Raw genomic sequence first — 66,655 nt, forward strand, 5'->3', positions numbered from 1 at the left:
CTGCCCTTGTATCTGAGTGTCGCTCGCAAACATAGGGAACTTAGAGTGGTTTTAGCTTTCACCAGGCACACTACACTTGTGGTCAGGTAACACCCTGCTGCTCTTTTCAAGGGGCAATTTAGAAAGTCTTTTCTTTTTTTGTTCGTTCATTTGTTTTATTTTGAGATAGAGTCTCACTCTGTCACCCAGGCTGGAGTGCAGTGGCGCGATCTCGGCTCACTGCAACCTCCGCCTCCTGGGTTCACGCCATTCTCCTGCCTCAGCCTCCCATGTAGCTGGGACTACAGGTGCCTGCCACCACACCCAGCTAATTTTTTGTATTTTTAGTAGAGATGGGGTTTCACCTTGTTAGCCAGAATGGTCTCGATCTCCTGACCTCGTGATCCACCTGCCTTGGCCTCTCAAAGTGCTGGGATTACAGGCATGAGCCACCGTGCCTGGCCAATATAAAGTCAGTTTTGAATGGACTTGTCAAAACAGATAATTTTTTAAGGCTTTTTGGATTACATTATAAACAGAAAGGCACACAAATCGTAACTAAACAGTTAATGATTATCCCTAAATCAACACATTCATGAACCTCAATTCAGTTCCTTGCAATTTTTACCTAACAAGGTATCTGATGTGATAGCCATCCTTAAAATCTTTTCTTCTGAATATACTCTTATTGATTTGAGTTTATAATTATATCCATCATGTTGGGGGGAAAAAAAGGATCTGCAGTAGATCAGAAAACAATTGTTCTTTTTCTGTCCCCACTGAGCTTTCAAACCCACTCTGTGGGACAAGTTTTTCTCCTATGTGTGAATGAAGTAGAACACAGATGCAATACATTTTCAGTTCCCTCTTCAGTGATAGACAGTTTTCCAATCATTTTTATCCATCCACAAATAGCCTCAGTTCCATCATTAAAATGTTTAATTCAAGTGAAAAAAGAAAACTTCCAAAATTCATTGGCGATGAACTCCATTGGTTGAAGCTTGCTAGAAGACAGGGATCCTGTTGTTAGGGAAGGGATTTTGTGCTCTTATTTTCCCCACCCCATCTAAGAACTTTGTTTTCTGATTCCTGTAGAGTTATGAGTGTAGGAGAGAAAGAAGTAGAGAATGGGCAGGAAACTGATCCTCTCCTAAAAACTCCCTGGACGTGGTTATCCCCCAAAGGTGCCTCTGTCTAGGTCTGACACGTAATCTGCAGACTCATCCTCTTTGCTCATTTGTGAGTCTTGCAGGGACCCTGCTGCCCACAGCTGAGGAGCTTTTGTCTTCAGCGTTCTTGACCCCACCCATTTGTGCCTTAGCCTTTTGTGGTCCATGCATCAGTTGAGGTCATCTTTCCATTCCAAATATTTTACCCGGAGAAGATCTAGGGGAAATCCAAGTTCTCTCTCACATCCACTACCTAATGACACTGTCAGATAGGTAAGATTCCAGGGGATGCATATTGATCGCTGCAAAGGGGTCCTGGCAACCTCTGTTCATAAATGTTTACAGGAAGCACTCATTGCTGAGGGGCACTGCAGAGGAAACAGAGGGGATGTTTTTCTTAAATAAATCATCCTTCTAATTGCTTATTCCTACCCTCGTGTATCCTTAATGTAGTGAGGGCTAAGAATGTACAAAACGGGTTTCCGGGACCCCTTTGGAAGTTTTACTTGGTGAATATCATACCTAATTTTGGAATACGGACACAGTAGGTGCCTATTAAGATGCAGTTTTGCTGGAGGTGAGTCAGAGAAGCATCCTATTGTTGTTTTGTGATACAGTCTATGAAAATCTTTTGGAAATCTTGCTGTCCATATAAATGTGTTGTCCTCTTCAGCTTGTTTTTGATGCAGGAGAGGTCCTGCTCCTTGTGAAGTGGGGCTACCACATAGGTAGTGTGCCCAGAGCACCAGCTTAAAGGCAGTTCTGCAGTCATATTTACATCCACTTTTAATCACATGCAATTTAATCTGCCCTTTTATGGGCAGATTATGCAGAAATCTATAGAAAACGGTGGCAACTTCTGGTCATCAAGTCATTGCCATGAAAAGAGGTGGTAAAATTTGGATGTCACCACGGCAGTGGTAAACTGACATGGCACACGGATGGGAGTGTCTTGTGGAAAGCCGCTTTTTCTGTGTCCCTGTTTTAGCTAGTCCTCAATTTGGTTTGATATCTGAGCTCCACCTCTGGAGTCAAGACCTACATCCTGTGCCAAGTCCTGCCTTCTACCTCAGTTTCGCCCATAGATTTGTGTGCATGTCTCTGATGTCATTAACACTTTAATTAGCAGTTGGAAGAAACTGGCATGATCAGGGGTAAATTGCACATAGTAGGTAAAGATGACTGCTTCTGCGTTGGCAGAATGTGATCTATCAACACTGCTCATGTATGAGCAAAACTGCAGTGCTACCTAACCTCACTATTCCATTGACATCTATGTTATGTTCAAAATTATGTATTATGATTTTTTCCAAATATTTTGTATAAATCCACAGAAATTAATTGTATTTTTAAAAGAAGTTAATTCAAAAGAACATACAAGAAACCCAACAAAAAATTGGCAGTAAAAGGAAGACTATTTTAAACTTGAGATTTCTTGGCATGAGCTTCTGAGATGCTAGAAATTGATAAACTAAGTTTGAAGATCATTAGAAAATTATCAGTGTGAGTAAAAGGCAAATTAAAAACTGGGGAGAATATTTATGACATGAGAGGAAAATGATTAATGCTTTTATGATTTCAATATCTTCATGAAATCAGTGAGCAAAAGACAATGACTCCATTAAAACTGAACAAATATATAAAGAGCAATTCATAAATTACCACGATAAAGTCCAAAATTGTCAATAACCTAAGCAAGGCAAATATAAAAAATTAGAAGCCATTTTTCATCTTTCAAACTGGCAATGGCAAATGGTAATACACAGAGTTGGCAAAGATTCAAGATATTCTCATGTAAAGCTGATAGAAGAGAAAAAAGAGATCTCAATATGGAAAATAAATAAAATACTTAAAATATGCATGTGCTTTGACCCATTAATCTCATACATAGAAATTTAAATCAAGGGAATATTAAGGGATGGGTGCCAAGATTAGCTACAAGAAAGTAGAGCATTGTGTCAATAGTGAAAACTTTGAAAACAAAATCAAACATAAAACACTAGGTCAGTGGCTGAATAAATTTGTATTTCTTTATAGTGGTATACCTTCTAACCACTAAGTTAAATAGAGCAAATTAAATGAAAAATAAGTATTCTTTCAGAATTTGTATTTACTGAACCTCTGCTTTGTGTGTGGGACTCTTCTAGCTACTGAGGATAAAGTAGTGAGCAAGACAGTTAAAATCCCTATTCTCACAGAGCTTACCGACTAGTGAATGCAAGATAATTTCCAATAAGTGCTTTGATAAAAATAATGCAGATTAATGTGATAGAATAAACCAGAGTATGAAATAGTATATATAGCATGAACTCACTTCTTATTTTTAATTTCTGTGGGTACCTAGTAGGCATTTGTATATATGGGGTACAGGAGAAGTTTTGATATAGGCATGCAATATATAACCATCACATCATGGAAGATGGGGTATCCATCCCTTCAAGCATTTATCGTTTGCGTTACAAACATCCAATTACACTCTTTTAGTTATTTTAAAATATGCAATTAAATCATTATTAACTCTAGTCACCCTTTGTGCTATCAAACACTAGGCCTTATTCACTCATTCATTCTTTTTTTTTCTTTTTTTTTTTAAGATGGAGTCTCACTCTGTCATTCAGGCTGGAGAGCGGTGGCGCAATTTCAGCTCACTGAAACCTCTACCTACCGGGTTCAAGTGATTCTCTCACCTCAGCTTCCCAAGTAGCTGGGATTGCAGGCATTTGTCACTATGCCCAGCTAATTTTTGTATTTTTAGTAGAGACAGGGTTTCACTACGTTGGCCAGGCTGGTCTCAAACTCCTGACCTCAGGTGATCCACCTGCCTTGGCCTCCCAAAGTGCTGGGACTACAGGCATGAACCACCACTCCCAGCTTATTCATTCTATTTTTTCAAACACTTTAAATAGCCTCACCTCCCTCTCACCACCGACTACTACTCTTCCCAGCCTCTCGTAACCATCCTTCTACTCTCTATCTCCATGGGTTTGTTTTAATACTTAGATCCCACAAATAAATGTGAACAATCAATGTTTGTTTTTCTGTGCCTGGCTTATTTCACTTAACATAAAGAGCACAAGTCCTCCAGTTCCACCCATGTTGTTGCAAATGACTGAATCTTGTTTTTTTTTTGGCTGAATAGTACTATATTGTGTATACAGACCACCTTTTCTTTATCCATTCGACTGTTGTTGGACACTTAGATTGGTTTCAAATCTTGACTATTGTGAACAGAGCTGTAACAAACATAGGAGTGGCAGTTATCTCTTCAATATATTGATTTCCTTTCTTTTGGGTATATACCCAGCAGTGGGATTGTTAGATCATATGGTACATCTCTTTTTAGTTTTTTGAGGAATCTCCAAACTATTTTCCGTAGTTGTTTTACTAATTTACATTCCCACCAACAGTGTATGAGGATTCCTTTCTCTTCCTAGCCTCATCAGCGTTTGTTATTGCCTGTCTTTTGGATACAAGCCATTTTAACTGCGGTGAGATGATATTTCACCGTAGTTTTGATTTGCATTTGTGTGATGATCAACGATATGTGCACATTTTCATATGCCTACTAGCCTCACAGAATGCGTTTGAAGTATTCTTTCCTCCTCCATTTTTTGAAACAGTTTGAGTAGTATTGATATTATTTCTTTAACTGTTTAGTAGAATTTAGCAGTGAAGCCATTAGGTCCCAGGCTTTTCTTTACTGGGAAAATTTTTATCTCAGCTTCAATTTCTTTACTTGTTATTGGTCTGTTCAGGTTTTGGATTTCTTCCTGGTTCAATCTTGGCAGGTTGTAAGTGTCTAGGAATTTATCCATTTCTTCCAGATTTTCCAATGTATTACTATAGAGTTGCTCAGAGTAGCTGCTATCTTTTGAATATCTGCAGTATCAGTTGTAATGTCTTCTTTTTCATCTCTGATTTTGTGCATTTGAATCCTCTCTCTTTTTCTCTTAGTCTAGCTAAAGGCTTGTCAATTTTGTTTAACTTTCCAAAAAAAAAAAAAGCAACTTTTGTTTCGCTGATCTTTTGCATTATTTTCTTTATTTCAATTTCATTTATTTCTGCTTTGTTCTTTATTATTTCTTTTTCTACCAATTTTGGGTTTGGTTTGCTTTTGCTTTTCCAGTTCTTGAAGATGCATTGTGAGGCTGTTTGTTTAAAGTTTTTCTTCATTTTTGATGTAGGCACTTACAGCTTTAAACTTGCCCCTTATATTGTTTGTGTTGTATCCCATAGGTTTTGGTCTATGTTTCCATTATTATTTGTTTCAACAACCTTTTCAATGTCTTTCTTAATTTATTCATTGATCCAATGGTCATTCAGGGAACCTATTATTTAATTTCCATGTGTTTGTGTAGTTTTCAAAATTCCTCCTGTTATTAATTTCAAGTTTTGTTCCATTGTCATCAGAGAAGATGCTTGATATCATTTCAATTTTTAAAAATATTTTAAGATTTGTTTTGTGACCTAATATATGATCTATTCTTGAGAGTGAACCATGTGCTGAGAAAAAGAACATGTATTCTGCAGCCATTGAGTGAAATATTCTGTAAATATTTATTAGACTCATGTGGTTTATAGTACAGATTAAGTCTGATGTTTCCTTGTTGATTTTCTGTTTGGAAGATTGGTGCAGTGCTAAAAACAGGGAGTTGAAATGTACACCTATTATTGTATTGGGATCTATCTCTTTAGCTCTGATAATATTTGCTTTATATATCTGGGTGCTCCAGTGTTGGATGCAAATGTTTAAAATTATTGTATTCTCCTGCTGAATTGATCCCTTTATCATTATATAATACCTTCTTTGTCTCGTCTTATATTAATAATTTTTTTCTTGAAAGCTACTTTGTCTGATGTTAGTAAAACTCCTGGTCTTTTTGGGTTTCCATTGGCATGGAATATCTTTTTCCATCCCTTTATTTTCAGTCTATGTGTGTCTTTGTAGGTGGAGTGTGTTTCTTATAGGCAACAGATCAATGGGTCTCTTTCTTTTTTTTTTTTTTTAATTCATTCAGCCACTCTATGTCTTTTAATTGGAGACGTTAGTCTATTTACATTCAGTGTTATTATTGATAAGTAAGGACATGCTCCTTCCATTTTGTTGGTTTTGGTTGTTTTGTGGTCTTCATTTCCTTTCCTTTCCTTCCTCTCCTCCATTAGTGAAGGTGATTTTTCTCTGGTGATAAGATTTAATTTCTTGCTTTTTATTTTTTGTGTATCCATTATATGTTTTTTGTTTTGAGGTTACCCATGAGGCTTGCAAATACTATCTTATAACCCATTATTTCCATTATTTTAAGCTGATAACAACTTAATACTGTTTGCCTAAACACACAAGCAAAAAGAAAACTAGTAAAGACACATCACCATAACTTCATTTCCCTTCTTTTTTAACATTTTTGTCACTATTTATATCTTATTGTATGTTTATATCTTGAAAAGTGTTGTAGTTATTATTTTTGTTTGGTTCATGGTTTAGTCTTTCTACTTAGGATAAGAGTAGTTTACACACTACAGTTACAGTGTTAAAATGTTCTGTGCTTTTCTGTTTACTATTAGCAGTGAGTTTTATACCTTCAGGTGATTACTTATTGATCATTAACATGCTTTTCTTTCTGATTGAAGTACTCCTTTTAGCATTTCTTGAGGTAAGAGAACCCTCAGCTTTTCTTTATCTGGGAAAGTGTTTATTTCTCTTTCATGTTAAAGAATAATTTAACCAGATATACTATCCTAGAGTAAAAGTGTGTGTGGTTTTTTCCTTCAACACTTTAATTATGTCATGCCACTCTCTCCTGGCCTGTAAAGGTTCCACTGAAAATTCTGCTGCTGCCAGATGTATTGCAGCTCCACTGTATTTTATTTGTTTCTTTTCTTTCGCTGCATTTAGGATCCTTTCTTTCTCCTTGATCTGTGGGAGTTTGATTATTAAATACCTTGAGGTAATCTTCTCTGGGTTAAATCTGCTTGGTGTTCTATAACCTTCTTGTACTTGGATATTAATATTATTCTCTAGGTTGGGGAAGTTCTCTGTTATTACCCCTTTGAATAAACTTTCTACCGTCATCTCTTTAGCTCTTCTTTAGGGTCAATATCTCTTAGATTTGCCCTTTTAAGGCTACTCTCTATATCTTGTAGGTATGCTTTTTTTTTTTATTCTTTTTTCTTTTGTGTCCTCTGACTGTATATTTTCAAATAGCCTGTCTTCAAGTTTACTAATTCTTTCTTCTGCTTGATTAATTCTGCGATTAAAAGACTCTGATGCATTCTTCAGTATGCCAGTTGCAATTTTCAACTCCATAATTTCTCCTGTATTTTAAATTGTTTCAATCTCTTTGTTAAATGTATCTGATAGAATTCTGAATTCCTTCTCTATGTTATCTTGAACTTCATTGGGTTGCCTCAACACAGCTGTTTTGAATTATCTGTCTGAAAGGTACCATATCTCTGTTTCCCCAGGATTGGTACCTGGGGAAAATTATTTAGTTCATTTGGTGTGGTTATGTTTCCCTGGATGGTGTTGATGCTAGTAGATATTCTTCAGCGTCTGGGCATTGAAGAATTAGGGATTTCTTTTGGTCTTTGCAGTCTGGGCTTACTTCTCCTTCTTGGGAAAACTTTCCAGAAATTCTAAGGGACTTGACTGTTGTGATCTAAGCTGTATCTGCTTTAGGGGGAAACCCAAATCCAGAAGTGCTGTGGTTCCAGCAGACTTGTAGAGGTACTTCTTTGATGGTCTTGGACAAGATCCAAAATAATTTTCTGGATTACCAGACAGAAACTTTTGTTCTCTTCCTTTACTTTCTCCCAAACAAGCAGAATCTCTCTCTTTACTCTGAACCACCTCTACCTAAGGGTAGAGTGACATAAGCACCAGTGTGGCCATCACCTCTCGGACTGAGTTGAGTCAGACCTGAAACCAGCACAGCACTGGGTGTTGCCCAAAGCCTGCTCTAATGACTCCCTAACTACTGCCTATGGTTGCTGAAAACCCTGGTGCTCTAAAATCAGCAGATGACAAATCTAATCAGGCCTATGTCCTTCCCTTCGGTACAGCAAGTTATCCCAGGCCCTAGGGGCATACAGAGGTGCCAACCGGGAGCCAGGAGCTAGAGTCAAATACCTTTGAAGTCTACCTCGTGTTCTATTGTACTGCAGCTGAGCTGGAAGTCAAACCACAAGGCACAATCCTTCCCACTCGTTCCTCCCCTTGTCAAAGGCAGAAGAGCCTCACCCCATGGCCACCAGCACCTCAGGCCCATTAGAAGTACAGCCAATCAGGTGGGTGTGGTGGCTCAACCTGTAATCCCAGCACTTTGGGAGGCCAAGGTGGGCAGATCACGAGGTCAGGAGATTGAGACCATCCTGGCTAACACGGTGAAAACCCATCTCTGCTAAAAATACAAAAAAAATAGCTGGGCGTGGTGGCGGGTGCCTGTAGTCCCAGCTACTCAGGAGGCTGAGGCAGGAGAATTGCTTGAACCTGGGAGGCGGAGGTTACAGTGAGCCGAGATCATACTACTGCACTCCAGCCTGGAGACAGAGCGAGACTCCATCTTAAAAAAAAAGTACAGCCAAACCACTGTCGATGTTCCCTTTAGGCCCATGGGTTCTTCAGTTAGCTTGTATTGAATGCTGCTTGGCCTGGGGCTCCCCCTGGCTCTTCTCTAGGCCAGAGTGGGTCCAGAAATGCCTTCCAAGAGCCAAGTTCTGGAACTGGGGACCTTAAAAGCCTGCTTGCTGCCCTACCCCTCTGTGGTCAAGATGGTACTTAAGGTACAAGATAAAGTCCCCTTTACTTTTTCCTCTGCTTTTCTTAAGTAGAAGGAGTCTCGCTCTGTAGCCACCACAGTTGTGAATGTCCTCAGTTTCACCTGAGGTCAGCGAGTTTCAGCATCTCACCTAAGGCCCTCAACATAATACTTGGGTGTCACTGCTGGTTATTCATGGCCCAAGGGCTCCTCAGTTAGCAGGTGATGGATCCTTCCTGAGCTGAGTTCTTTCCTTCAAGACAGTGAGTTCCTTCCTTTGGTTCTCTTCTGGCCCAGGGTATGTCTACAAATGTTCGAGAGCTAGGGCCTGGAACAGGGGCCTCACAACTCTGACTTGTACTTTATCATGCTGTGGCTCAGCTGGTACCCGCGATGCAAGACAAACTCGCACCCACTCTTTGATATCCTCTCCTCAAGAAGGAAAGAAGGGTCTGTTTTGGAGCTGTGAATTGTGTGGCCTGGGGTTAGGGGAGGGGTGATGCCAGCACTCCCTTAGCCACCCCAGTTGGTATCTCAGTAGGTCGTGCACTCTCCCAGTCTATTGTCTCAGCCCAGTTCAGCCTTAGGACTTGCTTGGGTGTTGCAGTCCTTGTGGTCTACATTGTCTTTCAAGTTTATTTAAGGCCCCATTGCATCTTAGCCCGTGGTGGTGAGGCTTATAGATTTTTGCATCATCATTCTCTCATTAATTAATTTTTATGGAAATCCCTCCTGGCGTGCTATTCCCAATGAATTAGTCTCTCTCTCTCTCTTCATTTTTGTACTATATATATAGTACTTCATATATATATATATAAATAGATTATATTTGTATACATATTCATTTTGTTTATTCTGTTTCTAATTCAAATAATTTTGCGAGAAACCTCTTTGTGTTCTAGTACTTTAATTTCTATGGGCTAAATTGAAGAGTGAGGTTTTATTGTTAGAATATATGTATGTATATTATTCTTTATAATTTGATAGATGTGGTCAGATTATTTTCTAAACAAAAGTAGTTTCATTTCTCACTTTCATCAGAAATGTTTGAAAGTATGCTTTACCGCACACACCCTATTGAAAATAGTTTTATGGCTTATATATTTTCAGCCTGACTGATATTAAGTTATATATTACTGTATATTTATTCACATTTGTCTGAATACTAGTGAATTTGATCTTTTCATACGTTTCATGGCCTTTCAATTTGCACTTCTATTGATCATTATGTTCCAGTTGCTCTTGTATTATTTGTTTCCTTCTTGCAAATCTGTAGTTGTCATTTTATATTATAGCTAATAACACATTATCATCTTTATAATAAAATTTTCCAGCTCACATGTTTTCCACTGGCATTTTCACAGTAACTTTTGCTATATAAAAGTTTAAATTTTCTGTAATTCAATATGCCAATTTTCTTTTAAAATGCCTGGGCTTCAAGCCTTGGTTAAAAGAGAATCTCTCCGACCCTTATTTTTAGTCCCCTAGGTTTTCTGTAAGCATTAACTTTTCTATAGGCATTTACTTTTTTAACATCCAGCACCTTTAATTTATATAAAATGTGTTTTAGAATATGGTTTAAGATACATGTGAGTGAATGTAGAGTCCCTATATTTGTCTTCTGGATAGACAGTCAACTATGGCAATACCATTTATTAAACAATCTATTGATTTTTGATTGAATTATGCTAATGCCTGTGTCTACATACTGACATCCACATGTGTTTCACTGATTGATTTCTCTCATTTCATGTTTCAGTAGCAGTCAACTAGCTTATTGTGTTCTACAAACACCCCAAAATGTCCTTGTTTTAAACCAACAAATGTTGATTTGCTGCTCATTCTGCACGTGTGATGCACCTATTTTGAGATCCATGGTGAAGCAGTCTGTATTTACATGCATCCACTATCACACAGTAAAGAGAAGGGACACATGGTGAAGCACTCACTTGTGTTTCTGCCTAGTGACACACTCAGTATTTACGTTCACATTTCATTGACTAAAGCAAGTCACATGGTCATATTACTTTAAGAAGAATGGGAAAATACCAGAAGAAGTAGAATAATTATTAACAACCATAACGTTTACTCTTCCATACAAATACCATACTGATTTGATTAGTATTTTAATAATGTGAATCGGTCTGTTTTATCAGTTTGAAAATTCCTTTGACTTTTTCTCTTTAAATATTGCATCCACCACCTTTTCTATCTTTAGTCTTTTACTGGGGGAATAGACTATGTCTGACTTTCTAATTTTTTCTCCATTTTAAAAATTTTCCATTTCAGCCTCTTTGCCCTCTATACTACCAAAGAGGACAAAATAAGTTATTTTGATGTATTTTTCTATCCAATAATTTCTTTTCCTGTTATGTCTGTTTTAATATATATATATATATATATATATATGTTTTACTTCATTTGTAGCATTTTCATTTGCAGAAGTTCTGGTTAGTGTTTTGCAGGATTGCTAAGACATTTTTAATAGGTCCCTATTTTCTGAAGTTCTTTCATTTACATTTATTCAATCAGAGTAAGATAATTGCTGGTATGATTTGGCTCTGTGTCCCCACCCAAATCTCATCTCAAATTGTAATCATCGTGTGTCAAGGTGGGAGGTGATTAGGTATGGGAGTGGACTTGTCCATATTGCTGTCATAATAGTGAGTGAATTCTCATGAGATCTGATGATTTTAAAAATGTTTGGCAGTCCCCACATTGCCTGTTTTTTCTCCCACCACTAGGTAGGACTTGCCTTGCTTCCCCTTTGCCTTCCACCATTATTGTAAGTTTCCTGAGGCCTCTCCAACCATACAGAACTGTGAGTCAATTAAGGGAAGCAGACCATAAAGGTTTGAAAAAATTTGCAGCCTAACCATATGAGAGGGGAAAAAAAAGACATTTTCTGGGGGAGGAATTCAAGCCCAAAGAACTTTGCATAAATAACAAGGAGTCAAATGTTAACAGTTAAGACAATGGGTCGAATGTCTCCCTAAGCCCATACTCTAACTGAACTGGAGAACCACAGGTGAGAGAAGTCAACTTCTTGAGTTTTCTGGCTTTCAATTATCTCCTGTGCTGGATACTTCCTGCCTCGAACATCAGACTCCAAGTTTTCAGCTTTTGGACTCTTGGACTTACACCAATGGTTTGCCAGGGGTCCTTAGGCCTTTGACCACAGACTGAAGGCTGCACTGTCAGTTTCCCTACTTTTGAGGTTTTGAGACTTGGACTGGCTTCCTTGCTCCTCAGCTTGCAGACAGCCTATTGTGGGGCTTCACCTTGTGATTCTGTGAGTCAATTCTCTTTAATAAACTCCCTTTCATATATATATCTATCCTACTAGTGGTGGAAACATACCCTCCCCACCCATGCTGCCATCAGCCTTTTCACCTTAGTCTAATAAGATAAACCATGCACTGCCTGAGGCAACAGTGATGGCCTCTTCTGAGGCAGTTGCTAGGTGATTCCCCTCAGGACTCACCCTCAACACATCTATTTGCTTATAGACTAGACTCGAATCTCCGCAGGTTCCTAGAGGTGAGGTTCAGAGTGTGACTCATGAGGAGGTGTGCTACACTCCAAAAGAACTTCTTGAGTTTTCTAATTTATATAAGCAGAAATCTCGAGAACAGGCTTAGGAATGCATATTAAGGGTGTGGGATAATGATGGAAGGAACATAAAGTTGGATCAGACTGGAGAACAGGCATAGGAATGGATATTAAGGGTATGGGATAATGATGGAAAGAACATAAAGTTAGATCAAACTGAATTTATTGATATAGGCCCACTTAGCAGGGACTCTACATTTAATGTTGCAGCTTGGGGAGTTAAAAAAAAAGTTCTCGTAGTTTATTAGCTTGATTAGCTGAAATATGAATTAAAAAATGGCCCACTGTGAGTGAGCTAGGAATGTCTAATCTCCCTTGGTTTAATGTAGAGGAAAGGATCCAAAGGTTAGGGAGACTGGGATGGTGATGTGAATTAGTCACTTTAGACCTACTCATCCCAACTGGGAGGTTCCAGAAGACATACCCATTATCATACCCTTGTGAAATTGATTTGTGATGGGAGCGCTTGAGTTTTTGAAGAGCTCTGTGATTATTTTTCTCTGTATGGCAGATCTTACAGTGGGAACCACAGTTACTCAATTAGAAAATTTAAATGCAATGGGAATAATTGGATCCCAAGCTGGCAGGGGCCAACTGGTGGCACTCAATCATCAAAGGCAATGTGGGCGTAGTTACTGTAATGAACAGCAGAAATAAAGCAGCAATCAGAATAGTCTGACTCATGCAGAGCTCTGGCATTGGTTAATTAATAATGGTGTACCTAGAAGTGAAATAGATAGGAAGCCTAATGCATTCTTACTTAATTTGTATAAGCAGAAAACTTCCAGGTTGAGTGACAAAAGACTAATTTAAATTATGAAAATAGAGAATCATGACCCTTCAATCAATTTCCAGACTTGAACCAGTTTACAGACCCAGAACTACTTGAATAAAGGGGAAGCTGGGTCTCCTTGACGAAGGACCCCACTACACATACCGACAATTTATACTGTTTGTCTTTCTCCCATCCTTCCCCAAGCAGACCTCTGGCCTTTTACTAGGGTGACTGTGCACTGTGGAAAGGGGTATGAAGAAAACTTTCAGGGACTACTGGACACTGGCTCTGAGCTGATGTTGATTCCAGGGGAACCAAAACATCACTGTGGTTCTCCAGTTCAGTTAGAGTATGGGCTTAGGGAGTAAGTTAATCAATGGAGTTTTAGCACAGGTTCAACTTTCACTGGGTCCAGTGGGTCCCCAGTTTCATCCTGTGGTCATTTCCCCAGGGCCAGAACGCATAATTGGCGTAAACATACTTAGCAACTGGCAGAATCCCCACATTGACTCCCTTACTGGTAGGACAAGGTCTACTATGGCAGGCAAGGCCAAATAGAAGCCATTAGAGCTGCCTCTACCTAGAAAAATAGTAAATCAAATGAAATCACATCTCTGAAGGCGTTGCAAAGATTAGTACCACCACCAAGGACTTGACAGACACAGAAGTGGTGATTCCTACCATATCCCCATTCAATTCTCCTGTTTTGCCTGTGAAGAGGACAGATGGATCTTGGGAAATGACAGTGGATTATCATAAGTTTAACTAAATGGTGACTCCAATTGCAGCTACTGTATCGGATGTAGTTTTATTGCTTGAACAAATTTACATATCTCCTGGTACCTAGTATGCAGTCATTAATTTGGCAAATGTCTTTTTCTCCATTCCTGTCTATAATGCCCACCAGAGGCAAGGCCACAATATACCTTTACTGTCCTATCTCAGGGGTATACCAACTCTCTGGCTCTGTGTTATAATCTTGTTTGCAGGGATCTTGATCACTTTTCACTTCCAAAATGTATCACATTGGTCCATTACAATGATGACATTATGCCAATTTGACCCAGTGAGCTAGATGTAGCAAATGTACTGGACTCACTGGTGAGACATTTGCATGCCAAGGAATGGGAAATAAATCCAACTAAACTTCAGAGACATTCTACCTCAGTGAAATTTCTAAGGGTCCAGTGGTGTGGGGCCTGTTGAGAAAATTTGTGGAAGAGGTAGGTGGATGGACCTTTCTGAGTGGTTAAAAAACTGAAGATATTTGTATCCATCTGAATACTCATCCATGGGTGACCTCAGCAGAGGAGGATCAAGTGGTGACTCACTCTGTGGACACCACTCAGCTTCTTTCCCCAGCCATTCCTGTCATCGCCCGATGGGCCCATGAACAAAATGGTCATGGTGGCAGGGATAGAGGAGTTTATGGAGAACATGGAGTTTCACTTACCAAGGCAGACCTGGCTATGACCTCTGCTGAGTGCTTCATTTGCCAGCAGCAGAGACCAACAGTGAGCCCTTGATATGGTACCATTTCTTGGGGTGATCACTCAGCTACTTGGTGGTAGGTTGATTATTTGACCTCCTCCATCATGGAAAGGGCAGCAGTTTGTCTTCACTGAAATAGACATTTACTCTGGATATGGGTTTCCTTATCCTGCATGCAATGCTTCTGTCAAGACTAGACTCACAGAATGCCTTATCTATCATCATGGTATTCCACACAGCATTGCCTCTGACCAAGACACTCACTTCATGCCTAAGGAAGTGCAGCAGTGGGCTCATGCTCATGGAATTCAATGGTCTTATTCCCCATCTTCCTGAAGCAGCTAGATTGATAGATTGGTGAAATAGTCTTTAAAGTCACAATTACAATGCCAACTAGGTAACAATACTTTGCATGACTGAGGCAAAGGTTTCCAGGAGGTTATGTATGCTCTGAATCAGCATCCAATGTATGGTGCTCTTTCTCCCATAGCCAGGATTCACGGGTCCAGGAATCAAGGAGTGGAAGTGGAAGTGCCACCACTTACCATAACCCCTAGTGACCCACTAGCAAAATTTTTGCTTCCTGTTTCCACGACTTTATGTTCTGTTTGCCTACAGGTTTTAGTTCCAGAGAGAGGAATGCTGCCACCAGGAGATACAACAATGATTCCATTGAACCAAAATTTACAATTGCCACCTGGCCACTTTGGGCTCCTCCTACCCCCAAGGGTAGGAGGAATAACTAATAACTGACCACGTGACCAGTTGCAGAAATTAAGACTGTAATTGTCATGAATATAATTCTTCTTTTGTTAGAAATAGGTTTGTGCATATATACACTTGTACTAAGAAAACATCTTACAGTGTTGGTTGGGGTGATTGACCCAGACTATCAAGATGAAATCAATCTACTATTACACAATGGAGTAACGAAGAGTATGTATAAAATACAGGAGATTCCACAGGGCATCTCTTAGTATTACCATGCCCTGTGATTAAGATCAATGGGAAACTACAATGGTCCAACTCAGGCAGGACTACAAATGGCCCAGACTCTTTAGGCATGAAAGTTTGGGTCACTCCACCAGGAGAAACAAAGCATGACTCCCTGAGGTACTTGCAGAAGGCAAAGGGAATACAGAATGGGTAGCAGAAGAAGGTAGTCATCAAAACCAGACATAACAATGTGACCAGTTGCAGAAACGAGAACTGTAATTGTCATGAATATATTTTTTATTTTGTTAAGAATAGGTTTATGCATGTATACACTTGTATTTTAAAAAATCTTAATTTTATTTCCTTTCTTTTTCCTTTTCATGTGACATAAGATTTGCTGACTTCATATTAGCATTTAAGTGTTGTTAACTTTATCTAATAGCATTTAGGTTAAGGATTAATGTGCTTCCAGTTGTACAAGGGATAGCTATATTTTCTTAGCCATAATTATGACTTCATTATAGTCTTTATTTGGAGATTATGTATAATTCCAGGAGATGTGTATGGGTTCAAGTTGACAAGGGGTGAACCTTTGATGGTTAATATTAAGTGTCAGTTTGACTAAAGGATGCAAAGTAGTGTTCCTGTGTGTATCTGTGAGGGTGTTGTCAAAGAAGATTAACATTTGAGTCAGTGGACTGGGAGAGGCACAGCCATCCTCAATGTGGGTGGGCACCATCAACTGCCAGTGCAGCTAGAATAAAGCAGGCAGAATAAGGTGGGAGAAGTCAACTTGCTAAGTATTCTGGCTTTCATCTTTCTCACATTTTGGATGGTTCCTGCCCTTGAACATCAGACTCCAAGATCTTCAGCTTTTGGACTCTTTGACTTATGCCAGTGGTTTGCTAAGGGCTCTCAGGCCTTTAGCCACAGACTGAAGGCTGCACTGTTGTCTTCCTTACTTTTGAGGTTTTGGGACTCAGACTGGCTTCATTGCTCCTCAGCTTGCAGAGGCCTATTTTGGGCCTTCACCTTGTAATCATGTGAGTCAATATTCCTTAATAAATTCCCCATCATATATACATCTATCCTATTAGTTCTGCCCCTCTAGAGAACTCTAATAAAGGAGCCAAGGTATAACTCAAGTCATGGCTTCAGAGGCTGCAAGCCCCAAGTTTTGGTGGCTTCCAGGTATTGTTAGAGTTGCAGGCAGGCAGAAGAAAAGAGTTGAAGTTTGGGAGCCTCCACCTAGATTTCAGAGGTTATGTGGAAATGTCTGGATGTCCAGGCAGAAGTTTGCTGCAGGAGTGGAGCCCTCATGGAGAACCCCTGCTAGGGTATTGCAGAAGATAAATATGGGGTTGGAACCGCTGTACAGGTTTCCCATTGGGGCACTGCCTAGTGGAGCTGTGAGAAGAGGGTCACCATCTTCCATACCCCAAAAATGTAGATACATTGACAGCTTGCCTCTGGAAATGCTGCAGGCACTAAACACCATCCCACAAATGTAGCCACATGGGCTGTATGCTGCAGAGCCACAGGGGCAGAGCTGCTCAAGGCTCTGGGAGCCCACCCTTTGCATCAGCATGCCCTGGGTGTGAAGCACAGAGTCAAAAGAGATTTAGGAGCTTTAAGGTTTAACAACTTCCCATCTGGGTTTAGGACTTGTGTGGGGACTTTAACCACTTTGTTTTGGCCAATTTTTCTCAGTTGAAATGGAAACATTTACCCAGTGCCTGTACCTTCGTCATTTTTTTAAAGTAACTAATTTGCTTTTGATTTTACAGGCTCATAGGCAGAAGGGACTTGCCTTGTCTCCACTGAGACTTTGGACTTGGATTTTGGCTTAATGCTGGAATAAGTTAAGGCTTTCGGGGACTGTTGGGAAGGCATAATTGATTTTGCAATTTGAGAAGGACATGAGATTTTGGAGGGACCAGTGGCAGAATAATGCAGTTTGGCTTTATGTCCTCATTCAAATTTTATCTCCAATTGTAATTGTCATGCATTAAGGGAGGGAGCTTGTGCAACATGACTGGATCATGGGGGCAGTATCCCCCATGCTGTTCTTGTGACAGGAAGTTCTCACAAGATCTGATGGTTTTAAAAGTGTTTGGCAGTTCACCCCTCCCCCACTCTGTTCCCTGCTGCCATATAAGATGTGCCTTGCTTCCCCTTCACCTTCCACCATGATTGTAAGTTTCCTGAGACCTCTCCAGCCATGTGGAACTGTGAGTCAATTAAACCTCTTTTGTTTATAAATTGCCCAGTGTAAGGTAGTATCTTTATAGCAGTGTAAGAACAGACTAATACACTTGCTTTATCATATATGTCTGATAAATATCATATCAAAAGAGTTTTACATCTGTTTTTTAAACTGTTGTCCTCTGATTACTATCAGTCATGGTGTCTTGATTCCTTGACATCTAATTACTTAGCTGCTAATTTTATTTGTGTGGATTGTTTAAGGCACAGGACAAAGTGTCATCAGTTGGAAAACATTTGAATTTGTCTCTGCCTGGTGCCTATTGACATCTTAAAATTGGAACCATTTTAAATTCAATGTATGGCCACAGATGTTTTGAGCCACTTATATTAAATAAATAAGTGTTCACAATTCACAAACATAGTCTTGTGGTTGTAAATCTATCCATATATACATACACACACACACTCACACAAACACATATATATATATATATATATTTGCATTTGTATGAATGTAGAACAAACATACATACTTGTATTTGCTCTCCTTTTGTTTGCTCTGAATAAGGCAACTTCCTTTGTAGTCACCTGGGAAAGGGACTAATGGGAAGAAGTTGTATTAAAGTGGGATTATCCATTATCAGGGGAACCCAGGTCCATAGGGTCCCACCTTTATTTAGATATCTCCTGTTGGAATTCCCATTTTGATGGGCTTTTTTTTTTCTTCTCTCCCTGGTACCTTGCAAGGTCAGTCAAAACTGAAGATCAACTTTTGATTGGTAAGTGGAGTGGTTGGGCAAATGATCCCACAGGTAACAATTAGAAATGTGTTGATCTAGAAATGTGTTCTCTCTCTCTCTCTGTCTCTCGCGCGCACACACACACACTCATACACACACACACACATGCATGCACACACACACACCTCACCGAGGGTTAATTACAAAGGAAGGCTTCAATTGACCTGACTTTTTTGTTGAAATAAGTGTTGTCCCTGCACAGTACTGGTGCCTAGCGAAGACACTAAATGTTCTGACTAATAGTGTGCTTCATCATCATGGGGACATGGCGGGGTTGGAGGTAGTTTGTGTAATGGGATCAAGGATTTGCACTGATCCAGGTAAGGTCTCCAGAGGGCTCTGCCTGTGAGGCAGGTTGGATAGCAAGACTATGCCCATGTGATGAGCAGGGTGTTCTGGACTGAACTGTGTTTTCCTCACATTCATTTGTTGAAGTTCTATTTCCTAGTACCTCAGAATGTGACTGTATTTGGAGATAGGGCCTTTAAGAGTTAGATAAGTTAAAATGAGGTTAGTAGGATAGTGTCCAACTCAATATGACCTGCATTCTTATAAGAATCTCTTCTTACAAGAAGAGGAGATTAGGACACAGATGTTCAATAAGGAAACACCGTGAAGACACAAGAAGATAGTCATCTGCAAGTCAAGAGAAATGTCTCAAAAAGAACTGGCCCTGCTGAAATCTCGATCTTGAATTTCCAGCCTCAAGTACTGTGGGAAGATGAATTTCTGTTATTTAAGCTACTCAATCTTTGGTATTTTTTTTTACTGAAGCCTTAGAAACTAATAATATGTAGGTTTAAAATGCCCTAGCTGAGATTTGGAGGTATCCAGGTGCAGGTCAGTGATTCTGGATTTGAATAAGGGAGTGCATCCATCTACAAGGTCTTTCAGGGGAGGACTCTTGGGGCCCACTCTGAGTGCTATGGGTCTTGCTTTGTGGGGCAGCCTCTGGCTGCTGTGCATGTCCTTGCTTTAGTGCAATTGCTATGTTCTATCCTTTTCCTAAAGTAAGCTTGTTTCATAGGCATTGTCCTACGGGGTCCTATAAGTCTACTTTAGTAATCCAAACCCTGTCTGACTGAAGTCATTAGTGCCCTATCTATCATCTATCTATCTACATCATCTATGAATCATCTGTCTATGTATGCCATCTATCTATCTGTTATCTGTCAATCACCTATCATCTCATCTATACATCTCACTTAAAAATATATGATTTTTTAAAGCACAAAGTGTTTTTGTTTAATTTAGTTTAGTTCATAATGTATGTAGACATAATATACATGACAATAAGCACTAAGGATGAGAATGTTAAATAAAAATACATTTCTTTGAAATTTCCTATATTTTACCTGAAGTAATTAAATAATACCTCCAAGATGATTCTAAGTTAAAATGCATATTGTAATAATTAGAGAAACTGCTGAAATGATTTTAAAAATAGCTGAAAATTCAATACACTAAATAAAATGGAATCATCAAAAAAATGTTTAAAAGAATGACTAAAGGAGAAACAAAAAATAAAATGGAAAGGAAACATGGCAAAATAATACACCTAAAAAATCATATTAATAATGATGTTATATGTAATAAACTGAATAATCCAATCATATGATGGAAATTATCAGGATAGATCTGGAAAAAGTCATTTGTATTCTGCCCACAAGAGGAGGGTTTACAACACACAAACATACGAGGGGTGAAAATATAATATTAGAAATAATATTTCCTTAAAACAATAAACATCAGAAAGAGAAATAAGATTCAAACTAGACTTCAAGGCAAAGAATTTTACTAGAGTAAAAGAGAGAGAGAGGTCTTATAATGATAAACCTGCCAAAACATAAAGAAGTTATAAATACTGTATTTTGTGCCTAATGAGAGAACTTTAAAACAGGAAGCCAAAACTGTCAAGATTTAAGGGAGAAACAGACAAATCTGCAGCACATTTTGGAGGTATTAATAGATATGGTTGGTGATATTCGTGCATGTTTCTTTGTAACTAATTGGACAATTTGAGAAAAAAAAAATCATGATATAGTAGATCCTAAGGACATTATTGGCCACCTTAACCTAACTGACATTTCTAGAACTGCTCATCCAACAATTGCAGAATACATTATTTTCAAGTGTCATATTAACCATCATATTCCTCCAATATTTCCTCTTCTTTGACGTTCACAAATCTTTATCTCTTCAGTTTTGTATTTTCGTTTCTTCATTTGGCTAGAGCTTTCTCTCAGTGTTCTATGAGGAATATCTTTACTGAATTTTTACATACTCTAAGGTTAGACTTTTTTCTTTCTCATGATGATAGTTGTATTGTGTTCCTACACTCTGAAGCTCCTATTATAAACATTTTGTTTTCCTGGCACTACCCTATACTATCTTCCAGGTTCCTTTTGTGTGCTTCAGATGTCCCTTTTTTATGCTGTACGCCTCTAAATAGTTTCTTAACTTGAGTTTGCAGACCTCAGTTTCAACGGTGACCAAACCATTCCCCGGTGCATTTACTGAATTACATAGTATGAAAATCTTATTTTTTGTTTTTCTAAATCCCTAGAAAGATGTGTGTGTGTGTGTGTTACACTCAAACTCCTTCAGTTTGTGCATGTTCTCTTTCTTTCCTGCCTCTCCCTCTCTGTCTCTTAGATTTGTGGCCCTTCCCTGTGTCTTCTCAGGGGTCAGTGTCCCATTTTTTTCTCCCTGGCTTCCCTTTCTCTAGCTGTTTGGCTACCCAACCCAACCTAGATGGTAGGTTGGTTGTGTTGTATGTTTGTTTTTTGACTCCATTCCGTGCTCCTTCCCCCAAAACAACTGCATAGAAGCTGAGAAAATGCCCCCCATTTCCTGCTGAGCATTGGGAGAAGCTTTAGCTCTCTGGCTAAAATTTCTGGCACATGGAAGACTCAGCTCCTCTCATCAGCTGATGAGGCTCTTGACTTTTAATATAACAGAATAGAATAGAATAGAATATTAAATTTCTGTTCTATTTTAATAGAATAGTTTCATAGCAACTGCACTAAAACAATAGAGCTGACAGAATCTGTCATAATCATAGAGAAAGTGACTTAAAGCCACATCTTTAGGTTCCTTTCGAGTCTTTTCTCTGGCTATAATATTGTTTTCCAGTGTTTCTCTAGGGTGATGAATGACCGTAACACATATCTCGTACTCTCTGCTAGGACCTCCAGGGACCCCAGCCATCATGGTCCTAGCGGAGCTTTTTTTCTACCCGACATGCTCCAGTGTCACGTGACTCTTACATGCCCAGCCCCTTTGGACACAATGGCATCTTGAAACTGAAGTTAAAATAGATTTGTGAAAAATTTGACACAATGAGGGGTGACCATCAGCACATACATTACACGAAATTCTTTAGAATCTTGTGACGCTTCAAAGTCTACATGTAAAAGGTAAACTTTTTGTATTATCTTGACCAGAAGTTGGAAGATAAGAATGAAAGAACAATGAAAGTGTTTTAGAAGTCAGCAAAGTCTCATTTCAAATGATGGTGGAGCTGTGAGACATGGGGAATTGCAGGAGTGACCACAAGAGATGAGGCAGGGCATTGCATCCCGAAATACAGTGGCAGTTTGCTCAAGAAAAAATTCCAGCACAACTTTGATAAGGTGTCAGGAATAGAGCCAGGACCATTAAATCCTGAGCTTAATAAGAGTCATTAGTAACAAAGATATGGAAAGGAAATCAACTATATATTTTGGTTTAGGATTGAGGAAATAGATTTAAATACTACATAAAAATCATCTAGCATTTAGTATAAATAACTCTAAATGATTGGCAGTTAATCATACTATTCACATAAAATAGAAATAAATACGTACATATATTCCACGTAAGGTGTTGAAATGATCTGAAACAATTTACCTCTCTTAATAAATATTCCAATTAAACTTCTCATCTCAAATATAATAAAAGGTAATCTATTAACAAGAAATTACTTTCTCTTTTATTCAAATTTTAGTTTGTATCGCTGGCTGTTAAAACCTTCTATAGAAAGGTTCTTCTATAGAACCCTTCTACAGAAATAGCATGCATATAGACTCAGGACAGAAGGAATAAAAGGATACAATATTGCTTTTCTTGTAAGAAAACTTTCTAGGGAAATGCCAAGTTGACATCAATGTAGAAAGAATATAGCAGGTGTAATGCATGTCCATTTAAATAAAAGGTATTGATCTCTACTTATCGTCAACTGAAAAGCCCAAGGATTGTTGACATTCTCTCTATTGGCTTTTTTTTTTTTCAAAATCTGTTCTAGAAGATAGCAATTTGTTATGACAACCTATTCTATTCATCATGACTAGAAAGGATCAGGCATTTGTCAATACACATTCTGAGCAGTGTACTCTTTGTGCAAGGGACCTACTGTGGATGAAAATTAGTCTGCAAAATCAGCTACTTGATACAGTAAGTATAATAACACATTTAGACCTCTTTTATTGGAATCACAAAATGCAAGAAGAAATTTTGCCATTCACTGTATGCATGTTTATCCAATTCCTTCATCACATTGTATGCTGGGTTGTACTTTGGGAAGTATGAAATGTAAATGGCAATAAAATGCATGCACATAAATTCAGACAACCTTACTTTAATTATAGAAAGTTGCTGAATTTTCTCTAGATACAAGTTGCATGAGTCAAAATAGTCTACATTATTCTGTAATGATAAACACTCTCAGTGAAGTAGTCTCAGAAATAGTGAGTTCACACACAAAGATAGTCCATTTTGTAGCTTGTGAATTCTCAGGACAGCTGTCTCCATGTGTTAGCTGGATATTCTAGGCCGCTTCCATTGAGTGCTACTGATAGGCACCTCCATATCAGTAAGTGCTTCCATGGTCACTGCATCTTGGGAAGGGTCAGCTGAAGAGGTGAGCACCGGCTCATAGGTGCTTCCACCTGGGAATGGCTTATGTCACTTCTTGCTTAGGAAATAGGATCTCAGGTGCCAGGACAAGTCCCATGCACTTACCTTCGAGGAGATGAAGGAGTACAAGAATCCCATATGCCCCCCTATAGAAGAGAGCTGGATATTGATGAACAGTAGTTTTCTACTTTCTTTTATGCTCTTCTGAATTTTTCTGTCTCTCAAGGTCACCAATAACCATGCCCTATCACCTTCAAAACTGTAACAAAATAATAGTTAACTTTTACTCAGGTTTTCCTAAGAGTATAACACTGTACTCTACATGTTTGTTATATTATTTTACTTAGTCATTAAACAAATCTATGAGGCCCGTGTGTCATCATCTCCATGATGCAGATGATAGCCTTTTCATATCATTTAGTGTGCATGCAATTAGGCTTCAAATCCACATCTTTTTCTGATTTCAAGGCTTCATGTCCAAGCCATGTCTCCAATTGTAATTGGCTTCCATTTTCCAATTCTTTGCTGCCTGAACTATTTTATTTTAAAACCTAGCGTAATAAAGTGCTTAGCAAATTATATTTGAAAGTAAAGAATGGGAAAGAAAGGATTAGTAGCTGATGTATAACCCATTTTTTTCTATCATATGAACACCAAGAGTGAGAATACAAGGAAAAAATTATGAATAGGTCTTTTTAAAAACATGCTAACATAAATTATTGATGGCATTTACTAGTATAAGTATAAGGAAGAGTCATTATTGAAAGAATGCTTTTAGCAGGTTATATCTGGTCAACTTAGATTTTTTATAGTGAACCAAACTGAAATGTATGAATTTATGGAGCATGATCCACTAAAAATATCAATGACAGTTATGTATTTCCAAAGGTAAAAAATGGAGATATTTTATGATCAAAGTAGCTCCCTTTGTAACATAATATCCTATGTAACATCATGTAGAGATCTCATGTGTTTAATTTGGGCTAGGGAACATTCTGACCCAGTGAGGTATGGGTGCCAGGTGGTCTCAGACTTCATGCTTCATTGTGTCTCAAAGTCATTTATGCCTATCCCTTGGTTTACAGGAAGGTCTGATACAGGTTAAAATCTCTAGTTCTTTTTTGTCTGATTTAACCATCTCATACTTCGTGTATTTTAGTGTCTAAACAATTTTATTACCTCTCATATTATTAACACTTAAGAAATAGGGTTATTTTCCTGTTTTGGAACTATCTAAAGGTAAAAATCAAGACTTTTTGGATTTCTAAACAGGGCAAACCAGAAATCTCTGGACTGCACCTGGGCAGACCTGGATGCCTGCTGAAGGATCTGGGGAGTTAGAAAAACTGAACAACTGAAGTAGTGGAGAATAGAATATCTTGAGTCAGGGAACTTGCTTATGCTCTAGGTCAAGGCAAAACCTCTTTTAAAACATTACTTATATTTGCAATGAGTAGATACTTAAAACTTACCTCACAGAGTTCAGCTCCTTGAAACCTGCACAATTCTCTGTTTTGCTGTCTGTCTGTCCTGTGTTTTGCTGGCAATGTCTTCACATATGTGGCACGATATTGATTCCATTCATGTGATGGTCAAAATTGAACAAACAAGTTTCAAAGAACAAGCAGAGCACTATCCCCACAGCCAGGGCAAGGCAAGCGTCCTTGGTGACCTTTCCTGGGCCACAGTGTTGGTGCAGGGTCACAGTGTTGGTGCAGGGTCACAGTGTTGGTGCAGGGTCACAGTGTTGGTGCAGGGTTTTATCCGGCAGCTGTGGAACTTGCACGTGCCACTTTGCATGGACCAACATCTGTGCACTGGCCCTGCACACTTGGCCATTTACTGCCCCTGGAACACTCTGGAGACCATGCTCTGGGCTTCAAGATCACATCCCGCACTCCTGGTCTCTTACACATGTTCTTTTCAGCTCTTCTTCATTCCCTGTTCTCTCTAAAGCCCTAACATACAAAAGATAGAAAAGTTTTATGATTCTTAACAACACTTTGAAAAGTCTGTGTACCAATCCCTGTGGATAAAGAGACACAGTTCTTAAAACTGAGATGCCTGATTTCCTGTCTTTGTAAGGAAGGGCACTTCCTTCTCTACCCCATCCCAAAGGCTGTGTGCTAGAAAAAAGAGAGTAAGTCCAAATTTAATTATTGGCTTTTATTTCTATTACTGATGTCTTTGATAGATACCATTTCTACACTTTAAAAAATGAATCTTGCATTTCTCGAAATGATTGTGAACTCCGAGCAGAGGCACTGTTTTGCATGACGTCGTTTTCCATAAATAGCTGCATCTGGGCCCTGAATGTAGTAAGTTGTCTTTATGAATTCCTACAAAGGCACAGAGAAAACTTCCTTTAGTTGAATAACACATGCACCACACTTCATAATAACCTTGAATATATCACAAAGCCTGCCCAGAAGGAAAATCTATATGGTCAAATAGTTTGGGGAGGATGCATAGTTATAGTTTAGTTACTGTTATAATACATAATAGCACATTAAAGCTTTGAGAAGGATTGAGGGAAAAAACATTTTTCTGTGTTTACTTACTGTATCCTGAATTCTTTCAATATGGACCACTTTTTGTTACATCAGTGATGAGTGAGTTCTTTCTTAAAGGGGCAGTAAATAAATGTTTTAGGTTTCACTGTCAAACAAACATATACCAAAAGCAGAGGGGATTGTGTAGGTACTAAAATAACCATTGAAAATACAACCGTTTGAAAAGATGAAAAGTATTATGTGCTTGTGGGCCATAGAAAAAGAGGGAGCCAGTCGAGTTGGGCTGACAGGACATAGTTCACTGTTCTTTGGAGTAGAAAATACTCACTGGCATATTGGAGTAGTTTTTGGAGCATGCACCATGGAATAGTTGCTAAGTACACCTTCAGTCATGAAACGTTAGGATTTAAGTCAAAATTTGCTCAAGTGTTTGGAAAATTCTTGCACAAAAAGTAGATTTTAATTTTTAAGATTTTCCTTAAATCTTAAATTTTAAGATTGTTCATTCTCCTGATACTTGAGGAAAGACAAACATTCTCTTTCTTAAAATTACATACTGTTCAACCAATTATAAAAGGATTGCATACAAAAGAATAAAAGGAGAAAACAATCCCACATATCGGAGATAAACAACCTTAATGTGGTATATATTTTTAAGCTTTTAAATTCATATTTTAAATGCCAATACAGAATCTTTTGGCAGCACACGATCCATGTCCTTGCAGGTTTCAATGATTGGAATAAACTCTGAAGAATGATTTACGCACAGGTTAGAGAGGGGCTGTAAGTTAGCTCGAGTATAGTGGGGCTGCAGTGAGAGATGCCAGCCACTGATTTTCCATTTTGATGAATTTTTTTCACCAGCTTTCATTTTTTTTCTCTAAATTTCTGTTAACCAAAGGAGATGTGAACTGGAGCAACCATTAAGCAGACAGCAGTGATCAAGGTGAAATCTCTTTTTATACAGTATAATAGACCTGACGAAATTCACTCCTTGCACTCCACCTCTGAACTGACATGTGCTATCAACTCAAGGTCGCCTCCAGTCAAGAAATTGACTACCCGTTTAGGACACATGCCTTAATTATTAGGGAGCAGCTTCTTCTACCTGATTTGCAAAACATTTTCTTTATAATGAGCTAAAACCAAATGCAACAAATACTGGACTTCACTGGCATAGCTGCATGTTGCCAAACTCTTCTGCATTTCAAGGCATTTTGCGTTTTGTCAAATGCATTCTGCCTCCTCATGGCCTCTCAGCCACTGGTTCACAGTGAGATTTTCTGCACATTGCCACAAGTGTCTTCTGAAGATTTTTACTGAGATGTTATGCAAGTTGCAAACATATATTGTGTTTTTAAGGTTCAAAATTTATGTGCACGTCACTAATTATTAATGATTATTGTAATGATTAATTACAATAAGGACTGCTTCGTGGCTGTTGGATGGAACAGGGTCGACTGGCGAGTTTTACATCCGTGGGTCTAAAAATGGACTCTTGAAAAGCTCTCTAAATACATTTCCCTGCATGTTCCAAAACGAGGGAATAGTGCCAAGGAAAGAGAGACCAAATCCTGCCAAGAACCTAAAACACACAAGGCTGCCAACAATATATTAAGCACAAATAACAAAGAAATATGGTGTGGATGGCTCTGTCCTGCCAGCTTTATGCGGTCCCCAAATTTTTTCCAATTCTAATGTTGGCCAAGGCGGAAAAACACATCGAGCAGATTGAAAAGACCTGATTCTCCAGGCCACATTTCAGGAAAGCAAAGTGAAGGTTAAGCATCTGTGACAGAAAATAGTTCAGAAAATGAATTCCAGTGAAAAGAAAGGGAAGATAGAGAGAAAAAAAGAAGAGCCAGGGAAATACTGAGGCAGCAAACGTGAGACCCTTGATTACTCACTGTTTGTTACCTCATTTCCTAGCATGGACAGTTTACATTGAGCTTCTCATTGAGAGGGTGGGGTATATGGAAGGTTTAGTTTTTGAACTTGAAGAAGCAGGGAGCTGGCTATGCCCCACGGAAAATGCCTCCGAGTGATGCCTGTAATGTGCTGGTGACAGGCCCTGTGAGGGGCTCCATTACCAGGCCACTCAGACATTGCTCGAGTGCTTGCCGATGGGTAGATCTTAACCAGGCCACATTTTCCAGACTCTCTAGTTCATTTTCAGCTTTCATGTGGAGTTCACACTGAAGGATAATGACACTGCATTTCTGTCACAAAAAGTGACTGAGCAGCTGGGAGAAAAAATTTAAAAAAGAGCCTTACTTACTTTTTAAAAGATGGGCTGATGACTTAAGATCGTAGCCATTTGTAATTTCTCCATGTGTCCTTTGAATAGTGACAATGGCATGGAAACATTAACTTCCATTTAGACGGCCAGTAATGGGCCAGTGGGTTGAGATCATCTTGGGGGGACCAGATGCATGCCATGCGTGTCATATGGTGAGATTCTTAGGACTTAGGTCCTAGTTTCTGTGTCTAGACTCCATGTAGTTAATAATTTGATGACCGGGTGAAGATTGGCAGGGAAGACTTAACACTACACAGGGAGAAATCTAAATTGTTAGCTTAGGTAGAAGTTGGTTAAAACTTTATGTACCATCCATTATTTACCTGTGTAATTTGTAACTATTTTATAAATTGTTTTTCTTTCAATGTCCTTGAACTAATGTTTGATGCGTTTTTCTGTTGCTGTTCTTATGTCAAGGTTCTTGGATGCTTGATGGAAATAAGGATTTGAGAACATGAGAATAAACAGGAATATGCGGAAATCATTGAGGACACAGGAGACGAAGTCAACCTGTGGCTGAGGGAGAGGGAGGGACATGAGAAGCTTTGTGAAAGATATCAGTGCAAATGTCAGGCAAGTGCCACCCAACTTAGAGCTGTGGATTGAAGTTTGGCATTAGGGTGTCAGCCTGTGATTTCCTGATCTCCAACTCCACTCCTCTTAAGTCACCCGGCCTAAGGCACTGAACCATGTCATCAGAACCTCGGAGTCCAGCATCTTAACCATACCCTTGTAACCCCACTGTTAGGTGAGTTTCAAGTCCTCACTCCCCATAAGCTTCAGACTACTGCTCCCTCGAATGACTTTGTTTCCTCCCAGGTCATCAGTTTCCTTAGTCTATTTCCAAGTCCTATCAATTGTAGACAATACGATTGATCATCCAAGTGACTATTTCACTTAAATTTGCATTTCCTCCTCTGTTTGCAATAACTGTCATACACAACTCTAGCTTAACATCCACATTGCCCTCTCTGTTCTTCTCTCCAGGACAGCAGAACACTAAACATGAAGTTCTTCAATGCTAAAAAAAAATCCTGTAATCATGAAAATCAGCCCAGTACACATTCATGCTCACTACACGTGGTTCTCAGCTGTTGTGGGGCCTCTCTCTTCCCTTCAGTATCCGCAGACTTGCAACGTTCTTCTCAGCCTTTCTTCGTACCACTAAATTATCTCATTAAGTCAGGACCATCTGTTGGGAACTCCTTTAACTTCCCAGGGCCCAGGAAAAATACACCACATTTATCCATGCCTCCCTCTTTCTCCATGCGCCTCTTCAAGAAGAGAGCCTCTTCTCCCAGTTTCTCTCTCCCTGATTCCATACCACCCTCTCTTCTTTGGGATGCTTCTCCAAAGAGTGTGGTCTCTCACGTGTCATTACCGTCTTATGACTGAGTCATTCCACTTGGCTCGTGAACCTCTTTGTTGCCTATTCCAGGCACTCCGAGTCTCCCCTGTATTCCGTCTCCCTTCAGCACACAACACTATTCATGATGCTTTTTGTAAAGACCTCTGCTTCCCCATCCTCCTTAGATCTTCTGCTACTACTCTGGCCAGTTTTTCTCTGTATACTGCTTATCCTTCCCTTTACCTATTACTTCCTTCCTCCTCCTGAAGAAATCTGATCTGCAGCTCCTCTTCTCTTTTCATCAGTGTCTCACTCTTGATGCTGCTGCTCCTGCAGCTACTGCCAAGCTTCACTTGATAGACAGTACCCACTCCATACGGGGCAAAAATAAAAATCACCAAAAATAGAGAGTTACAAACAAATGTCCCTGCCCATAAGATTTATGTAATAGTACTTTATCTGTGTGTTATATTGCCAAGGACATGGTGACTATGACAGATGTAACATAATAGATGCAATTGACATGTACAGCATTTCTTACAGCTAAACTACATCTAAGTTATTATATTTGAAAAATAACATATGAGATACATCAATAATTGGTTTCATTGTTAAAAATATACACACAAAGCATCTTAAAATAAGGGAAATGTAACAACCTGATAACTATAATAAATATAAACAAACATTGTAATATAAGATTGCTCTTAATTTTTGAAATTTAAAGGATACCTTAAGATTTTAGTTAAATAACATCACAAATATATGCAAGATAATTTCAAATACTGCTCTTTTCCTTTTGAATATGTTATAACAAAAGACTATACAATATTATTTACTTGAGAATATAAAGGTTGCTTGCAAATGAATTACTCAATGAGACGTCAAGAATACTTGAACAGGTAATTTGTAGAAAAAGAAATAAGGCTAGCCATGGATATAGAAAGATTTCCTATCACAGAGAAAATCAAGAATGTGCCACCTTAAAACTATGAGATTGTTAGTATGTTAGCATGGGAGCATGCTTTAGCAGCAATGGGTATAGCAACATATATGGTGTGGTGATGCACCAAATAAATCTGGCCCTGCTGATTCTTTTAAAAATATTTTCTAAGAAAATATGAATAATACGTACAAAATGCTTACACCAAAGATACTTACCAGAGAATTATTTTAAATAATGGAAAACATGAGAAAATATATGCATGCAATCATGATATCTTTTGAAAGACTAGGAAGTTACTGCAAATGTCATAAAAGAATACTACATCTAATCCTATTCATAATATACCCATGTGAAAAACAAAAGTGTTTCCAAGCTCTCTGCAGTGGGCTTTTATTATCTATAAAATTTAAAAGCTACCAAATATTCCTTTGACCTTAGAACTTCATCAAAATCCAGTATGTTCTCAATATACCATGTTTACTAATGAATTAGTTATTGCATGTAAAGCGCCTGCCTAGCATAATTTAGATGATGAAATGTAGCATAAATAACAATAGTCATCATAATACTTAAAGTAAAACCTTGGTCAACATTTTTTCTTATAAATTTGGTGTACTTCATGCAAATGTTTGAAAAAAGAATGAGTGAGTATCTTTGTAAAGGAGACTTGTATACTATCAAAACTATTTAATGTTGGATGTTTTTCTCAATCAAAATTATAAACGCAGCCACTCATAGTATTACAGACATATAATGCTTTCATCTTCTCTTGTATTGGCTGCTATCAGAATACTCCACAATTCACTGAAAAAAGTCCTACTACAATGTTCAACTTATTCATTTTGACCTTAAGTTGTTGCTTTTGTAGTGCTGTATAGCATGACTAAGTTAGGCAGAAGCAGTGTCTTCATGGATCATATGTGTTGTGTTTTGTATATTTAACTATTTACAAAATGTATAGACAAAATAAAAGTAACATCTTAAACAAGAAGAATAAGAATAAATTAATAAGAATAAACCATAAATAATCAGTAGGAATAAACTATAAATATAAATATTTTAACAAATATATACATTAATAAATGTTCAAATGAGTGAAATTAAACATGTGGCACACCATAAAATAAAGAGGACTATAGAAAAATAGGAAAATGATAAATATTTAATATACATATACTTATACATATAATCACAATTAATGAATAAATAATATATCTTAAGTTGTATTTTCATCATGTAAGGATGTGAAATAGATACATAAATAATGCAGTGAAATCCTATTTGATATAATACATCAGGTGGTGATAACGTGCTAATATAAATTAAACTTTGTAAGATTATAGCCAAAATGCTTATATATCTTTAACATGATTAACAGTTTCCCAAATGAAGAAACCAAGAATATACTTATATACCTATTAAGTTTTGGGCTCTATGTTTTATACACACAGACACACACACACACACACACACACACACACACTTCTCATGAAATCTCTTAGGTTTTTGTTATTTGATCCCAAAAACTAGGCTTAGATGAATGAACTGAAGGAAAAGTATACACCAAGTGGAAAAGTTAATATGAAAATCTAGTTATAACATTGCATATTTATGCATTATTTCAAAATGGTGCTGAGAATACAGAAGGCACTCAATAAATATTTGTTGAGAGTATGAATAAATGAATGCTAATTATAGTTTGCTCTTATTTGCCTTATTGAAGTTGTTGGAAATCCATTTATTTACTTCAGGTCCTGAGGAGCCTGAGGAACAAAGGTACTAAGGGTATGGCTGAATGTTACATGTTTCATTTCTCATTTCTTTGTGTGGCCCAGAGAAACTGAATGACTAAATATAAATATCCCAATTTACATGTTATTTGGTTCCTAAAGATAGAATAATGACTCTTCCTTATGAATCTTGATTGGATTATTAATACGGTACTGATACCTCCCTCCAAAGCAACAACAACAAAAAAATCACTCAGAGATGACAAGGTCTTCCACAAATAATTTTAAATATTTAATAACATTCGTTCTAAGATTGTATAAAAGTCTAAGTGTGAGATTAAATGAAAAACAGATAACATATCAATGATACTTTCATTCTTAATTTTCAGGGAAAAAATCCAATATTAGGAAAACGCGGAACTCAGTGCCTATCAACTAAGCTCAACTTGCTTTTTGAGAAGTTTATAACATTTTCTCAAATTGACTAAAAGATAATATTAGGAATATAAGATGAGGACCAATATCCAGAAAATATGGCATGAAAAATATTATAAGTTTTCTTTCTTCTTACTTTGATCTAAGATCTAAAGCACTGACCATAAACCATTTGAAAGACCTTAGGTTCTTAAAGCTGTTACTTCACAGACATATAACCAAGTGTTGGTTCTGTGCACTTGGTTTGTTGATTTAAGTCATTCATATAGAATACTGAATGGAAACATACCAGTCTGTAATAGATTAAGTTGATTGTTTTTGCTGACAGATGTGAGAGAGCATCATTGCTCGTTATATGGTTGACTTAATTGGTTTTCTCCTGGAATCCATGGATGGCATTCTTTTAATCTGTTCCACACAGAGTACTTACAATCAAAGCCGCTGAATTATTGTTTAATTGTTAGTATATTTTAGATCATGGTTCCATTCTGGGATTGGTTTATGATAAAACACTTGTTTGTCCTTTACACAGGGATTAATGTGGAGCAGAAAAAGGTCATTTCTGTTGTTTTCAAGCATTAGCCACTTGTTATTAGTAAAATGTTGAAATGAGAGTTCCCTGATTTTAAAAACCAAATACTGTAATAGGACACAGAATTTAATGAGAATATTCTCTCTTTGGAGAATGATTTTTGTTGTCATGTTTTATACAGCAGAAAGGTCAAATGATAGATGTGACTATTACAAATAGCAGTGATTTATGATGGGGTATCTGCAAAATAGACAGGTTTTGCTTGGAGAAAAAACTCAAAATCTCTGTTTCAAAGTAGCATTAATATTTTTGTTCTGTAACTAGAAAATTAAGAAACAATGTTTGCAAAGGCCTTTCAGTGGCGATTTTTGTGATGATGGTTTAAATCTAGGCTAGAGAAGAACACTTTAAAATTGTGTTTTAAAATCACATTTGGAAAACAGCCTTTCTTTAGTTTTCATTAAAAGATGGATGAAGACAGTAAAACAAAATAAGGACTCAGAAGAACCCTAATTATAGACCAACAGATAACCTATACTCAGAACCTAGGAGGACGGACTTTCCTCTAACTTGAATAAAACTGGGCTACCTTGTAACCTGTCTCAAAACATCACATTCAAAAGAAAACCAGTATGAGACAAACAAAAGAATCAAACAGCAACTTAAATGTTAACTGCAGCTTTACCAAGGGCATCTCAATAAAATAGCAACTTATGATTCACAGGAAAATGACCTACAATCACCTTTATTCACCTGAATGTCCCTGAATCTTCAGAGAAATAGTTCATGTCTCTCCTATATTTCTCTCATCCTCAGAAAACCTGCGGTTCACACAGCCCATGCAAACCTGGGCTCTCATTCTATGGACTATCTGACTGGTATTAGATTTAAATATAAATTAATTTTGTCTCTCTTGGTTGTTTAAATGTCGCGCTATATGCAATAGTCCACATTCAAACAAGGACTAGGAACTAAACAAATACACATAATTAGGATTTCTAAAAGGCAGGAGAAGATACATTTGTGTTCTTGTTTCATTCCAGTGAGCATAAGTGATTAAGAATCTTCCCAACCAGTGCCCTACCCAAGTGTAACCTCACGAAACAGATAAACCTCGTTCACCTGCAAGAAGGAGAAAATAGAAACAAAATATAATATGGTCTAAAATCTGATCAGTGAAGACTTCTTTTCCACTTTTACAATTCTACTCATGCAAAATGCAGCATTTATTCGCAGTATTCTACCCACACCCAATAGATTATCTGCCATTGCCAAACGCAATATAGTCTTAAAGTGTTAATTTTGTGTACCTTTCTTATAGGTGGTCCTACTTGCTAGTCATTTATTATAGCAACGCCCCGATTTCAAACACATCTAGAAGAATAGCATTAGTGTATTGATCATGATAATGTTTGGAGAGCTTTGTAACTTAGGTTTTCATTGATGATCTAATTATATGTTGAGATACTTTGCTAAAAATGTCTTTCAAGACATAGTCTTTTACCAGCCCCTTAGATAGCTTTTTTTTTTTTTTTTTTTTTTTTTTTTTTTTTTTTTTTTGAGACAGAGTCTCCCTCTGTCACCCAGGCTGGAGTGCAGTGGTGTGATCTTGGCTCACTGCAACCTATGCCTCCCGGGTTCAAGCGATTCTCCTGTCTCAGCCTCCCAAGTAGCTGGGGCTACAGGTGCACGCCACCACGTCTGCCACGCCTGGTAAATTTTTGTATTTTTACTATAGACGGGGTTTCAACCTGTCGGCTAGGCTGGTCTTGTACTCCTGACCTCTTGGCCTCCCAAAGTGCTTGGATTACAGGCTTTATTCCATATAATTTTTTTTCAATTTTTCCTATTGTTCCATATATGCATATATGTAGGACTATATGTGTGTATACAATTTTGAATTCTTATTTTGACATTGTTAAGCATATATAAAATAAAGTATATGTATAATTAATCCATATGTATCCAATAATTTAAATCCAAAATTATCCACATATTTCTGTTCTTTTATGTATTACCCCAATTGTTTTTCCTAGAATATGTTAAAAGAAATCCCATATAGTTTATAATTTCATCCTTAAATACTATGGTATGTACCTCTAATGGGTAGACTTGTTTAAGAAGCCCTAAATTGTTATTACATCTAACAAACTAAAATTCTCCTTTATCATAATCTATAAAAAAGTTCATGTAAAATTTTATCCAATTTCTTAAAAATATAATTGTATAGTCAATTCATATGAATCAGGATTCAAATAAGTTTATTCATTGAATTCGGATGATAGGTCTCTTAAGTCTCTTTTATCCATGTCAGTTCATTCTATTATTCCACCAGACCATTTATTCATTAAAAAGTGTGGCTTTTGAGCACACAACTTATTTTTTTGTTAAAACTGCTAAAGATGAGATAATAATCAGTTTGAACATTTTAGAAGAATATTTCATAATTGGTGGGATTTTTTTTTTTTTTTTTTTTTGACCAAGTCTTGCTCTGTTGCCTAGGCTGGAGTGCAGTGGCATGATCTTGGCTCACTGCAACCTCCACCTCCTAGGTTCAAGGAATTCTCCAGCCTCAGTCTCCCAAGTAACTGAGATTACAGGTGCCCACCACCACCCAAAGTTAATCTTTGAACTTTTTAGTAGAGATGGGGTTTTACCATGTTGGCAAGGTTGGTCTTGAACTCCTGATCTCAGGTGATCTGCCTACCTTGGCCTGCCAGAGTGCTGGGATTACAGGTGTGAGCCACCGTGCCTGGCCCCAAATTGGTGTTTTTTACTTTCTACTTCATTGTAAATGCTTGATTTTTCTAACTTTTGTGATCTGACTATTGCTCATAAGTATACCAGTCACATATTGCTGCATAACAAAATTATTACGCATTTACTTAATTAATAATACTGCAAGGCAAGGATAGGCTGAAAGTTCTAATAGACACTTGGCTAGGGTCTCGTTGGTCTTAAATGGCTTTCTTTATATGTGTAGTAGTTAGCTTGGTGCAGGTTTTTGCAAAATTTTTCTTCAAGGAGAAGTACACACTTTGTTTGGAGAGTCATGCAACATATGCCACAATTATTTGACACTTCCATTAAGCTAAAAAACATACATAGATGAAAACATAAATAAATGAACAGGGCTGTATCCCAATAAGAATTTATTTATGAAAACAGCTGAATGGTCGATGGCTTGTAGTTTGCCAACCTCTGATATAATGGAAAATGACAGTGGGAATACATGGTGCTCTTCAGAAAAAAACAGATGAAAAACTAAGGTAATCTAATAAAATATAATAACAGACATTTAAAAATGTCTGATGAACTTATTATAAAATTTTCTATATTTGAAAAAGGAATCATTGGCTTGAAGATAGTGCAGTAGAAATGACACAATTTAAAAAAGAAGGTAAAGGTAAAATCATTTAAAAATTAAAGAAATAAAAAGAACAGGCTGGGCATAGTGGCTCACACCTGTAATCCCAGGACTTTGGGTGGCCAGGGTAGGCAGATCACCTGAGGTCAGGAGTTCCAGACCAGCCTGACCAACATGGTGAAACTCTGTCTCTACTAAAAATACAAGATTAGCGGGGTGAGGTAGCACATGCCTGTAATCTCAGCTATCCAGTAGGCTGAGGCAGGACAATCACTTGAACCTGGGAGGCAGAGGTTGAAGTGAGCTGAGATCATGCCTTGTACTGTAGCCTGGGCAACAAGAGCAAAACTCTGTCAAAAACAACAACAACAACAATGAAAAAGAGTACAGAGATGTGCGAAATAACACAGTAACACAAAGGGTCTAACTTTTGTATAACTGAGATCCCAGATAAAGATAAGAAAGAATGAGGCAGAAAAAATATTTGAAAAAATAATGGCTGTTTCTTTTTTATCAAAATGAAAGATACGAAACCACGCATCCAAGAATGTCACATAATATCAGCCGGAAACAAAGATACAGGTAGAAAATATTAAATACAGCCAGTGAGAAGACACATTACTTACAGTTGTCAGAGATCAATATTACAGCAGACTTTTTATTAGATACTATGTATACCAGAAGACAATGAGTGCCATTTTTTTAAATGCTGAAAGAAAAAAATCTCAAACTAGAATTCTGTATTCAGCAAAAAACATGTCTTAGAAATCAAAAGGACATTAAAGCTTTTCAAAAAATCAAAAACAGAAAGAGCTCATATTAGTCAATTTCCACTAGTGACATTGGTAAAGGAAGCTCTTCAGGCAGAAAGAATAAGATGTCATGTAGACACAAGTGTTGCAGCAAGAATGTTGTAAAATTGAAATGATTATCCAATTCATTTTCTGCTTTTAAATCAATCTAAAAGATAACTGTGTATGGAATAAATAATACCAACATATTGTTTGTTTCTACATGTAAAATAAAATGCATGAAAGCAATAGCAGAAAGCTTGGGCAGGGGAATTGGGATGATATTGTTGTAAGTTTCATACATTATATATGAAGCACTGTGATATTATTTGAAGAAGGATTGTGATTACTTACAGATTAGTAATATAAATGCTAGTATACTCAGTAAAATTTTAAAGAGCAGAGTAAGAAATAAAGCATAAATGAAGTTAAAATACAGTAATTTAAAAAATCATATAATATGAAAGAAGGTATAAAAGAGGAAAAAATGAACAAATAATAAAAGGAAAATAGAAAATACCTAGCAGCATGATAGATTTTAATCCAAAAATATGAATAATCACATTAAATGGAAATGGCTTGAACCTACCAGTTAAAATAATTCAGATTTTATTAAAAGCAAGACCCAGCTGTATATATTTTATAAGAACTCTACCATAAATAAATAAACATCAACTTAAATATAGATCAAAAGTAAATCAGTGGCGAAAGATATTCCATACAAATACCAAAGAATGCTGGATTGGCTAAATTAACATTAAAGAGTAGATTTCTAAAAAAAAAATATTATCAGGTATAAAAGATATTTAACAATAATAAAGATTCAAATATTAAATATATATATATTTCCATTGGCATACATATAGATAATAATGTTTGTGTAGGAAAAGGTACACTTTTTAAAAAATTATTCTTACATTATTGTAAAAGAAATCTCTTACAATGTATTAGAATTTCCTTCATTTGGTAGTTATTTGCTCCTTGTCATTTTCCTATTGAGAATGTATGCTTTCATTCTTTCCTATTATTTGTGTCAATATTTATGTATACTGCTGAGTTAAAAATAAAACGTTTGAACTGCTTGATTTGTTCTACTATTTTTTATTGTCTAATTAAATAATTTGTATTTCAAGTTTCTGTATCCAGTGAAAATATCATTTAAAAGATAAACATGAAATAAATATTTCCAGTTGGACTACACTGTATAAAATGAAGTTCTTTGGGATGAAGAATAATGACACAACGTAGATAATCATATTTTCAGTAAAATGAGCAAAATCAAAAGTAAATAAATCGATACACATATGTTTGTTTGTATGTATGTTTTAGTCATAATTTTATTTAAGGTATCTAATTGTCTAAAACAAAATTATAAATCTGAGATAGCTCATATAAAAGAAAAATATCACAACAATAGCACCAATTATAATGTGGGAATGAAATTAAACCGTTGTCAGTTCATTGCATTTGTAAAGTGGGAAATTGAAGCTTTAAGCGTGAGGTGAAAAATTAAAAGCAACTTTCAGATGTGAACTGAGAAGTGTGAAGTAGGACATGGAAAACGCCAATGTGTGATGGGCTACTGACTTTGTTAAATGGTAAGTTTTTCATATAATATGCCTAACTTTCATATTGTATGCCCAAATCAATCATTTAGAGAAGGGCTGAAATGAGAGGTGGCCAACAGTACTTTCAGTAAATAAAACGGAGTGCAAAAATAATATTTAATCAACCCAGAGGATGCAAAAAAGGAATAAGAGAGAAAAAAAGTCACAGAGAAAAATGAAAAACGAATGACACAGTTTACACTTAAACATAACCCTATCAATAATTATATTAAATGTCAATTAGTTAAATATACCAATTAAACACAGAGAGTGCTAGATGGGATAAAATCATTTACTATATTCTGGCTAAAAAAGACATATTTAAAATTTATAGACACATGTGTACTAAAATTAAAAGTATGAAAAATACACCATAGAAAGAGTAAGCATAAAATGGTATGGTACATTAATATCAGACAAAAGCAATTGGAAGAACTATTGTACATAAAATACAATGGGAGACATTTTTAAACAATAAAACTGAAAATTTAAGTGGAAGCACATTCACAGTTGGAAATGTAAAGCCCTTCTTTAAAGAATGGATAAAATAAACAAACAAAACCCAGCTTGGATACAAAAGGGTCAAGCATATGGATATCCAGATGCTCCTTGGCTTACGATGGTGTTACCTCACAATAAACCCATTGTAAGCTGAAAATATTGTAAATCAAAGATGCATTGTATACACCTTACCCATGGAACATCATAACTTAGCTTTGCCTACCTTAAACACGCTCAGAACACTTCCATCAGCCTACAGTTGGGAAAATTGTATAACACAAAGCCTTTTACAATGAAGCATTGAAGATCTCATGAAATTTATTGAATACTATAGCTAAAGGTGGAAAGAGAAGGATTATATGAGTACTCAAAGTACATTTTCTACTGAATACTGACCATTATAAATCAGAGAGTCAGGGACCACCTGTGATTTTTATTTACTCTAAACTGCTACAGAAATAACGTGGATGTGTCCATACCTTCTTAGGACTTTAGCATAACTGTTGGTATAAAACATGACAAGCACAACAAAAAATAAAATTTCTGACTAATTTCTCTAAAAAATTAACAAATATTAGAAACTTAAATTCCATAATACATATAAAGGATGCTACATGACAACCAAGAAGGGCTTATCATAAAACTCTGAAGTTGGATAACAATTGATTATCAATCAATGTTTCCTTTAACCACATTAAGAATCAAAGTCATAACAACCATATCATTAGATAATTTCAGAAAACATTAAAAATGTAATACCCATTCTTTATTAAAAATTACTATTAAACTAATAATGAGAGTCCTTTTCATTTAACTAATTAATTAATAATTTTGAGGCAGGGTTTCACTCCGTAGCCAGGGTTGGAGTACAGTGGCGTGATCATGGCTCACTTCAGCAATCCTCCTCCCTCAGCCTCACAATTAGCTGAGACTACAGGCATGTGTCACCACACCTGGCTAAGTTTTTAATATTTTTGTAGAGATGAGATCTTATGATATTGCCTAGGCTGGTCTCAAACTCCTGGGCTCAAGCAATCCTCTCACCTTGGCCTCCAAAGGGAGAGCACATTTTAATTGAAAAGAAAACTATTAATAAAGCCATGATTTTCAATGCTGGGATATTGAAAACATCCCTCCACCACCTCTTAGATCAAGAAAAATCAAGAGATGCTTGTTACTCTTATTCAACGAAGTTCTGAATTATCTAGCCTCTGTTACAAGGCTAAAAAAGAATTGCACATGAATTTTAAAGGTGAAATCAAGCCTGTCATTGTTTGCAGATGTGATGGTATATCTGGAACATCCAAAGAATCAACAAACTATTTAAAATTAATATTTAGAATTAACAAGGTTGCTGGACACATGGTCATTAAAAAAAGTAATTGTATTTTATCTTCTAGCAGCAAACAGTTGGAAAATATATATTTCTAAAAGCTGCCACTTGCTATTGCAATATCAATACAATATTGCAATACTAATAATATCAAACACTAGAAATAAATCTAATGAAAGATGAGCAATATTTCCCAATTGTATGTTCACAGACTGAAACATTCAATATTGTGAAGATATCAATATTCCCAAAATTTTTCTATAAATTCATTTCAATCTTAACCAAAATTCAAAATCCAAGAAAGTTTTTTTAGAAAGTGATACAATGATACTAAAATTACAGAAATGCAAAAGCACAAGATTAGTGAAGGTGGTCTGGAAGAATAAATCTGGTGAATTTATATTCACAAAATCAAGACCTAACAAAAAACTATATTAATTAATACAGTTCAGTGGAAAAATTGGTAGTTGGTGCTATGTAACTATATTCTTTCCTGGAAAATAAAGTGTACATGGAATCCTATTTCAGACAAAACACAAAATCAAATTTCAGATGGAATTCATATTTAAATTGATATTAAAATGAAAACTATTTTAGCAGGAAACAAGAGAACATCAGGTTGACCTTGGAGTTGGGCTGATTTCATAAAGAAATAAGAAAAAAGCAGTAACTACAAAAGAGGAAATATATATACTGAAATATATTACAAATTATTTAAAGTGATTAACATATTGCAAAAGCAAGCCCCATCGTGGGAGTAGATCTTCTAAATACACACAGTCAACAAGAGGCTGATCTCTGGAATACATAAAGAACTCTAATAAGCAAGTCAGTCTAAGATGGACAATCAAATGTTAAAAATGAGCAAAACTTGAAAAGACATTTCACAAAACAGAATACTCAAACTGCCAATAAACATATTAATTTACTCATCTGTGAGTCATCAGGGAAATGAAAATTATAACCATAATGGGATACAAGTCCACTCGTACCATATTAGGTAAAATGGAAAATACACTAAACCAATTACCAAGTGTGTCAAGAAGATGATGCAATTAGAACTGTCCTATAATGCTAATGGGAGGGTCAACTGGGAAAACTCCTCTAGAAAATTGTTGGGAAGTAGCTCTTCATATGGAACATGAGTAAATGCATGACCCAGCAATTCCATCAAGAGGTATATACTCAACAGAAATGCTCACCTGATGTACAAGAATACTCATAGCAAGATCGACTGTAACAGCTATGAAAGATATTTGATCATTGGCAGTAATGCCTTACAAGATCCATACTTACTCATTTGCAGTATTTAAAAAACATCTACCAAAAATAGAAATATGAAAAAAAGTACGAGATTATTTATATAAACAAAATCTGGAATATAAATAGTAAGTGGAAGATTATCATGATGGGAGATTTATTCTTAAGATATTATATAGTCATTAAAATCATACTCACAAATATTACTTAATATCAAAGATTAATGATTCTTAAAATGTGACCTGAGAACCCCTGAAGTAAGTGCAATCGACTTGTAGAGGTTTTGTGGGATCAAGATTAAAATGTTTTTTCTCACTCTTCTTTCTCTCGCAAGTGTACAAGGTTTGCTATGGTTCGAGAGTCTATATTTGCAACTAACTTTTTTTTTTTTTTTTTTTTAAGAGTTGGAGTCTCTCTCTGTCTTCCAGGCTAGGGTGAAGTGGCATGATTTTGGCTCACTGCAGTCTCAACCTCCTGGCCTTTACCAATCCTCCCACCTCAGCCTCCCAAAGTGCTGGGTTGTGAGCCACTCCTGCAGGAACTAACCTTTAAGAAACTGCTAACTATTGACTTTGGGTTATTTATACACATCACAGTTATCTAGAAAGGCAAATATAATACTCCTTCCTTTTCCAAAAACGTATCTGTGTGACGCCAGTTATTTTTAGTACATATATTAACAAAAGCAATATATTGCACTACATTGAATGCAGAAGCAGACATGGAAATTCAGCTGTCTTCTTTTAAGCCAGACACTAAAGGGATTTGTTAAAAACTTTAAAAGAATGACCCCCTTCTCAATAATATTTTGCTTTGACAAGCATAGGTATCAGAAGTTATATTATTTTGTTAACATGTAATAGATTTATTATTATTCAATGACTAAATACATATTTTAAGTTTTTCTCATTTTAAATCCTGATATGGCAAAGTCATTGATATATCTTACATAAACCAAAGTTCTTGGTGGACTCAATAAATTTTAATACTGTGGTTACAGAGATTAGAATGATTAAGGGCTACTGACACAGGTAGCAACATTACAAAAAAAAAATATGTAAAAACACAGAATATAAATTGAAGGCCTGGATTTTGCCAGTGTATGGCAGGTGACCTGGGGATAGGTTGCTCCTCCATGACTCTGTTTTCTTACCTTTGACATATGAAAAGAAACATATCTATCATGTGTGTTTTTTGTTTTAATAAAATAGATTTTGACTCTGGCGTATTAAAATGCTCATTTTGTATATCTACTAATAATTAGTATATATTAGGTTAGAAAATATCTAAAATTAATTTTGCTTTGTACATAAAAACAACTTTTGTTAAAATGAGAATAGTTAGACTGGATGTGGTGGCTCATGCCTATAATCCCAGTATTCTAGGAGGCAAAAGAGGGAAGATCACCTGAGGTCAGGAGCCTGAGACCAGCCTGGGTAACATAGCGAGACTCCATCTCTACAAAAAATTTTAAAATTAGCTGGGCATACCGGCACATGCCAGTAGTCCCAGCTACATGGGAGGCTGAGGTGGGAGGATCACTTGAGTCCAGGAGGTTGAGGCTGCAGTGAGCCATGATCATGCCACTGTCTGAGCACCAGAGTGAGAACCTGTCTCAAAAAAAAAAAAAAATTGAGGGGAGGGGTCGATCACATTTGCCACAACTGAGCAATTACATTCTTGATATCTAATCTTAAAATAACCACTAAGAATATGCTAATCCATTTCATTTTTAGTAAACTAAACAAATATGTTATTTCCATATATTTAATGAATATGGTAATTTATATCATTTTTAATTTTATTGATCATCTTGATTGGGACGTCCGGAAATCCTCACTTAGAAGGAAATCACATAGTCTCATCAGGGCTACTCTGCTGGTAAAATAAATAATCCTTATCATTTATCTTCACCCCAAACTCCAGGTCAAGTGACTGCATTGAACCTTGAACATCACATTGCTAACATAAGTGCTGCCAACCTACGGCAGTTATGGGAGAAATAAGGAGTCTCATACAGAATGTCGATAAAACAAGTAAAGTTAAATGCATTGAGCAATAAATGCAATAATGCTGAAATTGAATGTCATGTTTTTTGCTCTGATTTGAGGAGATATCTTCTGTATAATGATCTGAAGAATATGGAGAATCCTTCTCAGGCTCAAGGAGGCAATGTGAGCCTCTTGCTTGTTGCAGTTGTTCTTGTTTTAAGATTTCTTCCATACTAGAGAGCTGTACCTGTTGAATGCTGAATGTTCCTTTCTTCCAGATCTATGGTTCTTCTGCCGTATGTTCCCCAAATTGAAAAGAGATTTCATTTTTTTAAACAAAAATTCTTTTGACATCTTAGCTTTCATAACCTAATCTACTCAGCCAAACTTCTTTTTCAATTATCATATGGGTGCTAAGATGTCATGTAAAAATTTTCATTTAATTTTGAAACTGCCATTGAACATACTTTATAATTAAAGTAAAAGCATTATTAAGATTGAGCTGCAATTGTATTTGCTTTGATACACTCTGCGTAATATTTCTTGAAACACGCTGATTCAATTGCATATTCAAAGACAAAGTTTGTCAAGTTAGCACCATGGAAGAATGACAGGTCTAAAACAAAGTAATCTTGCTTTTAAGAAAAGGAGAGAAAGAGACACTATGAATGTGTTGTGGGAAAGGAATCCCACTAAGCAATCCAAATATATTCTTTGCAACTTTGTTTGTGGAGAAGAAAGTGGTTTTATCCAGATGTGTTTAATGTATTTGGTTAAAAAAGTGATGAGCTTTGAATTATAACTTTTTATCAATAATTTGGTGTCTTAGTATTGTATGTACTTACAGGTTATGAAAAGTTACTTTAATTTCACAGCAATTGTGAGGATCTCTGAACAGGAGCTATTTGTGCAGGAAGAGACAGGCAGAAAATTCAGTTAAATTGCTCTAATGGATTTACATAGTAAGGAACCAGGTATGTTTTTGTCTGAGGATTGTTTCTTTCTCTTGTATCAAAACTTCTTCCTGTCTCCATAGGGAGAAAAAAAAAAAAAGGAAAATAAGATATTATCCACAAATTTTCCTGGAGATTCAGTAACATACATTTCCTAGAATGTAGTGGACACATTATTCATATCTACTGAAATATGCACCCTATTGGTATTGGCATAAAGAGGTGTAGAACTGGTTTTATGGTTTCCCAATAAGATATTCTGTTAGATTATGAATTGTACTGGAAAATCCTGCTATTTATGTAAGTCGGGCAAAATTAGATATGTAATAGCTTTATGCTTTTAGCAATGATTTAATTTACAAACCCTCAAATAATACAAACATTTTAAACAAACAGACAGATGTGAATGTAGACATACAGATTTTTAACTGAAACAGTGTTGTGCACACTTGTACATGGGTCCGCATACGCAGTATGTGCAGTTCTTATTCTACTTTTATACTGTCATTGCAATAATGGTTCCTAACTTCTATTACTTTTATTAACTCATACCATACTCTGCCTCATAAGGTTTTATCAGAGCTTCGCAGAAACACACATGAAACAACAAAATGTAAAATTTAAATCAGATGGATGAGGAGGGCAAGAAAGCAAAGCTAAGAAACTGGGGGGGTAAGAAAAGTAAGAAAAAGATAATGAGAAAAAAACTAAGATAAAGTCACACAACATTTATGATGTAAAATTCCAGTGACATCTCTCTCTCCCCACTTACCTCACAAGGCTCTTTAGGGGAGGGCCACATGTTTGGTTTCTGACTTTTAGAGACTACTACCAAGTCAAATGAAGGTCACATGCCTAATCAGTGGGGTCCCTTGGCTAAAACCTAACTGGTAGCCAGAAGAAACTTAGTCACTCCTAGATGTCGGCCAAGTCCAGTGTAGCATGTGCTTTGGACATTGTTGCTCTGCCCATGAGGATGTCCATGCTCTTCCAGCGGAGTTTCTACCACTCCCTTTTCCCTGGCAGGCGTGGCGCATCAATCCTGTACTAAAGGTATCTTCCCTGCCCACCATCGCACCTTCAAAAGTCATTTCAGGCATCTACTCCAATACACAAATCTCCTCTTTAAGTTTATGTCAGCTTGTGTGTCCATCAGAGGAGAACAAGAGAAAAATGAATAAACAATAGAAACAGTATCAGCAACAACGATGAAACAAGCATCTGGACAGCGCTTTCTGTTTCTGAGCTCGCAGTCATTAATTTTTCTGTCACTCTTTTTATATCAAGCAGCTGAGAGAGTGTTAGAATTTAGAGCTTATTTTCCATCTGTTACCGTGGCTCAGCCCATTATGTGCAAGAGCTTAACTGGAGCTGCTCGAGATGCCCGGGTCTTACGGTTGTCTAACGGTGGGAGAGGAGAGGAGGGGGTTCCCAAGAAGAATGAGGTGCCCACTGGTTTACTCTCCTCCAGTCACCCAGTACCACGACTAAGTGAAATACTCTATTTTACCGATAAGGGATATTTCTTTCTTTCCACATGAACAATGTTACTCAACAACCATCACCAAAAACAAAACAAAACCAACCAACCAAACAAACAAACAAAAATACCCACACCATTTTAATTTTACTAACCTGGAATTACCTGAAATTACCATGGTAACAAGTACTGAAGTAACATAAATTGCTTATATAACCATAGAAACGGTACTACAAAATGGGAATTATCTGTAATTTATCTCAGTTTCTTACCATGACAATAATATAATGTGCATTTTTCACAAAACACATATTTTAGCTACAGTAGCAATCAAGAAGTTATTCAAAACTCATTTAAGGCTTTCCAAGAGGTATCAGTTGTTATTTAGTTGCTATGGTTATTTCTTATTAATAATTTTCTAGGTAAATGGCACATAAAATGAATGAAAATATAAGACTTAATGCAAACTACAAGCAACAAATTAAAATGAGAACAAATGTTTTGTGAAGGAAAACCAGATACTTCCGGAAGATACTGATACAAAGAATGCTCTGATCAGCCAAAGATGGAACAATTGTCTGTGTCAACTCTGTTTAGTTTCAGGTTTCTTTTTCTTTGAACAATATTTGATATTTCTATTTTTCTATATGTATTTATAGATATACAATGGTGTTATGTCTGTTTTATATACCCCACCAAGTCAAAACTGGCCCATCAGATCCCTACCTACATATACCGGCAGGGTGCAGGAGGCAGGAGCCAGGCCTTGGTTTCTTCGTACTCAGTTCCCACCACACGCACGTCAGGGGATCCATGCTAGCTGCTCAATTTCTCTAACTCCATTGAATCAGAGAGTCCCACGTTGGGCCCGTGAAATAACTGAAACCACCTGAGGCCTCAGGCTGAAAGACATACTCAGAGGGGCGGGGATATAAGTTCCCCGGTCACTTCACAGACTTCACCAATAATCTCCTATTTACTTTGACCGTGTAGCCTCTCTGGTGATCTAGAATAGAGTTCTAGCACACATTAAGCCCCAAAACCTTGCATTTGATTTCATTAATAATGAAATTCGTTCACCTAGTGCTCATGGATAGTATTTTAAATAGTTTTATTAAGATATAATTCACATACCATAAAATTAACTCATCAAAAGTGTAGAATTTCGTGTTTTTAGTATACCACTGAGTTGTGCCACTCAAGATCACATTTTAATTCTATACATTTTTACAGCCCCAAAGAAACCCCTTATCCATCAGTACTCAGTTCCTATTCTCACTCTCCCACCCACAGCTACTAATCTACTTTCTGAATTTGTATGTACCTATTCATCCTTATTCTACTGCTGAAGCAAATGTGGTAAAATATCTGCATTTGGGAAATTCATATAAATGACAGATGGAAGTTCTTAAAAAAATTATTGCAACTTTACTACAAGTTTTACATTGTTTCAACAATGTAATAGGTACAAAAGCCTATTTTGCACCCTCTCATGGTCTTTTCTTATTTTATGTGTTTTAATTTCCAGTCATCTCTTATTCAATAGAGGTTATTTTGAAATATGTATATTATATATTTACATAATTATGTTCTTATACACAGGACATGCAGTCCTTAATAGGTGCTGTAGATCGAATATGGTCACAATTTTCTGCATAACCCCCTTTAAGAGATACAGTCTACATCACTGACCATTAGATCTGTTCCCTGTGATTTGCTTTCACCAACAGAACCTGGCAGAAGTGACACTGGGAAAGTGTCAGAGCCTGGGTCTCAGGAGCTTGCAGCTTCTGCCTTCAGTTTCTTAGATTGTCCTGCTGCCAAATACAGAAGCCTGGGCCAGCCTAGTGAATAAATGGAGAAGGGTACAGGGAGAGAAATGGGTGAGAGAGTGGTGGGAGAGAAAAGGGGTAAGAGAGTGGTGGGAGAAAAGAGAAGAAGGTTCCAGCACCCCACCAGCTCCCACCACGAGTATGTGAGGACAGATCAGAATTCCACCCAGGTCTGAATTGCTGACTGATGCCGTCATATATGTGAGCCAAGCAAGAGCAGCAGAAACATTATGGTTGTTTTGAGCCACTAAAATTTAGGGTGCTTTTTGTTCTGTTTTGTTTTTACAAAGCAGTAGGTTTGGAAACTCAGTCATTCTTTATTTTTATTATTAGTTGTCTGCTTATGTATGGATACATTGATCCCTCAGCTAATCTCTTGTCTATTCTGTCTTTTGTGGACATTTTTGCCCTTCCCAATCCTGGTGCACTACTGACAATATTGTATTTGGTCTTCTTTTTCAAGCCCTCTTCTGAATATCTCTCAAATGAAGAAAGCATGTCTTAGACTGCTTTTGAGACAAACAAAAAACGTCAGGGAAAAGCAATTTTATCTTCAATGAATGCTGAAATACCAAACTGCAGGACAGTAGGCCAGCAGAGCCAATGGGACCATGACTCCAGCTAAGTGGTTTCCCACTGTTCAGTTGCTGCTCAGGGAAAAATGTTTCTGGCAACACATTACGTATTTATTACATATTTAGCTTTGAAATCTAAAATATGTAAATACATATTTACATATAATAGCTACATATTACATATGTAAATTCTTACATATTTAGCTTTGAAATCCACTGACCCTTAGCATCAAAACAGGTCCTGGCCCATTGTAAGTAGTCCACAAATATTTGTTAATGAAATCAATAAATGACCTCACAGTACTAACTACCTCTTTGAATGGCAAGATATTAATCCACAGGGTTGAGCCCTTGAAATCTGAAATAGTCTTTGTCTCACTAAAGCGCCTGGATTTTGAGAGCTGGCCCATTTTGGCTGTTTTTCTGATTTGATTTACTACACACACACACACACAAGAATGTCAAATGGTCAAAATTAAGAAGACTTTTGGGATTCAGGAATTCCCCGCTATCTTTACTACTTCCTGGGTTCGTTTCTTTACCAAAACATGATGTGTTTAATTTGGTCTTTTAACAGCATGTCCAATTATGCCACATTATGGCAAACCTGTAAATGCAGAGAGCAACGTAACAGTTTTAAACTTTTGTTTCTACATGGTTGAAAATTTTATCTATAGCAAAAATAATAACAAATGCAACAAAAGGATGGAGTTAGTGTTGCACATGGTTTATGGAATATCTGCAGAGACAGTAGATAGAGAGCAATTATAAAAATAATTGGAGTAGAGGCACTGGTTCTCCACTCAACCATTCTTTACTATTATTATGGTATCTGTATGCATAGTGCTTCTGCCTGCTAACAGACCACAACCAATCCATTCTGTATAATAAAACAGAATTGTCTGGAGCTTTATTTTATGAACCGATAATTTGAGTCTTACATTTCCCTTTTTCTGCTTATCAGGCTAAGTATTACAGATATTTTTCCATTGATTAAGGAGGGGAAAAAAAAAAACAGAAAATAAATCCTTCTAACTGGCTCTTTCTAGTGGTCCCCCTGCTGCTGTTTCACAGGGGTGGGTTGGGCTTGGCAGCTGCCACACTGAAACCTCTGACCACCTGTGAGGATCAGGAAGCCTTTTGAGTCACTGCAATTTTTCAGGAATAATTCTACACGAAGATGGAGACCAAGAGAGGTTTTATGCTGCATATATTTAATAGTTATTCTTTCCTTTCTGTTATAAACAACAGTAAGAAACAGCTTCTACTAGAAGTAAAGAAGAAGAATTTTTTTTAAGTAGTCATTAGATCAGTGCTCACAATATACACCCTAAATACTGAGGACTTTTCTTTTCCATAATTATAAGGCTAAAACCAAAATACAATCAATAGAGGTATTAAGTACATTATTTTTTAAAATCTAATTTCCATGCTTAGAATGGTGCCAAGGAAATAAAGGGCCCTTAACAAATATTTATCTATTAAATACATGCAGATAGTTCAGTAACTTTTTTAAAGAGTAAGCATTTAAGAGAAAATGCTGAGTAACTATGATGGTCCCACAAATGACTGGCTAATCAATCACAGCTGTATTGAGTCATTAACTCATACGTTTTAGATAATTTCCAAAGGCACCAAAACCCAATGTCTTAGGCCCAAGAATTTTGTTTGTTTCTTTGAAATCAAGCCTTTTTGTTTGCCAGTCTTTACATCATGAGTTTGCGTTTCTTGTGAGTTTTTATTTGCTACAATATTTTTGTGAGTGTTTAGTTTGTATCATGACTACATTTACTGCACACAGCTGAAATACAACACTCAACGGAAGGCTTGACAGCAGAATGGAGGGGTGCATGCTGGCTGTTGTCTTAAGTCTGTTGGCTGCCATAACAAACTACCACAGACTGGATGGCTTACACAGAAACATTCCTCACAGTTCTAGAGGTTGGGAAGCCCACAATCCAAGTTCCAGCTGATCCATGTCCGGTCAGGGTTCTCTTTTGGGCTTGTAGATGGCCACCTGCTTGCTGCGTCCTCACACGGTATTTCTCTGGAGCACTCGCAGTAACATAGAGCGAACTCTCTGATGTCTCATCTTATAAGGAAACTAATTCTACCTGATAACGACCCCACTCTTATCAGGACTCATTTAATCTTAATTACTTCCTTAGATGCCCCAGCTCTAAAGACAGCCACACTGGAGGATAGGGCTTCAGCATATGAATTTGGGAGGATACAAATATTCAGTCCATAACATTCCGCCTCTGACCTCCTGAAATTCATGTTCTTCTTGTGTGCAAATATCATCCTGACAGCCCTGAATATTTTAACTTATTCCAGCATCAACCCTGCAGTCTAAATTCCAAAGTCTCATCTAAACTCATCTAAATCAGACATGGGTGAGACTCAAGGTATGATTCATGATGAGGTAGAATGCCTCTTGAATTAGTCCTTTTTCACACTGCTGATAAAGACATACCCAAGAGTGGGTGATTTGTAAAGAAAAAGAGGTTTGATGGACTCAAGTTCCATGTGGCTGGGGAGGCCTCACAATCACGGTGAAAGGCGAAAAGCATGTCTTACATGATGGCAGACAATGGAGAAAATGAGAACCAAGCAAAAGGGCTTTCCTCTTATAAAACTATCAGATCTCATGAGACTTACTCACTACCATGGAAACAATATGGAGAAAACTGCCCCCATGTTTCAGTGATCTCCCACGGGGTCCCACCCACAACATGTGGGAATTATCAGAGCTATAATTCAAGATGAGATTTGGGTGGGGACACAGCCAAACCATATCACCTCTCTACCTGTGAACATGTGAAAACAGACAAGTATGTGCTTCCAGAATATAAGACAGGCACAGCATGGACATTCCTATTCCAAAGGAAGAAACAGCAAAGAAGAAAGAGGTGATGGATTCTATGCAAACCAAAAACCTAGCAGGCAAATTCCAATAGATCTGAAGACAAGAATACACTTTGGATCAATGCTGCTTCTTCCAGGCCCACTGAGATGGTAGCATCACTCCCATAGTTCTGCAGGGAAGACCTGCTCCTTCAGTTGTGGTGGCCCTGCCTTTGAGACTTTGCCAGGTGGTTCTGCCTATAAGGACTTGCGTGACAACAGCCAAGCCCATTGAAACAGAGGTGGTAGCTCCGTCTTTGAAACTGAGGAGGAAGCCCTAATGACCTCTGAATCCCCTTCAGGGACATTCTTTTCTTTTTCTTAAAGGCTGAAGCATGTTCACAGTTCAATAGCTTTATGGTCCCCTTCTGTAGATTCCAGAAGTCCAATAGCCTTCTTCCATTGTGTCACACTTTCTTAGGTTCCTTTACTTCAAACTGGCAGTGTCTCTGCAGGTATAATCCCATTTCTATTTCTGGCTTCTGCAGAAGTGGTTGATTACATTTGTGGTTTACAGAAACATGAATCTTATCAAGTAGTTGTTCATCTACACCCATAGTGTTCTCTTTGGAACATGTTTTCTCCTTTTTTGCAATATGGATAGTCTAGGAATTTTCTAAATCACCAAGTTCTGGTTCCTTTTTGCTGAATACTTTCTTCAATTTATCTCTCTCCTCTCATATCTTACTCCTAATGTAAGGACAACTTAATATGCTTCAATATTTTTCTTAGAAATCTCCTCAGCTAAATATCCAATTTCATCACTCTCAAAGTCCACCTTCCACAAAATGTCAGTGCACAGTTTAGCCAAGGTGCTTGCCACTTTATAAAAAGGATCACCCTTACTTCAGTTTCCAATAACCTGTTCCTCATTTCCACCTGAGACAACACTAGAATGACCATTCCTATCCATATTTCCACCAACAATCTGTTTATGATGATATATGCATTCTCAAGAAGAGGAAGACTTTCTCTTCAGGTCTTCTGTTTTCTTGCTGTCCTCCCCAGAGTCACCTTTAATGTACACATTTCCACCAATAGTCCCTTCATGGTAATCTAGGCTTTTTCTGGTATGTACCCCAAAACTCGTCTAGCCTTTACACACTACCCAGTTCTAACGCTGCCTCCTCATTTTCAGGTATTTGTTACAAAAGCACCGAGCTTTTTGTATTCAAATCTATCTGTTCAGGCTGCCACCACAAAATACCACAGACTGGGTTGCTTAAACAATAGAAATATATTTCTCACAGTTCTGAAGAGTGAGTAGTCCAAGATCAATCTTCTGGCCAACGTGATTTCTGGTGAGGGCTCGCTTCCTGGCTGGCAGACAGCTGCCTTCTCACTGTGTCCTCCCATGACTTTTCTTTGGTATGTGTATAAATATAAAGAGAGAAGCAGGGTCAGGAGAGAGAGAGAGAGAGAGAGACACCTGCACAAGCACAAGCTCTCTGACAAGGATACAAATTCTATCAGATCAGAATTCCACCCTTATGATCTCATTTAACCTTAGTTACCTCCTTAAAGGACCCATCTCAAAATACAGCCAAAATGGGCTTACGGCTCTAACATATAAAATTTTGTGGGACACAAAATTTCAAGCTTTAACAATGGGAAAATTGAAGATAGGACATTAGAACTTACCCAGTCTGAGCAATGGAGAGAAAATAGACTGAAAATAAGCAAGAGAGCGTCAGAGACTGTTAGGACTTTAACAAAATATACATTTATGTCATCAAAATCCCAGCAGAGAAGAGAAAGTAGTTGGAGCTAAAATAGTGCATTAAAAACTAATGACTGGAAGCTTCTCAAATGTAGTCAAATACATAAAACCACAGATTCAAGGGGCTGAGTGAAACAGAAATAAGGTAAAACCAAAGAGATTCATATTAAGACTCATCATAGCCAAACATCTGGAAACAAAAGAAAAAGAAAAAAATATTAAAATTAGTGAGAGAGCAATGACACCTTAATCATAGGGAAAGGACTAAAAACATGACAGTGTATTTCTTACCAGGAGCAATAAACACCAAAAGAAAGTGGCACATTTTTTCACAGGCTGAAAGAAAACAACTGTCAACTCAACAATTTCATATCCAGTGAAAGTATCCTTCAGGGACGAAGAGGGAATCAAGACATTATCAGTTCAAAAAAAAAAAGAGAGACTATTTATTTTCAGAATACTTAACATGAAAGAATAGCTCCAGGAAAAAGAAAAAAATTATACTGTATTAAAATATAGAGATATATATTACACAATGATAAAAGTGTCAATCCACCAAGAAAGATATAAAAATCCTAAACATGTATTCTCCAGAAAACAGAGCTGCAAAATATTTAAGGTGAAAACTGATTGAACTGAAAGAAAAAAAATAGACAACTTCACAATCAAATACCCACTTATGATAAAAACTCTCAAGAAATAGTCAAGAATGGACTTTCTCCACTTGACAAAAAATATTTACAAAAAACCTATGCATATTATGATACTTAATTAGGAAACACTGAATGATTTTCTCCTAAGAGCTGTATCAAGGCCCAGATATCTGCTCTCACTACTCTCACTCAACACATACAGTAAGGTCCAGCCAGTGCAATTAAACAAGAAAAATAAATAAAGTGTATACAAATCTAAAGGAAAGAAATAAAACTACCCCCATTTGTAGACTGCATGATTACAGATGTAGAGTAATCCCCAAATGCCCATTAAAAAAGTACTAGAACTAATTTAGAGCTGACCAATGCCATAGAATATAAGATAAACATACAAAATTTAACCATATTTTAATATACTAGCAACAAGCACATGCACACTGAAGTTAAAAACACAATACCATTTATGATGTTTACAAAAACTTGAAATGACCCAGATATCCCTCAATGGGTGAACAGTTAAACTTTGATATATCCATACTATGGAATACTACTCAGCAATAAAAAGGATAAACTATTAATAGATACACCATGGATGAATCTCTTAAGAACTATGTTGAATGAGAAAACAAATCCCAAGTGTTTATATGTTGTATAATTCCATTTATATAACATTCTTCAAATGACAGAATTATATAAGCAGAAAAGATTAGTGACTGCCAACGTTAAGGAGGGGATATGAGGGGCAGAAGAAGAAAAAAAGCAATATGAGAAATCTTTGTGATGATAAAAATTGTATCTGTCAGGGTTCTCTAGAGGGATAGAACTCATAGGATATATGTATATATATGAAAGAGAGTCTATCAAGGAGAATTGACTCACATGATCATAAGGTGAAGCCCTATGATAGACCATCTCTGCAAACTGAGGAGGTAGGAAGCCGGCAGTGGCTCAGTCCGAGTCCCAAAACCTCAAAAGTAGGGAAGCCGACAGTGCAGCCTTGAGTCTGTGGCTGAAGGCCGGAGAGTCCTTGTTAAACCACTGGTGTAAGTCCGGGAGTCCAAACACTGAAGAACTTGGAGTCTGATGTTGGAGGGCAGGAAGTATCCAGCATGGGGGAAAGATGAAGGTCAGAAGACTCAGAAGGTCAGCTAATTCCACTTTCTTCTGCCTGCTTTTTCTAGCTGCGTTGGCAACCAATTGGATTGTGCCCACCCAGATGGAGGGTGGGTCTGCCTCTCCCAGTCTACTGACCCAAATGTTAATCTCCTCTGGCAACACCCTCACAGACACATCCAGAAACAATACTTCGCATCCTTCAATCCAATCAAGTTGACACTTAATATTAACTATCACAGAAATGTGCCATGTTGTGACTCTACTAATGTCGATATCCTGGTTGTGGTATCGTCCAATTATAACAAGATGTTACCATTGGAAGAAACTAGATAAATGGTTGTATGAGATCTCTCTGTATTACTTGGTACAACAAAATATAAGTCTATAATTATATCTAAATAAAAATCTAATTAAGAATAGACATATATCATCCTTGCACTTCTGAATGAGATGGAGTACAGGAATATATCCTCCCACTACAAACAACCTCCAGCACACAAGATATGTGAGACCACGGTTAGCAAGGCAATAGGTATCAGACAAGTGGACAGTGATCCATAAAAGGAGAAAAACAAAGTGAATCCTATGACTGTCCCATTTCACTGCCTTGAGAGGGTTTGTAAGCCATATGGATAGGAACAGTAGACAGGAAGGGCTCCTGAAGACTCCCTGAGTTGAGAAGACTGAGATGAGAGTCTTGGAAGGAGAAGGTACTTGAGTTCACAGGTTGAGGTAACACAGAAGAGGAAGCTGCACAGCATCCTTCCCAGGGTCCCCAGGGAGTATTCAGTGGAGTCCCTTATCACCACACATATGCAAGGAAACTCCCCAGGGCCAGAGAAAGAGCCACCCTGAAGGATCAGTAGTAACAGTGCTGAGAATAGTCTCTTTCCATAGGTAGACGGGAAAAACTCCATATTCACAAGCAGCCTGTAGACTGTGCCGAAGTATCTGGCTGCAGGGTTCGGAATAATTTACATTAAACTGAGCAATGCCCTGAAAAAAAAAAGTAAATAAAAATTTAAAAATTTCAAGCTGTTTCCAAGTAACTGAAGTGCATTCCAGAATAAAGTTCAAGGATATTTCTAGGAGTTAAAAAAAATCAAGCACACAAGTTAAAATTTACAAACCTGGGCATCCAGTAAAAAATTACCAGGCATGTAAAGAAACAGGAAAATGACTCATAATGAGGACTAAATTATTCCATCCATCCTTCCATCCATCCATCCATCCATCCATCCTTCCTTCAAAATTGACCCAGCCCTGACACAAATGTGAGAATTGGCAGAAAATTGCATTAAAACAGTTATTATAACTGTATTTCCATATTTCAAAAAGTCAAGTGAAGACAGGGAAGACATAAAAAAGACCCCAATCAAACTTCTAGGGATGAAAATTACAGTATAGGACCTGTAAAATTTCTTGGACAGAATAAAAGTGAATTAGACCTTGCAGAAAGAGAAATTAGTGAGTGTGAAGACTTAGAAATAGAAATGATCCAGAATGAAACACAGTATGAAAATGCATTTTTTAAAATCAGCAACGCAGGAGTGAGCTGTGGGACAACATTAAACAACCCTAAAATGAGTAACTAGAGTCCCTGAAGAGTAAGGAGGGACTAGAAAAACCATTTGAAGAAATAATGGCTAGAATGTTTCCAAACGTAATGAAAATTATACTCATACTTCCAAGAGTCTAAAATCTCGCTAAGCATTAGAAACATAAAGGAAACACCACCAAGGAATATCAAAATCAAATCTCTCAAGAGCAGTGACAAAGAGAAAATCATGAAAGCAGAAAGATCAATTTGACATCATATCATCCATTGATGTAGCTGTCCACTATCTGACCCTGGCTCTAGCAAGTAAGTGTGTAAGTCACCTATTTCTGCACATCAAACTACTACCAAAGTCTTTAACCTCAGATAGCAAACATATATCCCCTCAATGTTATTATGGGGCATGGGGCAGGGATCTGGGAGCAGCTTAGCCAGGTGCCCCTAGCTGGGGGTCTCCATCAGACTGTAATAAAGTTATTGGCCAAGGGCAGGCAGCTACATCGGGCTCACCCAGCATGTCTTGCCCCAAGTCCACTCATTGGCTGTTGGTTCTTGATGGTCCTTGGGCATATCGGTTTCTCCCACTGTGGGCCTCTCTCAGGCAGCTCACAATATAGCAGGTCTTCTTGCAGAGCAAATGGGACAGAGCGAAGAGAGGGCACCCAAGAAAGAAGCCACAGTCTCCTGGTAACCTAATGTGGAAAATGACATTCCAGAATTCTTGTCAAATTCTGTTAGAAAACAGTCATTAGGTCCATTCCATGTGCATAAAAGGAGGAGACTACACAAGGGCGTGAATGCCAGCTGGCAGGTATTACTGGGACCATGGTAGTGGTATGTATCATAGCAAGGTCCCTGGGCTCCAGCACTCTTGTTTACCACTGTATTCCCAGCTCCTCCATGGTGGCCGGCATCGAGTAGACATTTAAGTATTGGCATGTGTGAAAATACAAATGAATTGTCTGCTAGCCTGGAAATGCATAGTACAATGATCTGAACCAAAACAACAACTTTGATGTTATGATCCAGTGCCATCTGCATTACTAATCAATAACCTGGGACAATTGGTGGTACACATTTTTACAGTACCCTTTATTTTCAGAAAGCAAGGGTTTAACTCCCCCTGAGGTATTGAGCAGATGTGCCAAATTCTAATTTCACTTTTTAAACTAAATAGATTTTTTTCATTAAATCATTAGATCGTGGCTTGTGTTTTTATGAAGCAAGAAACAACAAGGAAATTCTTTTCATAGCCATAGAATGGGAGATCTAACTTTGGTAATTCCTTCAGCATTTCATAAACTTCTTGTATTTATGTAGTAATGAAAAAATACAAATCCACACATATTTCACTGCAGGAGAAACAAATGAAGCCCAGTCTGGGGAGACTTGTCTTTAATCATGAAATGTGCAACATTTGGCTGCAGTGAATTCGCCATTTGTCTCACTAATGTAAACCCTCAAGGATGCTGAGGGCCCCCGCAGACAAATCCTCAGGGCTGTGTCTGTGCCCTCCAGGGACTTGGGCGTGAGTTAACCGTAGAGATGAGAAGATCCCAGGATTCTGATTCTAGATCATGTCTCTGTCAGGGAAGTCCTAACTTACACAATTCTCTTTACCCTAAAATACCCCCATAAAGACATACATCAGAAACACTGCACATTTTCAGCCATAGGACACCAAATAAGAGACAGTGATGTTCCGTTGTCTTGTGATTTATCTTCAGATCTGTTGGAGGCATTGTGGACTCAGTCACCTTTGCTGGATCCAGAGGTTCCTGTGTTCTTAGTATGTTTTCTGTACCTGTCTACAGGTTTCCTTGAATTAGGTGTTACTGCCTAAAACAACAGGAGAAAAAAAGTCAGTATCAGAATATTCAGATGTGCAAACAAACACTCACGGGAGATCATTTTTATCATAAATACGGCCATTTTTAATTACAATTATGGCCATTTTTGTTAACTTGGTCCACATGTTATTATTGCACACTATTTATCAGAGCAGGTCAGTCCTACGTGAAGGCCATTAGTATTTGATAGTCTAGTTGAAAAGGCAGCAGAGGCACTAATCTTCTCAGCTGTGCATGACTCATGCTAGTTTACTATTCTAGTCTTGTAGGCCTTTTAAAAACTCACATCCCCACCAGATAGCATAGTATTTTCAGATCAATTTAACCAGATTTATTCTCTGACCTCATCACTCAGCTGGTGCAGGGAGATGGTTACCAGCAGTATTAAATCCCACTTTATCTGTAATCTTATATCTTATAAGGAATTTTATATTTTTCCTGTTTTCCTTACTTTTCAAAATGATGCCATTATTTAAAATATAATTATATGTAAAATATAGTTATTTTACTAGGCTGGGCGCAGTGGCTCACACCTGTAATCCCAGCACTTTGGGAGGCCCAGTGTGAGGATCTCTTGAGGCCAGAAGTTTGAGAATAGCCTGGATAACACAGTGAGACCCTATCTCTACAAAAACAAGAAAAAAGAAAAAAGAAAAGAAAATTATCTGGGTGTGTTGGCATACCTGAAATCTCAGCTATTCTGGAGGCTGAAGATCACTTGAGCCTAGGAGATTGAGGCTTCAGTGAGCCGTGATGATACCACTGCACTCAGCCTGGATGAGAGAGCAAGACCTTGTCTCAAAAAAAAAAAAAAAATTGTAAGAGTAGAGCTATTTAAGAAAGTCATTTAAGGATGCTAAATACAATGACATATAAATGAGAAGCTGAGTTTACCTTCTTAGTTGATGTTGACATCCTAGAAATAAAAGGTTATCTTTAGAGCCCATCATAAAAAATACTAAAATTCTAATACATTTTATAGTTGTGTTAAAAAATAAAAACAAGACAATAAAAACAGAAGTATAGGAGAATATACAGGTGGATTGTCCTTATCTAAAACGCTTGGTATATTAGTCAGCATTCTCTAGAGAGACAGGACTAACAGCATAGATGTATATATGAAGGGGAGTTTATTAGGAGAATTGACTCACATGATCACAAGGTGAAGTCCCACAATGGGCTGTCTACAAGTTGAGGAGAGAGGAAGTCAGTCTGAGTCCCCAAACCTCAAAAGTAGGGAAGGTGACAGTGCAGTCTTCAGTCTGTGGTTGAAGACTTGAAAGCCCCTGGCAAATAACTGGTGTAAGTCCAAGAGTCCAAAAGCTGAAGAACTTGGACTCTGATATTCCAGGGCAGGAAGCATTGAACATGGGAGAAAGGTGAAAGCCAGAAGACTCAGCAAATCAAGTCCTTCCAACTTCTGCCTGCTTTATTCTAGCCATGTCAGCAGCTGATTAGATGGTGCCCACCCAAATTGAGGGTGAGTATCTCTCTCCCAGTCCACTGATTCAAAAGTTAATCTCCTTTGGCAACACCCTCACAGACACACCCAGGAACTATACTTTGCATCCTTCAATCCAATCAAGTTGGCACTCAATATTAACTGTAACAGTTGGGATCAGAACAGTTTCAGATTTTGGATATTTTTTAAATTTTGAGATATTTGCATATAAATAAAGTATCTTAAGGAGGGGGCCCAAGTCGAAATACGAAATTCATTTATGTTTTATATACATCTTATACATGTAGCCTGAAAGTAATTTTATATAATATTTTAAATAATTCTGTGCATGAAATAAAGTATTGACTGTGATTTGACTGCATCAGATCACATGAGGGTGAAATGTGACATTTTCCACACGTAATGTCATGTTGAAGCTCAAAAAGTTTTAAATTTTGGAGCATTTTGGATTTTGGACTTTCAGATTAAGAATGCTCAACCTACATATCTGATCTTGAAATCAAAGTCTTTTTTCAAACCCAAATCATTACAAAATACAAAGAAAAAAATAAATATAAATTTGAATTTAAACATGTTAAAATAATCACAAAGCTAACTTTAACAATTGTAAATGAAGGAAATAATGCAACAAATATATAAGAAGAAGAAATAAACTATTGTAGAACGAGCCCATGTAAGTAGATAAGAAAAAAATGCTAAAATTCAATAGGAATTTAATTAAAACCTGACTATTAGAAAAGAAGAATTACAGATGATTTAAAAAACTATTAAAATTGTTCCACTTAATAACCAAACAAAGCAAAATTAAAAGAAAATATGATTTTCAATTTAAGAGATTAGTAATTTTTTCTTCAATGATAATACGCAATTCAGGAAAGAATGGAATAAAATGAGTTCTCTGACACACTTATTGAAAAATCTGCCATTTTGAGAGATGGCAATGTAACCCTTTCTTTCTCTCTCTTAAAATGTTTGTTACTTCTTGGAAAGTATTTGTATTAGTCTATTTTCACACTGCTAGAAAGAACTGCCCGAGACTGGATAAGTTATAAAGGAAAGAAGTTTAACCTTAAAATTGACCCTTGTGTTGTTCAGGACTGAAACTGGCTTTGTAAGACTAATGAAAGGCCACAGATTAGGATTATGGGAGAGGCTTGAACTCTGCTAAAACATAGGTGTAGTTAAAGAATAATCAGCTGTGGTTCCAGAGTTCACAAGATTTTTAACTTTCCTTCATTATTCCTATAGATAACATCACTATTGTCAAAATTTAAAATTGGTCTTTGAGATGGTTTTCAGATTTTTGCATTCTGGTGACCAACTGACTCCACCAAGGTCCATGAATCATGACTCAACTGGTCCCATAGCCCCCAGCCAGAGGCTGACTGAGCAACCAGGAACATTTTCCACACATCTATGATTTCATCCATAACCAACCAGCAGCATCAATTCTCTAGCTCCCTTCCCACCACCCTTTGCTGACTCCTTTTTCGGACTCAGCCCACCTGCACCCAGGTGAAATAAACAGCCATGTTGCTCACACAAAGCCTGTTTGGTTGTCTCTTCACACGGACACGTGAGACATTTGGTGCCGAAGACCCGGGTCAGCGGGACTCCTTTGGAATAGCAGTCCCCTGTCCTCACCCTCACTCCATGAGGAGATCCACTTAGGACCTCGTGTCCTCAGACCAACCAGCCCAAGGAATATCTCACCGATTTGAAATCAAGTAAGTGGCTTCTCTTTACTCTCTTCTCCAACCTCTCTCACTATCGCTCAACCTCTTTCTCTTTTCAATCTTCATGCCACCCTTCAATCTCTCATTTCTCTTAATTTCAATTCCTTTCATTTTCTGGTAGAAACAAAGGAGACACACTTTATCCGTGGACCCAAAACTCCAGCACTGGTCACGGACTCGGGAAGGCAGCCTTCCCTTGGTGTTTAATCATCACGGGGACACCTCTCTGATTATTCACCCATGTTCCATTGGCATCTGATCTCCGCAGGGACACCTGCCTTGGTCATTCCCTTGGTGGTAAGTCAATTGCGGGGACACCTGCTTTGGCTGCTCCCCACCCCCATTCTCCGTGTCTCTACCCTTCTCTTTAAACGTGCCTCCTTCACTATGGACAATCTTCCACCCTCCATTCCTCCTTCTTCTCTCTTAGCCTGTGTTCTCCAGAACTTAAAACCTCTTCAACTCTTGCCTGACCTAAAATCTAAGTGTCTTATTTTCTTCTGCAACACTGCTTGGCCCCAGTACAAGCTGGACAGTGGTTCCAAGTGGCCAGAGAATGGCACTTTCGATTTGTTTATCCTAAAAGATCTAGAAAATTTTTGTCAAAAAATGAGCAAATGGTCTGAGATGCCTGACGTCCAGGCATTCCTTTACACATTGGTCCCTCCCTAGTCTCTGCTCCCAATGAGACTCATCCCAAATCTTTCTTCTTTCCCTCCCACCTGTCCCTTCAGTCCCAACCCCAAGTGTCTCTGAGTCTTTTGAATCTTCCTTTTCTATAGATCCGTCTGACCTCTCCCTTTCTCCCCAGGCGGCTCCTCACCAGGCCGAGCCAAGTCCCAATTTTTCCTCAGCCTCTGCTCCTCCACCCTGTAATCCTTCTATCACCTCCCCTCCTCACACCTGCTATGGCTTACAGTTTCGTTCCGCGACTAGCCCTCCCCTACCTGCGCAACAACTTCCTCTTAAAGAGGTGGCTGGAGCTAAAGGCATATTCAAGGCTAATGCTCCTTTTTTCTTTATTCTACCTCTCCCAAATCAGCTAGCAGTTAGGCTCTTTTTCATCAAATATGAAAACCCAGCCCAGTTCGTGGCCCGTTTGGCAACAACCCTTAGACGCTTTACTGCCCTGGACCCAGAGGGGACAGAAGGCCGTTTTGCTCTCTATGCATTTCATTACCCAGTCCCTTCCCAGCATTAGAAAAAGCTCCAAAATTAGATTCTGGCCCTCAAACCCCACAACAGGACTCAATTTCGCCTTCAAGATGTACAATAATAAAGTAGAGGCAATGTATTTCTGAGTTGCAATTACTTTCCTCCACTGTAAGAGAAACCCCAGCCGTATCTCCAGCGCACAAGAACTTCAAAATGCCTGAACTGCAGCTGCCAGGGGTTCCTTCAGGACTGCCTCCCCCAGGATCTTGCTTCAGGTGCTGGAAATCACTGGGCTGAGGAATGCCCACAGCCCAGGATTCCTCCTAACCCATGTCCCATGTGTGTGGGACCCCACTGGAAATTGGACTGTCCAATTGGCCCAAGGCTCTGACTGATTTCTTCCCAGATGTTCTCGGCTTTATCGACTGAACATTGATGCTGCCCAATCGCCTTGGAAGCCCCGTAGACATTCAAGGACACCGAGCTTTGGGTAACTCTTACAGTGGAGGGTAAGTCTGACCCCTTCTTAATCAATATGGAGGCTACTCCACATTACATTCTTTCCAAGGGCCTTTTCCCTTGCCTCCATAACTGTTTTGAGTATTGACGGCCAGACTTCTAAACCTCTTGAAACTCCCCAACTCTGGTGCCAACTTGGACAACATTCTTTTATGCACTCCTTTTAGTTATCCCCACCTGCCCAGCTCCCTTATTAGGTTGAGACATTTTAACTAAGTTATCTGCTTCCCTGGCTATTCATGGGCTACAGTCACACCTCATTGCCACCTTTTTCCCCAGTTCAAAACCTCCTTCACATCCTCTCCTTGTATCTCCCCACCTTAAACCACAAGTATAGGACGCCTCTACTCCCTCCTTGGTGACCTATCATGCACCCCTTACCATCCCATTAAAACCGAATCACACTTACCCCGATCAACGCCAATATCAAATCCCACAGCGCACTTTAAAAGGATTAAAGCCTATTATCACTCGCCTGTTACAGCATGGCCTTTTAAAGCCTACAAACTCTCCTTACAATAGCCCCATTTTACCTGTCCAAAAACCAGACAAGTCTTACAGGTTAGTTCAGGATCTGCGCCTTATCAACCAAATTGTCTTGCCTGTCTGCCCCGTGGTGCCAAACCCATATACTCTCCTGTCCTCAAAACCTCCCTCCATAATCCCTCCACAACCCAGTATTCTGTTCCAGATCTCAAACATGCTTTCTTTACTATTCCTTTGCATCCTTCATCCCAGCCTCTCTTAGCTTTCACTTGGACTGATCCTGACACCCATCAGGCTCAGCAAATTACCCGGGCTATACTGCTGCAAGGCTTCACAGACAGCCCCCATTATTTCAGTCAAGCCCAAATTTCTTCCTCATCTGTTACCTAGCTTGGCATAATTCTTCGTGAAAACAGTGAGGTACTTCCACCTTTGGATACCTAGTTTTACCATCCCAACTAAACCATTATATAAACTCACAAAAGCAAACCTAGCTGACCCCACAGATCCTAAATCCTTTTGCCACTCCTTTCCATTCCTTAAAATCAGCCCTAGAAGCTGCCCCCACACTAGCTCTCCCTAACTCATACCAACCCTTTTTCATTACACATAGCCAGAGTGCAGTGCTGTGTGGTTGGAATTCTTACACAAGGACTGGGACCGCGCCTTGTAGCCTTTTTGTCCAAACAACTTGACCTTACTGTTTCAGCCTAGCCCTCATGTCTGCGTGCCATGGGTGTTGCTGCCCTAATACTTTCAGAGGTTCTCAAAATCACAAACTGCTCAACTCACTCTCTACAGTTCTCATAACTTCCAAAACATATTTTCTTCCTCACACCTGACACATATACTTTGTGCTCCCTGGCTCCTTCAGCTGTACTCACTCTTCGTTGAGTCTCCCACAGTTACCATTGTTCCTGGCCCGGACATCAATCCAGCCTCCCACATTATTCCAGATACCACACCTGACCCTCACGACTGTATCTCTGATACATCTGACATTCACTCCATTTCCCCATATTTCCTTCTTTCCTGTTCCTCACCCTGATCACATTTGGTTTATTGATGGCCGTTCCACCAGGCCTAATTGCTACTCACCAGCAAAGGCAGGCTATGCTATAGTATCATCCACATCTATCATTGAGGGTACCACTCTGCCCCCCTCCACTACCTCTCAGCAAGCTGAACTCATTGCCTTAACTCGAGCCCTCACTCTTGCAAAGGGAGTACACATCAATACTTATACTGACCCCATATCCTGCATCACCATGCTGTTTTATGGGCTGAAAGATTTCCTCACTATGCAAGGGTCCTCCATCATTAATGCCTCTTCAATAAAAACTCCTCTCAAGGCCACTTTATTTCCAAAGAAAGCTGGAGTCATTCACTGCAAAGGTCATCAAAAGGCATCAGATCCCATTGCTCAGGACAACACTTATGCTGATAAGGTGGCTAAAAAAGCAGCTACCGTTCCAACTTCTATCCCTTACCACAGTTTTTCTCCTTCTCGTCAGTCACTCCCACCTACTCCCCCACTGAAACTTCCACCTATCAGTCTCTTCCCACACGAGGTAAATGGTTCTTGTACCAAGGAAAATATCTCAGCCTCACAGACCCACTCTATTCTGTCATCATTTCATAACCTCTTCCATGTAGGTTACAAGCCACTAGCCTGCCTCTTAGACCTTCTCATTTCCTTTCCATCGTGGAAATCTATCCTCAAGGAAATCACTTCTCAATTGTTCCATCTGCTAATCTACTAACCCTCTGGGATTGTTCAGACCCCCTCCTTTCCCTACACATCAAGCTCCGGGATTTTCCCCTGCCCCGGACTGGCATATTGACTTTACTCACCTGCCCTGAGTCAGGAAACTAAAATACCTCTTGGTCTAGTTAGACACTTACACTGGATAGGTAGAGACCTTTCCCACAGGGTCTGAGAAGTGCACCATGGTCATTTCTTCCCTTCTGTCAGACATAATTCCTTAGTTTGGCCTTCCCACCTCTATACAGCCCGATAACAGACCAGCCTTTATTAGTCAAATCACCCAAGCAGTTTCTCAGGCTCTTGGTATTCAGTGGCTCCTGGTTTTACCTCAAACTGCCACCCTTAAGTCTCTCTTTAAGTACATAGAAGATCTTCAGTGACAAAGTACACTCCAATACTTTCAACCTGCTGAAGACCTATTCTTTACTTTTATACTCACTCTTATTCTCATTCCCTGTTATTATCCCACCCTCTACCTCTCCCCACCACACTATCAACCTCACTCACACTCTCCTAGCCGTTTCTAATCCTTCTTTAACAAACAATTGCTGGCTTTGCATTTCTCTTTCCTCCAAATTTGATGAGGCCCTGACTTACTGCTAAAAAAAAGGG

The 66,655-nt window shown here is 37.8% G+C and overlaps 1 long non-coding RNA gene across 6 annotated transcripts; it reads right to left on the bottom strand.

The window, feature by feature from the left end:
• Positions 1-23,389: 23,389 nt before the first annotated feature.
• LOC108527979 (uncharacterized) lies at positions 23,390-57,715 on the bottom strand. 6 transcript variants are annotated; one of them, XR_001884997.1, is made up of 9 exons: positions 57,578-57,715; positions 48,399-48,550; positions 47,433-47,608; positions 45,119-45,297; positions 39,913-40,023; positions 30,024-30,150; positions 25,819-25,959; positions 25,093-25,578; positions 23,390-23,879 (listed from the first exon to the last, which is right to left on the bottom strand). It is a non-coding gene; the product is annotated as an uncharacterized LOC108527979 (long non-coding RNA). The 6 variants fall into 6 exon arrangements; XR_001884999.1 differs by lacking the exon at positions 57,578-57,715 and adding an exon at positions 55,273-55,403; XR_001884994.1 differs by lacking the exon at positions 57,578-57,715 and adding an exon at positions 53,269-53,379.
• Between the last annotated feature and the right edge of the window lie 8,940 nt (positions 57,716-66,655).

Source organism: Rhinopithecus bieti, unplaced genomic scaffold (genome assembly GCF_001698545.2).
Source record: "Rhinopithecus bieti isolate Rb0 unplaced genomic scaffold, ASM169854v2 scaffold_3948, whole genome shotgun sequence".
In the NCBI taxonomy this organism is placed as follows: domain Eukaryota; kingdom Metazoa; phylum Chordata; class Mammalia; order Primates; family Cercopithecidae; genus Rhinopithecus; species Rhinopithecus bieti.